At 40.2% G+C, this 72,089-nt stretch overlaps 1 protein-coding gene across 1 annotated transcript; it reads right to left on the reverse strand.

Moving 5' to 3' along the window:
- Window positions 1-20,881: 20,881 nt before the first annotated feature.
- DLC1 (DLC1 Rho GTPase activating protein) lies at window positions 20,882-58,930 on the reverse strand. Its single transcript, XM_030449786.1, has 14 exons — window positions 58,810-58,930; window positions 46,408-46,479; window positions 43,422-43,503; window positions 36,714-36,777; window positions 32,399-33,825; window positions 31,114-31,290; window positions 29,051-29,210; window positions 28,638-28,836; window positions 26,207-26,420; window positions 25,707-25,821; window positions 24,597-24,818; window positions 23,720-23,937; window positions 23,361-23,534; window positions 20,882-22,826 (listed from the first exon to the last, which is right to left on the reverse strand). The coding sequence occupies exons 1-14, from the start codon at window positions 58,820-58,822 to the stop codon at window positions 22,706-22,708; spliced, it is 3,258 nt and encodes a 1,085-aa protein (XP_030305646.1). The 5' UTR covers window positions 58,823-58,930; the 3' UTR covers window positions 20,882-22,705.
- Between the last annotated feature and the right edge of the window lie 13,159 nt (window positions 58,931-72,089).

Consider the following 72,089-nt stretch of genomic DNA (forward strand, 5'->3'; position numbering starts at 1 on the left):
AACGGGTTTTTTTACCTACATCAGTACTATGTGTCCTGTTGATGACAGAAAAGCAGGATGCTCATCAGAATTAATTGCTACAGAGCTGCATTTCTTGTTCCTTCTGATCTATTTACAGTCATTCAGCACTAAATTTTTGGCATAAGATAACACTGAAGAGTTTCAACGAGATTGTTGACTTTTTTTTTTACCAATTTAAATTGGAAAAGAAAAAAAGAATGTAATAGAATTGTACAATTATCATAGAATAATAGAATCTGATGAATTGGACGGGACCCATCAGGATCATCAAGTCCAACTCCTGTCCTTGTTTAGGGCACCCCAGGATCACACCATGTGTCTGAGAGCATCATCCAAATGCTGCTTGAACTCAGGCAGGATTGGTGCTGTGACCACTTCCCCGGGGAGCCTGGTCTCTGCTCAACCACCCTTTGTGTGAAAATCTTTTTCCTTATATCTAACCTGAATTTCCTCCAGCACATCTTCCTGCCCTTCGCTCAGGTTCTATCAGTGGCTGCGAGAGAGAAGAAGTCAGCACCTGCCCCGCCTCCTTCCCTAGTGAGGAAGCAGTGAGCTGCCATCAGCCTCCTCCAGGCTGAGCAGACCCAGTGCCTTTAGCTGCTCCTCATACATCTTTCCCTCTAAACCCTTCACCAACCTCTCAGCTGTCCTCTGGCCACTCTCCAGCAACTCTGTGTCCTTTCTATGCTGTGGCACCCAGAACTGCACCCAGTACTCCAGATAGGGCTGCACAAGTGCAGAGCAAAGTGGGACAGTCCCCTCCCCAGACCTGCTGGCAATGCCCTGCTTGGTGCACCCCAGAACTCTGTTGTCCCTGCTGCCTGCCAGGGCACACTGCTGGCTTGTGTTCAACTTCCTGGCAACCAGAACCCCCAGATCCCGTTCCCCAGGGCTGCTCTCCAACTTCTCACTCCTCAGGGTCTATCCAAGATTACCATATTCCAGGTGCAAGACCCAGCATTTCTCCTTGCTAAACTTCATACGATTGGGCAGTTGCCCAGCACTCATCTGTCCAGATCCCTCTGCAGCCTCTCTGCCCTGGGGACTGTCAACCACTCCCCTTAATTGGGTGTCATCTGCAACCTTAATTAGTAATCCTTCAAGTCCTGCATCTAAGTCAATTATGAATTGCCTGGTGAGGCTACAGCTATACTGTGTTAGAAGTGTTTTTACAGTTGCAGTGATCATTGTGTTTGTACAATTACAGTGATCACTTGTAAACCTATGTTTTTATAATAATGACTATGGATGTAACAGTAATTAAGCGCTATCAGATGAGTATTAATAGATGCTTAGTACTACAGAGTATGTAACCTAATGGTATGTAAATTATGGGAAAGTAGTATGAGCACAGTCTGCATAATAGGGTGTTGACAAATGTAATTTCAGGGGGCTATGTAATGGTCTTTATGAAAAGGGAATTAATAAAATCTGATATGGTGTTGGGAAAGGCTAAGGGTGAAGAGTAATGATAGGAAGTTATCTAGAGAAATGAAGGGGGATGGTAAAGATGGGAGCAATGACAGCAGAGGAAGCACAATCAATACTGTTGGATATGCTCAGGATATGCAGAGGTCCCTGTCTTGACTGATCTTACTTTCTGGAGAGTCTTGTTGAAATCTCCCTGCTGTCTCTTACCTCAAGCTTGTGCAGGGGGAGGAAGGAACCTTCTTCTCACTGTTCAAATGAAAATATCTTTTTTGTACCCTTCCAAGGCTAGGCATATGCAGAAGAAGACTGGCCAGGGATAAGAAATTTTCCTTCATTTATATCTCCACCACTTCATTGCAGCATGTTCTGTTTTGATTTCTTTTATTCTTGCTGAGTGCTTCAGTTCACTCTGCTTGGTCTGACCTTCCTCTGCTATGCCCACAGTCTGGGGTTGCATTTTTTTATCTAGTTACCTCTTTTACCCCTGTAGTTGCATTGGTGCAAGCTTTGCATGTAGAAAGGGTTGTTGGAACAGATTAAACAAGCATTAAGCCATGGAAAGGTTCATATTTGCAGCAGTGAATGAATACCAGAGGTTTGCACAGTACAGTACAGTACAACAACAACAACAATTTGTACAGTAACAAAGGTATGTTATCCAAGAAAGGATTGCTCTGAGACAATGCACTAGATAGGTAGAAGATGTAGAAGACTGTACCAGGCATGTACCTGCATCTTTGATGCTCCGATAGTTTTCAAAATCTGCCATGAGTGAACTACTAGATGCTTGGTTTGCTTCTATGTTGTACATAGTTTTAGAATTCTGTATTCAGGTGAATGGAATTTCACAACCACAATTTGCTTGACTAATAACTAAGAGCTTCACTGTTTCTATTTCATTTCTGTTTTTTTTTAAATTTCTGATTTAATTTGTTTTCCTCTTTGTAAGCATTTTCTTCCAAAGACTCCCCACCTCAGTCTGCATCTTTTCTACTCAAAAGACAAATATAATAGTAACACCTCAAATGAATACAAGCATGTATGTATTTCTAATTTTTGCCTTTAAATCTCCACTTGTGATAATACTTCCAGGCTGTCTTCATGCTTGTACTTTGGACAGCTGAAGACAAAAATTAAAATAACCCTGCCCTTAATACCTCAAAGCATCATAGCAAACTTCATTAGAATGAGCAGTTTAGGGGGTTAGGAGCATTTTAAATTTCTAATAGTGCAAAACATAGTGCTATCATCTACACATATTTCTCATTTTCTTCATTTTATTCTCAGCTGTTTTTTATTCATCAGTGGCTTCATTTAGGTATCTTCTGAATTCTTTAAATTGTGCCTACATGTTCCTAGAGCTTGTGGTGCTTGAGGACAGCAGATACCTCTGTTGTTGTTGTGGTAAGTCAGCACCTGATGCTTTTTCCAGTGCCTTTCTATTTGTTGTCTTAAATGAAATCCAAAGAAATATGATTTTAAAAAAACCAGACAACCAATTCTCCCTCACCCAAAACCCCCAAACCAAACAACAGCCCTAACAACAGATTAAAAAAAAAGTAGCAGGAGGTGTTTCAGCAGTTGCAGTCACATCCAGACTGAACTATGGGAGAAGAAAGATAGTTTGGATATTACATGTGGTGCTCCTAGCTTCTAAAGGATTCTTGGATCTAATTTCTTCCTCTTCTTGAAAAGATGCTACACTCTGCTTTGATGTGGGGTATGTGGATGGGACAGGGGAGGAAGGAATGGTATGATGGTATTAGGTTGCCCTCTTCTGTTGTTACTGATTGTTGCTGACTGTACAGCATCCAAAATTCCTAAAGAGGATTGCTCTATAACTCAGTCATTTTAAAAACTGTCTTGAGTAAAAGACACAAAAAAGAGGAGGCATAAACAAGCAGGTAAAAACATCACCTTTTACCAATATGCTAATGAAGAAGTCTGCGTGCACAGTCATATTGAAAGGTGATGTTTCCTCTTGCACAGGATAAAAATAAAATTTGTTCATAGGAGGCTTTTTGGTGAGGCAACATCAAGTTCTTCTCTGTGTTGCTTTTCTGTGTCTTTATAGAAAAGGCTATACTCCTTGTCAGAATTACTGGAATAAATCGACCTTTCACAGGGCTGCTTCATTACAGCAGAATTGGTCAGATTTAATTCTGGACTTTTGGACTGGGTATAATAAAGTGGTTCCTGTGAAAGGAGGAATTAGGCACTCGGAGAGCAAAAAATGCCATGGTGCAGAGCAAGAACAGCCATTTAATGAGAGGGAAAACAGATTTTTTTTTTTTTTTTTTTTTTTTTTTTTTTTTTTTTCAGCTCACTGGCTAGAGCCCCTTTCTACTTTGTCTGGGAGAACACCAGAGGTGAGGTGGTGATGAAATTAATAGATACCAGGTCACACACAGCATCTTCAGTCTGCTTTAAATTGATGTTTTATTCAATGACACAGCCTGATGAAGGGCATTGCTTGCACTGAGCAGTAGCAGTTCCTATCAACATCAATAACAGTCAAGAGCACTTGCTGCCTCTTGGGATCTGGCCCTCTCCATTTTATGAAGATTGGCTGTTCCAGTACTGACCACTGGACCATTTAAGAAGGTTACTCTAACTGCTGTTTTAAATAATTAATGTATGTAATGTGTGTGCATATATATTTTGTAGCAACAATTTTAATTTGGTTTTGTTTTTTTATTTTCTTATTTTTATTTTTGAATGTTTTAAAAGTTTTATTTACTTTAGAACAGTAACTGATGCTTGGTGCAATTTCTGAAAGGTAAAGAAACCATTGGTAGAAAGGAAGAAAGGATTGAGCTATTGGTATGAGCTGCCAGCCAGGGCATGTTTAGAAGAAATCAGGGAAGAAGGGAAGGGAGAACCACAGTAAGAGTAAGCTGCTCCAGCCTGTGAAGTCGGGCCTGATACTGTGAGTAATTATATTCATAATCTGATTCAAAATTCTTTCATTGACTTCCCTGGTCTTTGGATCAGAAATGCCTGTTTACCATGAGATTTTCCTTTCTTTGATCCAGAGGAAGATTTTGAGTAGATCAGTCAGTTTAATAGCAGAACAAATGTCTGACTGCAGTGTCCCTGGAGTGTTTCCATCATTTCCATCATCAAGAGTGATCCACTGGCATGCCCAACTCTCATTCTCTTTGCAGACTCTACCTGAGATTCACAAGGAAATAAAAGCCCTACGTGTCCTCAGATTCACCTTTGCCCTTCAGTTTCCATAAAGGCTTTACAGGAAATGTGAAGTGATTTAGCAAGAAGCCTTTTAAATATGAACAGAATTTGTAACTGAGAGATCTGTGAAATATTAAACAAACCAATAGTGTTTCTGAGCAGGTTATCCATGGGAGCCCTTTAATCTGCACTGGATTGTATCTCTGCAGTAACATTAGGTTCTGGTTTATCCAGAGCAGAGCAGCTTAAACGAGAACACACTGGAGACAGAGGAGCAAAGCCCATGTTTTAAGTGGATAAATGCTAAAAAGATTTTAGCATCTACATAAAGTTTCAACATTCTTACATTGAAGTTTGAAATAAAATGTCACGTGCAGTGATAGCCACTTGATGATAATAAATATGGAAAATTCAGGGATAATGACAAGGAAATGGATCATCAGCAAATGAAGCAGAAGTAGGGGAAAGTTGTGTCTTCCTGTGCTTGGGTCAGAATGTTTGTTCCCTAACAACAGGCTATTGGATACTTGTGTGAAAACATGGGATGGAAAGAGAGTCAAAAAAGGAGGAGATGATTGCACATTCCCAAACTTCTAATCTTGACTCACTGAACATCACTGGGGAAATGTGATTCTTGGTGAATGGTGCCTCTCTGAGACACCCATGGCTGTCTCCTCACATCCTGAGGAATGAATGGTGATGGTGTTCAGACACTGACGTGGACTGTGTTTGAGCTGCATCCTTTTCAAGGGGTATTTGGTAGGGTGGGCTTCTCTCAGCTGATAGTTCTCTGAAGGCCACATTGGTTACATAGAGCTGACACTGTGAAAATCATTGCTGCAGCCTCTAATATCTACAGCCCCATGTCCTTTCTTAAATACAAGAGGGTTAAAGAGAAAGGTAACATCATGAAGAAAACACCAGCATATGACCTGAGACTGTGTTTCAGCTCGTGTGATCTCTACAGTTCATAGGTACTGAAGCTGGCTGTTCCTGGATTGACTGTCTGTGTGCAGAGATAATGTCAAGTGACATCTTCCTGCCCAGGCCAAGGTCATTGCTGATAATGTCACATCAGTCTCCTGCATTTGTGTGCCAGATTCCCCCCTGAGCAAGGGCAAAGGTTTGAATGAGTAGGTTGGAAGAAATCAGAAATTAAGAGACAGAGAGCGGATGAGAAAGCAATAACCAGGAGTATTCCTAACTGTGCTGGTGAGTGTCACAATTAAGAAAAAAATATAAAATAATGTAGTTTAAAAAATATTAAGGGAAAGGAGCAAAAAATATGGAGATGAAATATAAGCCAAAATTTTTCTCAAACTGGCCAAGAATACAAGGGACCACAGGAAGTTTCTCAACTTTTTTTTTAAAGTGAGAGCTAAAAGCTCAACAAATAGATGTAGTTTCACTGAAGTCTAGACTAAAGACACTACACTGCCCAAGGGGGTTATGTGGATAATCAAAAACATTTTGTGGTTTCTGCTGTTCCCAGAGACCAAAAGGAGGGACAGAGGAATGGTAAATGAGCGAAACTGGAAAAAAAAACCCCAAAGACCTTTAGAAAAAGTTGACTTTCCCATATCCTGCTGGAGGCCAGCTGAAAGTAACCAAGTGTTATGAAAGACAGAATACAAACACAGGATCTACAGCTATGATCTAAAGTCCTTACTTTTCTTTTTAGAAACATAAATAGTCAGAAGAGTTTAATGGTCATTTAAGTGACTATGTTTAGTATTTGATTCAGTGCAGCTCTTTGAGTTTATTAAAATTGTATATGACAAATTGGAATGAGAACATGGAGACTAGCTGATTCTATAGCATAGTAGAATTAATGATTTTAATAAGAAAAATTAGAAGGAAAACCTAAATCTGTGTGGTTGGAATGCAGAAGCTTTTAGGAGGTCATTAGTCTGGGATTTTATGTAGACAAATTAACTTTTCAATCAGAGTGCCTTAAGCAGGCTTGGCTTATAAGTAACATTCAGGACATATTTATAAAGTGACTATTTAGCTCACGTTGTGTACTTTCTTTGCATTGCTTTCCTCAAGATCATCTTTATCAAACCCAGCATTCAGATCACTGGGATTTGGGTGTGAATGGCACTGCTGGAAGTGTCAAGTTTTATTCTCAGCTGCTTACTATGTGATAAAAAATTGCACAAAAGTTATTTCCAAACATCCATATGCCACATCCATATGCCAGAGGAGCAAGGCAGAGGAACATGGATTTTCTTAGTCTGAATCCTACAGTTTAGGTAATTTACTTTGGAAAACCCAGACAGAGGTGCTGGGGGAACAGACGTGCTGTCCCAAGGAAGAGAGGACAAAAGTCTCTTACTACCACAGACTCATATTTAGACATTTTGTCTACAAGAGAATCCTCTCTGTTTAATACTTCTCCAGCTGGGCCTTGTAAAGTGATTTCTCAGCAAGGCTTGTAAAGCACAACATTGCACCAATCACATGGATTAGTCACAAGCACATAGGGGTGATGGTACCTACATCAGTCTGTGGGAACCCTGCAGTCAGCTAAGCTTTGTTTGGCATTTGTCTTATATTGCAAAATCCCTTCACAGATGCTGAACATTAGGTGACTACTGAGACAAGAGTCTAAAGCATCTGCAAATCCTAATGACAAAGCAAAATAATCTTCAAATTCTTACCTTTGGTCAGACTAAATGATGCCATCTGATGAAGTTCCCTAAGGCCATTAGAAATAAAAAATTAGGAGAAAAAAAAATCTACTTTCCAGTTCTTAAATACTTACATATGTCATTAATAAGGATATCAGTAATTCCAGTTCAGTAGAAAGAACTCTGTAAGACCATCAGGTTTGGGAAGAAATTTATTAATTTGTATACATTTTTGCTTTAGGGGCTCCCAGAACTATGTGCTACTGATCTGCTCAGTGTGAAAAGGATGTACTGTGGTCTAATAAGAGACTCCTTCATTACCAAAGAACCTGTATGTATTTAAAATGAATCATTTTTGATTGTTCTGTCTGTGATCATACTCAATATTTGTATACACTGAAAAAGCTGAGATAAATTGCAGGAGATCTGTTAGTATTATTGTTATCTACAATCATGGTAATGTGTACTAATTTTATTTAAATACTGAAAATGTTCCATTCAGGAGAAAAAGAAAAAACAATTTTCCACTAGGTGTCAGTCAATCTATTTCTTTGACTAAAAAGGATCTGTCTGCAGAAGCGACTCGAGAGCAAAATGCAGATGCAAAGCTGCTCTAAAAATAGTAATTTTCTGTAAGTACTGACCAGACATTTCAAAAGGATGATGAATTTTGTATTTTAATTATATCTCCATTTTTTGGGTTTTTTTCCTAGACATTTTCCTTTTTAACAGCAATCAAAGAAACCCCCACTAACTCCAAGCCTGGTATAGCTGATCCCTGAAGCAGCAGCTCTGGGAAGGGGAAAAGCAGGGAGCAAGAGAAGGGGCAGGCTGGCCATGCTTGGTTATTTCCATTGGCTCTTTCTGTGGGAGGGTGCCCCAGATACCCCCTCTTGCAATGGAAAACAGAATCCACACTTCTCAAGAAAGTTCTGAAGCATGGAGTCTTAGAACTGCTACTGCATTAAAAAAAAAAAATAAAAATCAACCCAGCACCTTTCATAGTGTAGGGCACAGAAAGGTCATCAGGAAAGATCTTAGAGTGCAAGGAGAGAGCAGAAACACAAACAGGGAAATTATGTCAAAGGGAGGAGAGGAGAGACACAGAGAGAGGAGTGTGTCAACATGGGCTTGGAAAGGGTAGCCAGATGTGACTGTCCCTCGTTTCAGCCTCATCCCATGTCTCTGTCTGTAATGGTGGCTGAAGAACAGGGACTCCCTGCGGCAGCCTTGGACAGATTGGAGCTGCTGTGAGGAGAGCATCACCAGAAAGATCTGCAGGAGAGGAAAGAAAATTGGTGATGCAGAGCAAAATTTGGGCAAAGTAGCCTAGAAGATCCTACAGAAAGCACAAGAGGAAACACATACAGAGCATTTTCAGCCTGGTATCATAAAACTCGAAGAGTCCATCTTGTGTGCGAGTCTGTTCCAGAGAGAGTTTCTGGTAATGTTTCACATCTGCAGCTGCTCTGAACAGGTTGTATTCAGATGGGCTCCAGGTTCCTGCATTGCCTGCTGTGCCCAGGTGCATGCATTAGGATGTGTAAATGAAGACTGTTAAACACTGAGGCTCTGGGAAGCTCTTACTCTGAGAGCTGCAGGTCCTTCTTCACCCCAGCTGAGTGAAGGCTGGCAGGGTACCCATGGGAACAATGAACTGAGAAAGTCTGATCAAGGGCCATGATGGCTGAGGTGCCTGTCAAAAAAAAAGTGGCAGTTTTCTGAAAAGAATTCCATTTATACCCCACGTTCACCATGGAAAGGGTTAAAGACTAAGAGTGCTCCAGCAAGATGAAGCTCCCCTTGAAGGAAATGGTGAACAATGTTCATAAAGGTGACAGGGAGAGGGACTGGGCTTCCCAGGCTTCCTGAAAGCCTGTGTTTGGATCTTGCTGTGGCTGCTGGGCTGTGTGATCAGACAAAGCAGAGACCCAAAAGGAATCACCAGTGTGGTGCTTTATCATACAGCCTGGTTTTTCTACACTGGCATCAGTGTCAATCTTGTCTTCAGGACCCCTGGCTCAGCTCCTCAACAAGTTTTTTGCTTGCTACTGACAACTTTTTCTATAATCCACAGAGGTGCCTTACCCCTACCAAATCCAGGAGCCATGAGATCAATTCTTTCACATATTTTTCACTTCTGCTTTTCATTTATTGGTGTTTTATTTGCCAGGTTACTTTGTGTTCTGAGCTGCCTCTTTTCACCACCATGTAGCTCTCCCACTTACCTAGGTGTTAGGTTTCTCCCGGTGGCCATTACAGTGATGGAATTGTTATTAAAATAATCTGGAAGAGGAATATCTAAAACATATTTTAACAGAATCCATTCCCCAGTTTAAAATCAGGTTATGGTATTTGTTACTGCTCTACTGGTTTGGAAACCTGGCTATGTATGATGGAGAAAGAGCAGAATATTTCTGTAGGTCTGTTTGTGTACTTTTGCAAAGATGCACAGAATGGACAGACTCACCAGCAGCTACAAAAATCCTGCAGGCTTCCTGGTGTGCTTTTCTTCCCTCTGAAATACCCAGAGATGTATATATGTATGCATATGAAATACCCTTTTTACATAACCTAAGATAGAGTGAATCAGTTGTGCCAGAGGAGGGGAGATACAAGAAGACCAAACACCACTCTGTTCTTTCCTGTTAGTGGTGGGGCTGGCAGAGGGCTCCAGGGGCAGAATGACATGGTGGTCCAGGAGGTGCTGGAAGCAGCAGCAAGACTTTGCAGGAGGACCTGGGAGCCAGGAGATCAATGACTATGTGCTGTCCTTCAGCAACTGAACTGTCTAGTTGAAGATGTCCCTGCCCATGGAGCGTAGTTGGCACAGATGACCTCTAAATATCCCTTCCAACCCTATGATTCTCTTCTACGATTTTATGATTCCACCTCTGTTCAGCTCAAGTACCCTGCCTGTAAAATGAGAATAAAAGCAGTTCCTGTCTTCACAGAGTGCTTTCAACCCCTAGCACCAACAGCCTTCAAATATGACTTTGGAGAGTTGATACAGGATGTTAAATTTGTCTCCTTTTGCCCGTGGTACTACAGTAAATAGTGAATTTCCCCACTGGATCAGACACAGGAAGACTCTTCTCAGAAACATGCTGATTTGGAAGGTGTTTTTTTCTTTGTATGCCAAGGTACTGTTTTTAACAGCACACCTGTGCTAGCAATTTTTAAAGACCTTTATCTAGCAAGGACTGTGCTTTTGAGGTCACCAGGAACTGACTTCCCTCATCCTTTGACTAAGATGTCAGTCTGTGAATAGCTCAGTTGCAAGCTGATAGGAGGTTGTTTTTCCTGGCAAGGTAAATGCAGAAGGTTTGGGACAAGAATGTCACATATGCCTTAGGGGAGACTCTTCTATATGAGCTGGAAGCAGTTCAGTTCAGCATTACCTTTCCCTCTGCCCCTCGGTTATTTAGTTATTTAAATTGGTTATTTATTATTATTTTAGTTATATATATATATATATATACCTCTTCATCAAATCTTATACTCTCCATTTAGTCTGATGTGTTTCAAATCAAGCCCATCCATATTTTTCAGCCCAAGGGTTTTTAGAGCTTATTCCCACAGGGGTATTGGCTTGTGGCAGTGCAGAGCTGGAGGAAAGATTTGACACTCTCAGCCAGGAGTGCCCATGGGGGGCCTTGACCTATAAAAAACCTGGAGGAACCAAAGCCAAACAAAATTAACTGCTTCTATTAAAACTGCAATGCTACTCAAGAGTCTTATGTCTTCAGTTCTGGAATAGGTGCTGCTATTAAGCTGTGCTCTCTTCCTGTCATTTGCAAACATCCATGATCTCCACCTCCAGCTCAACTGTGTTTTCCTTCCAGCTGACAGAAACCTTGGCTGTGAAGTATGGGAATAAAACTTGGGAACTGCTGCAGTGAAGTTTTGTTTTGCTCTTGAAATTTTTACCTCTGCAAAATCATTCCAGAAAAATGTTATTATTGATGATGTTTTAGTTATTTACTATTTCTATGACACGTACTTTAGAAATTTAAGAACCCTCCTTTGTTTTTCTGTGTGTATCCAGCTTGTTCCCAAGAAACAGCGTGGCTGCATACTTATTTGGGATGGAGGCATGAGGGAAGTGCTGGCTCCCAGGGCCTCTCCCTGGCTTAACAGATGGGAGCTTCGGCTTTTCCATGTGCATCTGTGGAGCTATGTAAGTAAAACTGTTTCCTATAGAGGTCTGCAGGGCAACCACTTTCTCCTGCCGTGCTGCTGAAATGGAAATGCTTGTTGGCTGTATTCCTTCGAGGCTGCTGCTGTCCTTGCACAGTGCAGCTTTCTGATAGCTGACTTTCTATGAGCTTCTGAAATGCTGAGCAGCTGAAAACCCATCATATGCCTCTCACTGTAGGGAATATTGGCTGCTGGGCATAATTACTGATCCTTAATTACTGTGACTGTACAGTAATGATCTGCCTAGAGCCATAATCAGATATAAAAAGGCTCTGAAATAAATCTATAGACCAAGTTCTATATATATGTAAAGCCCCAACAATTGTGGAGGCATGCCAGCACAAGTTATTAATGCCACCATATTTTTATCATGTGAATATGACTGTGTAGTTAGTGATGGTTGGGGTTTCTGGACATGGCACTGCAGCTACACAAACAAAAAGTTATTTCAGCCAGCTGGTTGCATTCGAGGGTGAATTTCATACTTGCAATTCTGTGGTGAAAGGAACTCACTATACTTGAGGAGAAGGAGAAAGAAGCGGCTTTTCTCAGACTTTTTTTGGAACAACTGCACTGATTTGGAGACTGTAATTCCCTGAGGAAACTGTGTCTTGGCTATAAATACCCTCTGAGCTAGCTCAGTGGGTTTATCTGGATTGGGATCAAATTATAGGTGTTGCATTTGACTCTAACAGAGGACATATTTCTTATTCTCTATGGAGCAGTGATAAGGAAAAATGATCAAGGGAGGATCTGAGATACCTTTTAATGAACAACTTCCTCCATTGCTATTCTGTAGGCCTGGATGAGCATCTAATTTGAGAAAAGCTGCTTCACAGCTATGTCTTATGAAATGTGACAGCCAAGGAGATGACTGAAAGCCAAATTATTTTTATTAGGCCCCTAAATGCCCTGTTGAGCAGGGGCTGACTCCTCAGAGGATGAGTGTTCATGTGTGATTCACAGACACCTGGGCTTGTGGTATCAGCCGAAAGCAGCTCCAAAGAGAGCTGTGCTGTTGTAGTTTGGTGTCTCTCCTGACTAAAAGTGACTGGGTGCAACATTTCTACCATCAGCAATATGCTACGAGGCAGATGTCTTCTCTGAAAACACCAGACCTAGACACAAGCTACAATGGCTGCTTTGCCAAGCTGAAAAAACAGTGTCCTTGGTCATCTGATTGCCAAAGGGAGCCTCAGCTCATCAGAGGATGATCTGTGATACAGGGGCACACCAAGAGCTCAAGGTTCCTTCCTCTTAGACAAAAATAGTCAAATATGTTGGAAAAGAAAAATACCTTTTTATAATCCTGAGCTTGTGGTTCCTCATTTAGTAACTTCATCTCTGTGCTTAAAAATAACTAGCAAGGCTATCTTTTCTGAGCAGGTTCTCCTCTTGTCCCAGCCAGGGAAACTTCTGGACAATTGCTCCTCTTGGATAAACTTGTGCATTTTAGGATTAAGGCTGGTTGTTCAGGACTTGAGCTCTCCAAGAGGGTGATGACAGACCCCTTACCTCCAAGCACTGCTAAACATGATGCAATCTATAAGCAAAATAGGCCACCTAGCTTGAGCTGTATGTGTCTGCCTGGGAAAAGTTTTGTATCAGATCAGGGTGGGCAAAGGGAGAAGGAAATGAGGTAAGGACTGTGCCTGATCTGGCTGCAGTGCTGGCTCTGGTGGGATGGAGCAACCATCACAAGCAGACAAAACACACACATGGAGAACTGGTGAAAAAAGAGAAGCTTTCAGGCTCTGACAGCAGGTCTGCAGAACAGAAAAGGAAATACAGAAAGCAGGAGGGCTGTGAGAGCAGCAAGTGGTTTCAGAAGCTATTGCTGCTGCTCAGCCTGGGCTGCCTGCTTCTAAGAAGTTCTACAGAGAGCAACCAGAATGCCTTACCTGCCATTGGGAAGCACTTGGTGGATATTTAGTGCTTTTGCAAAATGATTTGTGCATCTTTAAGTCACATACATTATGCTTGATTTGCATAATTTAGGGGTAAAGAAAGAAAAGAGTATTTTACTTTAGTGTAGTAAAACCTAGGGTGCAGCACCCTAGGAAACATTTCCTTACAAAGGATGTCCTGTAGACTGTTCTCTACTTCATGGTTGAAATGAGTGCAAATACTATATATATTTTTTTTATCCTAGTTAATGACTCCTTGGAGCATGACAATGGGTATAAAACATTAACCTTGTTTGTTTAAAAATATTAATACAATTTTTTGTCTAATAGTACAAATCTGGGCACACTGATAACAAAATTTTCCAGGGTCTTATCTCTTCAAGGAGATAGCTAAATGTGATGCCATTCATCACAGTGATGGGCAGTTCCTCAGGCACAAATATGCACATATCACAGCCTGTGCATGATGACAGCCAGATCCAGCTCTGTTTTCTGTCTGCTTTTCTGCGTGGCATTATTGACAAAGAGCTATGAGCAAGGGCAAAGCAATGCTAGTGACAAATCCTTTGCAAATGTTTAGGTTGTTCCCTTATGCAGCCTTCTGGCAAATTTTAATCAAAGTCTAGAAATCTGTGTTAGCCCCAGAGCATGAGTGCAGAGTGCAAATAGGACTGTCCAGCATTTTATTCGAAATTGAGTTTCCCTTCTTTTGGTCAGGTTATAGCTGATGGCTGGGCAAAAGGGGCCCTGAGGTCTGGTGCACTGAGGAGAGCCCTGGTGAAGAGAGGGCACTTGGAGCCCAAGGGGTTGGTGCTTGTATTGGGTCACTTTCCTGCAGCAGATCTTTGTCAGCCAGTGCTCACTTCAGACTCAGTAACTTCTCAAAGGTAAATGTCCATCTGTGTTTCAGCAAGATCTCTGATCGTAGAAATGTGGAAATACTTTTAAAAATCATTCTCAAAATCTTACTGTAATTTTTTTCCCCCCTCAGTTTATCTAAGCATTCTTTAAACTATATTTATCAGCTCTGATACTTCAAATCCTGTTACTGTGGTTTAGCACACAACATTGAGGTTGTTTTTCTGATATTCTAATTGCATCTTTGTAGCTCCCAAGTCCTTTATGCTTTATCTCCCCATCACAAAATGGGGTTAATATCACATCTGTTTCATCTCTCGTCTATCAAAAATAATTGAATTTTAAAATCCTTCAGAGTAGTGTAGTGCATAAGCAAACAGCAGCTCAAAGGAAAACTCTGGTATTTTTGTTTCAGTTTCTTTCAAAACTTGTACTTTCAATCTATGATTGAAGCACAAAAATCCCATTTTTTCCCCCCTTTAGTTCTGGAGATGTCTAGGAAGGGAAACTGAGGCACAGAGGGCACAAGGTCCATGTGTGAAACCTGACTGAGGGACAGGCTTAAGTCATGCAAAGAGCCTGGGCTGGGTTCCCATTTATGCCAAAGATTTTGGATTATTTATTTGTGTCTGAGGCAGGGGAGAGGGAAAAGTGAGGGTAGAGATCCCAGTCCTGCACAACCTGGAAAATACTGTTGCCCCAGCTTCTACTTCTGGGAAAAATTCCTGTAAGAATTAGGCAGAAGACAAGGGCAGAACAGAGGGAGCTTGTTTGTTTAGACACACAATGTTTGCCTTTATTTCCCTCTATCTTTTCTAAGGGCCATGACAGCACTTCCTTCCTAGTTCATTCGTGTGGCTGCCTGAAAGGGATATGTCTAAAGAGGGGTCAGAGGGACTGCAGGGCAGTTTGCTTGTTTGTTAAACAATATGGGAAGAAAACAGAGGCCATGAAGAATACTTCCCTCCCCTCTGTGCCCCGGGGAACATTCTTTATAAAATTTGGCAGCAGCTCTTTCATCAGAAACCAGCAAACCATTGCATGGAGCGGCCGGCCCTCGAAACTGTTTTAGCAATTTACCAAGAGAGGAAGAGGAGGCACAGGAAACAAGCTTAAAAAAAAAATAGAAAATCCCTAAATCAGTAATACAGAGTGTTTAAACAGTGCAAAATACACAGTAGTTTTCAAGGAATTGGAAAAGAAAAGCATGTTGAGCTTGCTTTTCTGCAGGGTGCATTACAAACAGGAGCACAAAAGTATCCTGTCACATCCCAGATCATGCTGCTGATCCATTTACATAAACACTCTCTCTCTCTCTGACAGTGACCAGTACAAGACTGTTCAGAAAACAACTTCCTGGAGGCTCATGTGAAAATTATATCCAGAGGTAAGCCCAAGTGGCCAGTACAGAAATTGAAGCATGAGAAAAATAACAGTAACTTCTGTAAGTATATTTGTCCCCAACTCTGCAAAATTCCAGTGCATTCCAAATGTGAGTGATATACTAAAAAATAATTACTCCTGTAAAGAGCTGATGGTACCAGAAGGTTGCTTAGGTTTTTATCAAATACAGGCCTAATAGTTTGTTAGCCATGCCTGGCCTGCTAAAACCTCTGTGCCTCTCAAGTTCATCACTGCTCTTGATGGGTCATTCATTTCCTCATCGATCTTGACTTATCCAGTAGGATGCTTGGGGCATAGCCTTCCCTCCTTCCCCAGTCCAATAACTGTGGTGAACTGAACCCAGTTCAATAACTATTCTGTCTGATCTTGTTTGCATCTAGTGCCACAAGGTCCTTATTATACACTATTTTTATGCATGAGCAGCTAGAAAACGTCTATTTTTCTACTTGCTCAGGTTCATTCTTAAAAGGACTCCAAATACAATTTAATGTGTTTTCAGAATCCTCCAAAATCGAATCAGGGAGACTGCAGACCAAGAGTTAGTGCTGCTGAGTGCACCATTACAGTCCTGGAGCTAATGAGTGGTTACGACCCCTTCTAAATGTGGTTTATTTCCACTTTAGCTGAAGACTTGTGGTGTGTTATAAGGAATATATATTTCTATGCTTCATGTACCATGTAAGAAGCATGAGACAGAGACTGGATTTCCTTGGGGAAAGAGAATCACTCCTAGCTCTCACCACTTAAGAATGAGCATCTGATTTTGTCTGCTTCTCCCCTCAAATGGGAGTTGGATGCTCCACCATTGCTGAGGGTTTACAGGAGACACCTCCAGAATTTGCAATTTCAGTAACTTGTACGTGCTTCTCCCAGTCCTAGATAATGGAGCAGTCTGTATATAGAGGGAGGGCAGGTGCTGTTTTCCAGACATGTTACCTTAATGGACTCTCTTTCTTTGTAACAAAGTCTCGCAAGGCTTTCAAAACTTATTCTCTATGCATTTAAAAAAAAATAATTATCTGCTGGTGAATGAAATTGTTCATGGCTAGTAAAGTTTTACCATTTTCTTGCTTTTACTTGCAGGCAGGTCACTGAAGTGGGTTATCTGGATTTGGAGTATTGTTTGTATTATTATTACTGGATACTTTATTACTTGTTCTATGCTTTAAAATCCCTAATTGATGTATGATGTAGGTGACAAAGGTGACAAAGGCTTCAATAGAAATTTTTATCCCGTGGGCAGCAGTACTAAGGACTGAACGTTTTAGAAATGTTAAGGATAAAGACTGCAAAAAGCAAACAAACAAAAAAAGCGTGCTCATAGTTCAGTGAAAAATCCCATGTGTGCACTTCAGACATTCTATTGTGCTGCTGTGGTGCTGGCAGTTATTTAGAGAAAGGAAAAGAATACAGACTCCTGACTATGATTAAGTTGAAACAGTATTTTTTGTATTTTTACATTCATCTTCAAATGTCCAAATTGACTGCTTAAAATATGCTCTATCATACAACTTTCCTCAGTGGTAAAAAAGTGCCCTATAGGAACTTTGCTAACCATATCATCAGAATTTCTATGAAGTTGAATTAGAGCCCAGCAGATCGTATGTTAGACCAGCTCACAGCAATGCCTTCACTGAAATTTACTTTCTTTTAACTGTTTTTTGAAAAAAAAGGAGAATTCTTACCAGATGACCTGTTTGTCTTTGACACATATTTTTAACTACTGTGCCACTAAACATGTTGTAAGTGTTTGGCCAACTGGGTCCTCTTCTTCTTTTTATAAGAAACCTTCTTCCATTACCCACACCTTGCACACCATCTTTGAACATGGATCTACTCCTGCTACGAGCTGGCTTGTTTAAAAAAACAATTCTCTAAAATGACAATTCAGTGCTTTCATTGAAACAACCTTTTCTTGAAATTCCCATTTCATTTGCTAACAGCAATGACTTCTTTAATGAATGAGGCACAAGCCCCCATATGCTTTTAGCAGTCTTATCATATAATAGCAAAATATTATTTTCACTCTCTGGAACACTTACATGACTGCACTGGCACTTCTAGCACTCTGCCTTTTGAATATTTGATTTTTTTTAATGGTAATACCAAGAACAGAGAACTCTGTTCCAAAGGGTTTTTTCCATTTTTAGTGGTAGAAAGCCTTAAGATGTTTGTGTGGGTCAGGAGCAACTGCAATGTTCAGACCCAGCACATCACCCCCTTATGACTTGACCTCGTGAAGTGACAAGTGCAAGACCTGTACCTGGAGAAGCACACACAGCACACTTGTTCTAGGGATTTTAGTTTTCTCTGTCTAGTAACAAATAAAGAAAAATTGAGCCAATGGAATAATGGATTTGATTCCTGCTGTGATAGGGAAATTTGTTTATCAGTTATAGGTCTGTTTTTTGAGTAAATTTTAGAAATTCAAAAGATTCTCCCAGTTGTCTGGTAACCTCCCCATGCTGATCTTCATGTTCTTGGCTAACAGAAGGGAGGCACTGTTTTCCTTTAAATGAATGTCCACTTTTATAAAACCTAAGCAAGCTGCATGCCACAACCTCCAATGTGATTCTTAGAGAAAGACATGCTTGTTCTCTATTCCCACAAGTGATTTACTTAATTGTAGCTTTATTCTTGACACCGTATTGTCTCTCACTTTGCAAGGCAGTGCGGACACAGATGAAAAATGATGGTCTTTGAATCCTGTAATCACGTCAATTAAGAGAGGGCTTTTTTTTTTTTTAAGGTCTTCATGATGCTTTACAGAAACTAGTGCAGGGATAATTCCAGGGTTTGAGTCTGTGCAGTTTTAAATGTCTTGCACTCTTGCTGCTTCCCAGGGAGATATTATCCCACAGCCTCAAAGACCTCTTGCTTTGTGGAAAATGCCTTTACATTTCCTTCTGCCTCAAATTTTCCATTAACAAATTTTTATCCCAACTTGTACACCCACTCAGTCTGAACTATTCTGTGTTTTTATGACCTTCCCATGCTAGACATTTACTACATCCCTTTTGTCTAGTGGCCAGATTATGTGTTGAATCTCTCTGTATAAATGTCCCCCTTCAGTGCTCCAGTATCTTTTGATGGAATTTTTTCTTCTTTGAATTCTTTCCCATCCTTCACTGCTCTTTCCTGTCCCTGGACTCAGCTTGGAAGTCTTCTTGTAAAGATTTCTTGTGAGCAGTCTGGACACCTCAGGGAATATAGGAAAATATAGTAGCATGGTGCAGAGGGAAAGTGAAAGTGAAGACGCCTCAGGTGCCTGTGCACAAGAAGCATGAATGCAAAAATTGCACATTAGCATCAGTAATAAGAACACCATTTTCACCTCTGGTGCTATGCTTGTCATCATTTTAGACACTGATTCCTTTCCTTGCTGGAGAAATAGAACAGCTCTAGGTTGACAGATGAGGAATACCAGAAAGTAATTCTTCAGAAATGTTTAGTATTTCCTCCTATAACAGATGCAGTCAGTGGCTGTATTGACAAGTTATGGTACAACGTAGGCAAAGGAATTAGCATTTTGTCTTTGTAAAGTTAACGCTTTGCTCCATTAAAACAGTATCTTGATTTCATTCCTTATTATTTTAGGACACTGCTTCCAGCACTTAGAAGAGCTGTGTATACTTACTTTTCAGATGTCTCAAGTGGAAATTAGCTACCTTTTATTAGGTAGCTCAAGTCATGGATACTGTCTTCATACCAACTTTCTCTTGACACAGAAAACTGGATTTATATCAGGTCCTGCACTTTTCAAGAACTGTAGAAGTGCTTGTTCACATTGGGTCAGCCTGGCTTTCCCAGTCTGCCTGTGTGTGCTAGTGACACTGCCTTCTGGCCTTTAGGATGAAGGCCACTGATTACTTACAGCTTCAGAAATATCTAATTGTGGATTGCACTTCTTGAGGAATGACAGTAAAAACATGACTTTTTCCACCTGAATTTGTTAGAAGGCAGCACTGATATTCAGCATAATTGGAGCACACAGCAGGCTGGACCAGTGCTGCACTGGGAATGCTATCTACAGCAAGCCACACCAGCACCTGGCCAGAATTGAGAGGGTGCAGCCTGTGCTCCTCTGTGATAACCACTGCCTAAAACAAAAGTGTCCAAGCAAGAGCCACTGTTGCTGTAAGTGACACCAGACAAGAAACACAGACATGGAAACTTGAATTCTGTTGTCCAACTACAACATGGACACCTGCAACTGAGGGTGCCAAAACAAACATTCAGGAGCTTGAGGCAATTCAGAATTGTCAAAATTAACTCATGTTTTAGGAATGTTTAGGAAAATGCTGAATTGAAAATAACCTAAATGCACTTGAAATAAGATGCAGAGTAAGTTTTTGAAGTCTCTGAGCAAAATAACAGTGCCTTATCAGAAAGTTTCCCTAAGAGACTTCAGTGTATAAGAACCAGTACTGTGACAGGAAGAGGTTGGCTTTTGCCAGACTGGGAAGCAGCATCCCCCATTGCTCCCTGGGGAACATACTGGGAAGTGATAGTGATCAGGACTTTGGGATGCTCAGGCAGAGAAAGAACACAATGACACTGGTAACTGAACAGCAGCAGCACTCCTTGCACATACTCTGGCCTCTCAAATCAAAATCCTCTTTCAGATGCCCAAATTATATTTCTGTTGGCTAAGACTCTAAAAACTTTTAAAAGTTGAAGTAACAGCTGTCTTTGGCTTAATTTTTCACCTTAGTCAGTTGTTTGTATATCCTCCTGGCCTCCTCTTTGGCTTCATTTCACTGCTGCATGAGCTTTAGCTTTTTCCAATTACTTTCACACTTTCATTTTTAAAAGTGACTCTGACTCCACAGCTCATCACGTTCTCGTTCTCCCCACAGAAAACAAGGTGAATAGTGGTGAATTGTTTTTCAGCATTGCATACAGCTGACTATCAAGCAGGAGTCTGCTTTGCTCCCTGTTAAATTCAACAATAACTTTCTGCAAAAATAAAGGTTTATTTTTGAATGCCTTAAGTTGTTGACTGGGAAGTATTTCTGTCCAGCTGTCTGCCCTCACGAATACTGGTCTTAAAACAATCTAAAAATTGCTTTGGTATTTCTGTTTGACAATACTAAAACTATTGGCCTGGGAGAGGGCAGGGGTGGCCACGCAGTTGGTAATAGTCTGTAAAAGGACAGGTGGTAAGAAAAATGCCTCCTCCTCTGGACACCAAAGCAGAAGAATATAGAATAAAATAAAAACATTATGCTTCTCCAATTTTAAACATTTAATAGTGCACTTATTGAGTATATTCTGTACAGACATCTATAGCACGTTAAACATTTTCCTTTCTCTCATGTAGATCATAGTCATGTAAAGCACATTTACAATAGAAAACATACTTGAGGTACAAAAACCCAAAAAAGATTATCTGAGGTATAAATACAGGTATATTTTAAATAATCTTTATCATGCTTTATCTATGTTGGACAGTACACTGTGGGCAAGTATACATGTTTACAATAGAATGGTATGTACAACATACAATTTTACAAATTCAAAAGTGTTTGATGTAGAAGAATATACAAGGTTTTCCTACTCATGAGGAACATTGTTACTGGAAGTACTACATTATTTGCCATAATAAAAAAAAAAATCTTCATTAAAAAGCTTAAAATAATACTGACAATGGTAACAAAGTCTCAGTCAAAATTCCATCTTGCAACTCATTCATACCCTAGCCACAAAATACATTTATCACTTAATACTGCACCTCAAAAGCAGATCTTTACCTTTACAGTAAAACCTACGGGAAGACACCTATCCAGAGGACCTCAAGACTTCCTAGAGTTCATGCAAGTTGATTCTTAAAGAGAAGGGAATATCCCAAAGGGTTTAAAACCCAACAAAACCCAAGAGAAAACCCCACCCTCCACTCTGCCCCCAAGTACAACCCTCCAGATTGCTCACATCCAGGTTCTGTTCATATTAACGTGCAGCTTTTAGCAAAACAGGCAAAGAAGGGAGAGGAAGGGAGAGAGCTCGTGCAACTCTTCCTCACCCCACCTGCTGTTGCAGGAGTCTTGCCACCTCCCAGCACAACTCCAGTGTTGACTTTTTCCTCTTGAGCCAATAGAATACAGTAAAATATATAAAAGCACTTGTAGTTAACACGGATAGGAATAAAAACAACAATATTTTTTTGGCAAATTAACAACTGACATTACCAGCTCTCTTCACTGTTGCATAGGAATTTCATTTCTAAGCTGCTGCGTGGCTCAAAAGTTTATTTACTTACAATGGCTATAAAATTACTAATCACTTCTAAAAGATCATCTGGATAAGGAGTGGACAGTAATCAGAGCCAGCCTCTTGTAACATCTGCTTAGGGTTTTCAATGCAGAGGAAAATGCAGAACTGGTTCATAGGAAGGATGGCTACTCCTGGTCCACAGGGAAATCCCATTCTAGGCTGAACCGTACCCAGCGTACTGAAATCCATTCTGGCTGCCTATCAGTGTACCAGACACATTTCAAGTTCATCTTCTACTAGTCTTTCAACCATTAACACACTCATTCACACTTCAGTCTCTGTGCAAACCTTTCTCTGCTTATCTCAGTGAGAACACATTGAAGAGTACCAACTATTCCAGTGGATACACCAGTCCCTCAACGCACTACAAATAAAATGATATGGGTATGTACATAAAGCTAAGTATTTCACATGGGAATGATGAGCCTTCACCATATTTCATAATATATTTTGCATTTAAAGAATTTTGCTTCTCAGAAGCAATTCAAACCATCAAATAGTACAATTATTTTTCTTTTTTTTCCTTACTTTTTTTTTTGCACAGTCATCCTATATATTCCAGTCGAGGCCTACACTATAGACCTTAAACAGACAGGAAGCAGCTTTAAAGTGTATGGTATGGCCACAGTCCTATAATAATGCTCACAGTCAAGTTCTCATGCTGTCATTCCTTCATGACATGACTTGCAGATGGCACACTAGTCCCATCTGCAATGGATGAGCCTTAGTTTTGGGTAATGTCTACATTGCTGAGGTGTGGAGCGCATGGCTGTTCCTCTTCAGTAGTCACCTGGATTTTACTTCCTTGTTCTCAAGACTCTGATGGCAGAAAGAGTCTCGTATCTTTACGACTTCAGACGCACACAAGTGTCCAAAAGACTTGGTGTACCAGTCTGGCATGTGGCCCCTAATGCATGGAGAAAAAGTAATGATGAAGTTGGTACCAGTAACTCTGCATGCATTTCCTTAGTCAGAATCAGGTCTGTAGCTGGTTGAATGCCTGGCTATGAAATTCCCATATCACTGCTTACTGACCTCAGCTCTACATTACAGATATACAGACTTGTCAAAAATAAGTTTGCTGCAGTGAGGAAAATTTGTTAGAAGTTTTGTGACAATTTGGTCCTTGTTACTCACTTAATATTAAAATAAACACGTCCTTGCATCCAAATACATCTATCAGAGGAAGGAGTGGGACTATATACCAATAGCTATGGTGCAGCACATGCTGGAGGCTGCTAATGCAGCAAACTGCACCTCTTCTTAGATGTGCACTGAAGTCAATTTTCTCTGTCATCTCAGAGACCTGTGTGCATGCCTTTGAGAAGAACATACTACTGGCCAAGCTAAAGCCTGTTGAACCAACTCCATTTTGTGCTGACTACATGGAAAGCATACACAAAACATTATTGCCATGAAAGGACAAAGTGAAAATTCATACCTTAAATCAATTCTGCACATGTAGGTAAGCTTAGATTTTCCTGACCCGCAGGGCTCAATCAGATACCTAGAGAGGAGCACATTGACTCTAACGCCTGCCACTGGAGCACGGTCGTGGTCCACTGAGGTTGCCAGAAGCACACAAGCTCCTTTGGGGAAGTTTGTCCTCCACGTTCTAAGGAAAAAGGAGGAGAAAAAGTCTTACCTTTGACAAAAAATAATTCAAACATCTAGTAAGATTTCAAATCATAGACAAGCAGGTACTGACCTATAGAACTTACATTCTATAGAAATTGTAGGCAAAGTTGCCAGAGGTGTAAGATTTATATGTTTATACACTATTGTGTAGAAAAGTCTTACCTTAAGACAACAAAATCCCTGGCTGGGTGAGGTGCCATGCTGTTCTGCACATACTGGTATATATCTGTCTGGCTATCCAAAGGTTCAATTACTTTTGAATCTATAAGATCTTCATCCCAAAGATGCTGCTCTTTAAGCAAACGATTGAGAACATCCTCTGGTGCAGCTGGGATTTCAATGGTGGCTTTCCATAACCGTAGTGGGGGACCTTCACATGCCTGTGGGTAAATCAGCATAGAGTCCTCAGTTTTACTCTTCCTTATGCTTTCTTTTCCTTTGCATTTTAGTGTCTTCTAAATACAGCAAATTAAATACACCCACCATATGTTAGGATATACTGTACTAAGCTTGTTGTAAACTCAGACTGTTTTTTAACAGTAAAATGCATCTGCACCCTGACTTCCAGATTATTTTTAAATTACAGTTTTCTTTTCCAGTATTAAGGCTACAGAAAAATATCCCAATTTTCCAGTTTTATTTTTAAGTATCTTAACACTCACTGAAACACTTCTACCTGTGCTAGTTCTGAGCTGTGGAAGAATAAAGCTAAAAAGCTTCTTTCCTGCTACCTGCACAGTGACAGTGTTTGGAAGCTTCACTGAGTCTGTCAAGGTTTTGCACATGTAAATGCAATCCAGCCAACATTCTTGGGCTGGATAAACACAAATCAGTGCATGTTAACTGACTACTGCTGAAAGACATGCTGCCTTTTGATGTGTGCAACTATGTCAAAAGATTTTATTTTTTCTTAAATCTATCTGCAAACTAAAGAACCTTCTGCACAGAACCTTCTGCAATACCCTATGTGAAAAGCCTGTTTATATTGGAGAATATGAGCTAAAAACCAGAGCTGTGGTGTGAGTGACAGGGTACACACCTTCTTGTAGGCCAGGTCTGCTTGCTCTGAAGTGGAGCAGCTGACCCAGCCTTTAAACTTCTCCTTCATCTCTTTGAGCAAGTCGTCCACACAGTCCTGGAGGTAGCAGTGGTAGTCAGAGGGTTCTGTGGTGCCGTTGCCGCCCCGGAGCTCCTCCAGGCTGAGGGGACGCAGGTCCTGCTCTGTGTAGGAGTTCCGGCCCCTGCTCATTTCTTCTGGTATCTGAGGGGTGAAAAAGGTGAAATTACTCTCTTGCAGCTCTCTCCCCACATCACAGAGTTAGTCTAGCAGCTTGACAGCCATAGACAGATGGGCTCACTAGTTTTTTAAGTGGTGGGATGTGTATGTGTCAAGTCAAACATGCAATGCGAAGAAATGACAAAATTGACTTTGTGACTTTGATTTAACTTTAATTAGTCTTTCATTTATGGGGCATCTTATTTTTTTCTGTGGAGTATCCCTCTTTGCTACACAGCTCAGATTCATTCCAAGAGCAGTTTATCCTGCAGACTGAACAAAGGAGGGCTCAGTTGTGAGCAGCAAGAAAAGAGGCGATTCTTCAATTTTAGGGTCTGAAATGATTAAATGAGAGAAGAAAACCAGAACTCAAAACTTGCCTGCTTCTCCGTCCTAGATCCTAGCAGGAGCCCACTTTTGTTACTACAGAGCCTTCAAGCTAGAATCTGACAGTGTCATATTCCAGGTAACTTTTGGCCTACTCTTGGTAACTCTTGGGAATTTAAGTATAAAACAAGCACTGACATTCCTGGAAGTAGCTTCCCACTTTGTAATTAAAGTTGAAGTTCACAGATCTTCATGGGCACACACTAAAAACTTGAAAACATATTTAAATGCAGCTTGGATATAACAAAAATGTCCCAAACCCTACAACTGCTTAATGGCATTTGAGTACCAGCACCAGCAAAACAAATCTCTTTTCTTCTACTACTTCTAATTCCCACATGGACCCAAATCAAGGTGCAAAGTTTTTCAGAAAGCTGTTTATCATGTATTAAACGATATGAAAATAAAGAGACATTCCTAGCATTCCATTATCCATCATATCTAAGCCAACATTCCATCCATCAATTTTGCAGATAGGTATTTTACCTGAAAGAGCTTCTTGCACTCAGCAATCATATGAGCTAGCCCTTGGGTTGCAGCCAGATTTTCATTTAGGTCTTTCTGATCAGGTTTTCCCAGGCTTGGTTTTCTTTGCATCACCCTTCAGAGGGACAAAGAGCACACACAAATCCAGTTATTTAATGCAGAGCAACAGAGATGCTTGGTAAGAGAACAGTAGGGTTCCCAAACTTGCTGGTGATCTAAACCAGTGTTTCCTGGAACCAAATGTGCCATGGTGCTAGCAACTTCTCTTGGTACTCTTGCTGAACTTCTATTTGGGATCCCCCCTGTTTCTTCCTTCCTATGAGCTTGCTTATTTTTTAACAAATCTCTAACAAAAGGTAGAATCCCATAACAGCTCTACACCCAGTGTCCTCTGAGTTGATCACAACTGGTAGGGTCTATGCTAGCCCATGCCCATTGCACACTGCTGCCAGCTGTGGTGTGGAACCAGCAGCTTTGAGCCCTGCTCCCCAGAGACGTACCTTGGGGAAGAATTCTCTCTTTTGAGAGTGTTTAGGTGGAAGAGTGAAGGTGCTAAGCAGACAGCCAGGTTTGTTGGTGTCATCTGGTTTTCCTTCACTGCAGCTGTGACATCACTCAGGAAATAGAGAAGGATCTGGAGGACCTCCCTGTTCTCATCGGGTAAAAGCATAATTGCAGCCTTGATAGCCTGGAGACGTTGATCCTTTGGCACATCTGCATAATATTAGTAATTCTCTCATCAGCCCACTGATTTTCCACACACGCAGCATGAATACATCCCAAAGCAAACTCCAGCTTCAAATATTTGACTTGAGTTTGAAGTGATTTCCTTCAGGATGCATACCATTCATAGGAAACATGAAGGAATTTTTATTTTAACCCACTAGTTTAACTGTGCTCAGCTATTTCCTGCCTCACAAGAAATGCAACCAAGAAGAAATTATGCCCAGGCCAGAGTTAATTTTAGATTTAATTTCAACAGCTACATGCTCCCACAGATGCACTAAAATGACAGAAGCCTGGAGTCAGGCAGTGAACAAGCAAACAGTCCAGCCAATTCAGAAATTCTCTGGCTTTCAAAGAAATTCAAAACATGAATGCATTTCAGAATAGGTAAATTAATTATATAAATTGGTTAGCAAAATGTTTCAACAATGATGTCATAAAATATCCAGAAAGTGTTTTACCAAACACAGAGGGTTGCTTTATTGAGCAGATCACACGAAGTCATGCAGTGGAAAAAGAAAGTCAACGCTGTGAAGCCCCATACCATTAAACAGCTCCTTGGTTACTAACAACAAACAGCCACTGGAAAAATTTGATGTGTGTCTTTATATAAGGCCCTCTCCTCCAAACTTGAAGAGAACAAAAAATGAAATAATCCAGACCAGATCTGCTTCTTATAAAGGGATTTCCAATAAGCCATCCCTGAAGACAACATCAGAGCCTGAGTCCTGGAGCATTTATATCATCATTAGCACCACACCACCCTCACTGCACGTCTCACAATACACATGGTGCTAACCAGATATTTAAATGGTATTTGCTTTGGGCTTCAGCAGCTTTGTTAAGACTAGAAACTGAGTTTGGGAAGCAATTCTAAGCAAAAATACACTGTTTTTCACAGCCTCCCCCAATCAGTTCAAAGCACAGTTAAGCCACGCACAGATAATTCCTGAGTGCAGCCTGGTGCATAACTCTAAAGCAAAGGGAAATTTTGTTCTTTGCAGAAGGGAAGCAAAATTTACAGCTGCTTTTAAGCTCTTTGCTTTACACAGAGATACTTCCTGACCACCTCTGGGGATTCCTCAGACCTACCGCCTGCAAAAGGAAAGGAACACATACTTCTGCAATGCTCTGTCAAACTTTTTCTGGCACGAAACCCACGAAGAGTTGTTTAATGTGCACAGAAGTGGAGAATCTTATTAATTTTGTCCATAAACCTTTCTGGGAATCCAAACAAACACACACAGAAAAAATCTGTGCAATGAAATAATGGTAAGTATGTTTTATTTTAACCAGTAACCTCCACCTAAGGAGCTCTGAAATTCCCAGAACTTTTTTGTAACCATCATCTTAAGGAAGGAAAAAAATACAGCAATGACCCAAAGGAGAGAGCTGGGGTGCTGGTAGGGAGAGAAACCACAGAAACAGCAAGGTGCCCATAGCATACTAGTTGGTTTGGAGCCCACAAATATTTCACATAGCTTTGGAGTTCTCGTCACCAAACATTAATTAATCTTTGGCCATTTTATAAGGTGAGAATACTCCCAATGAAACAATAGTGAAGAAAGCTTTTGAAAGACATTGTGCTGTTTGGAAAAATCCAGCACAAAATTACCATCTATACAGAACTCAGCTTCTCTAGCTCACAAAGGAGAATGCCTCCCTTCCTGGACTTCAGCCTGCCATCTCAGAAAGATTAATTCTTTCTCTTCATTTACACTGATAATATGGTACCTATCAGAAAAGTAGCTACAAGTCAGTAACAGAAAAGGTTTAAACTTAAATGTTATTTTCAGAAGTTATTCTGAAGGTTAGAAGAATGTGAATTATAAGCAAATAGACATATTTTGTCAGCCTTGGTCTTACAAAAAAATGTCAAGTTATTTAGTAGACTTCAATTCCCTTGAAACTATTTGCATTGCTCTCCTCTACCTAGCCACATTATTTTCAAATCACAGTATCTAGCATGCTCATAGAAAAAAAGGAAAATTTTAGCTAGTGATGGAGGATTTATATTTATCCCAAACTACAGAGAAAGGTGAAATGAAAAGAACTTGCAGCATAAATCACTATACAACCAGAAAGTTGGAGAAAAGCACAAACATAGGCAACATGCACAGTGCCCAGAGAGGCAGTATTAGAAACTTCCTCTCTTGCTGCAGAGATGACCAGTTACCACCTAGCCATAGAAATCTCAGTACTTACATTGGTATATCTGTAAGAAGGTCTCGGAGAGTTTGTTGGTCATGAGAGGCTCCGGGAGATCACGGAAAAATTGCTTTAACATGTCTGCTACATCATAAGCAGACTGACCTTCATAGCTGACACTGTCTGCTGAATTCTCATTCATCTGACGCAAAGCCTGAATTCTTGATTTGACTCCAGACTTCCTAAACAGTCCAACCTAAATATATATGGAAAGGTAAAGACATTTACAATGAGTCCAGCAAATCTGAACCATACGAATGCTCCTTAGCTTCTTATCTATGGGTTGCAATTTCATGGAAAGAAAGCTTTCCTTACATTAATTATTTACTTTGTTGAATTTTGAGTCTATTTGAGCAGAAGCAATAAAAAAGGGGCTGCATGTGTGCAGGATGAGTGTACCCCAACCCCACCTGATCCAGGCAGTGATTGCGGAGGTAGCGCATGGCTTGCTGGATGCTCTGTGGAAGAGGCTGCCCCGTGCGCTGGACGTTGACTTGCAGCGGCACTCCGAACACATTTCGGTCTTTATAATCTGGCACCTTTATCCTCTTCATAAATTTTGGTACTGCCCTATTCAAGCAAAGTGAAGGACAAAATAAAATTAAGCCTCTGATGATGATTCATCTTACATATTTGCAGTAATTCAGATAGTGTGTGAAAATAAGCGAAACGTTTTAGTAATATCAAAAGCACTGACAACCTAAATTGGTTCATCCATTCAGGGCTGAGATGGGGGAGTGGAGAGAAAACAGAGTATCTCTAAGAGAGAGGCTTGACATTTGGGGCAGTATGCTGCCTGTAAGTATTAATGTGGTGCTACTCCATCAATATGAGTCGGACAAGAGCTACAGAGTAGAACTGCAGGGGCCAGATTGAATTGCAGAAGAGTCAAAATAAATCCCGTGGTCAGTGACCCCTTGTAACACTGCTTCTTTAGGTTTCAGAAAAGATGGGCATTTGAACAACGAGCTTTTGTATGTCAACTACTTGTTCTGTGAAGTCCTCAAACTGGGTCCACCACCCACCAGTGTGCATAACAGCAGGAAACTGATGTAATACATTTGAGTTTGTCAGCTAAAAACTTCAGCTCTATAAACAAGGCCTTTGAGGGACCCCCCTCCTTGTCAGCCAGTGAATGTTGTTACCCCCACCTCCAACTCCAGTTTCAATGAGAGGCCTTTCCCTCTGCTTATTACTCCATGAAAAAGTTATTAAATACAAAAGTATGATTTATCCCCAGGTCCCCAAGAGTAATGGTTTCACAGAGGGGGAAAAAACTCATTAAAATGTGAAAATATTAAGAACATTTTCCTAAACAGGGAAAAAAGCTAATGTCCAGTGCAGCAACTAATAGGTCACAAAAGCACTGGAAAATAGGGACATCAATTAACATTTCAATATACAGTGCAGCTATACAAACAGTCCATTAGATTTACAGCTGACTAATCTGTTACACAGTAAAACAGAACCAATTTGTACTGCCGTATAGTTAAGTTTAGGGCATTATTGATAAATGTATGAATAATACTTGCTTTGTCAAAAAACACGCCAATGGAATGTGCAAAAACACATTGCGATCTCCACTGAGAATCTGAAGCATGCAGGGATAACTGGTCAATACTTATTTCTGTCTTTCAGAACAAACAACTTCTGTATTTAGAAAGGCTGACATAATAACAGCCTTTGAACAGGAGGTACTTTGATGCTGAAGCTAAATGCTCTCTATGACTCCTGGGGAAGGGAGGAGGCTGGCCTGTGGTAGGGACAAGAAACATTTTATTGCGACTTTTGCATCTTGAAAGTTACGTGGGCTCTGCTGCAGATACAATAATAGTAGGACTTTCTATTTCATTCTTCTGACAAAAAAGCCCATTCTGCTCAGTTACAAACACCTGGCCACAGCAGAAATTGATGCCTACAAAAAACTCCATGGTTTTCCCAACATTTCTTCCACACCTCCATCTTTTTCTCAAGTTAACTAGATTTACAGTGGTGGATTTAGTAGGCTGTAGGGAGGGGAGAGAGTTTTTGGCTAATGATAAATGGTATTTAATGACAATAAAGAAACTGAGGAAATTATTTACGAATAACCGAAGAAGAAATCTTAAGATTTATTGAGGTTGTGGCATTGCTCACTAACTGTCTCAATAAACTAGTAGCCCTTTTTCTGCTATGGACAGCAGACACCTTCCTGTGCAGAAAGCTGGCGAGTACTTCATTGCTTTAATTTCTTCACATGCCCCCTATAACATACTTCTCAGGCCTAGTAAGATCACACTTACATAAAGGGTTACTGACTTTAGCCCCGTCTTAGGAACCACACATCACTGTCAGCACAGGCTGGAGGAAGAAGTGCAAATATGGAAAAAGAGGGACAGAGGGATTCATTGCATCTTTCCAAAAGTTGCTTAGGATGAGTGCAACTGTTGTGCATGCATCGCTGGCCTGTATACACATAGCACTGTGCCCTTACCAGCTGAAACCATGCTTGTTGGAAGGTGTGTACTTCTCAAGGAGAGCAGTCAGCTTCAAGAGAGAGTACTTCTGCAGCAGGTTCATCTGTGCCACTGACTGGCAGTTGATCTGCAGGGACGCGGAGCTGAGGCTGGGCCGGTGGGAGCTCTGGAAGCTGTGCCACCTCAGCTTGTGCCTGTGGACAGTACAGGGGACACAGCAAGGATCCATCACTGAAACGTATCTGCAAGATGCATTCAGGAAGACACCGCTGAGCTCCCTGCCTTGGCACCCACTATCTTCTGAGATTCCACCAGCACCAACAGGCAGCATCTCTGCCTTTCCTGGTGTGATGAAGCACCTCTGGGTGCTTCATTTGGGAGTGTGTACTTTGAGCTGACCCACAGCTCAATGTTAACTTCACCATCTTGCCCTATCAGTTATTTTTTGAGGACTCCAGATTTTTTTTTCAGATGCCCTTTCAGTACTAAGGCAGTGGTAATCAAAAAACTCCATTAAGAAGAAACAGCACAAATTTTTAAGACGTATCAAATGGGAACTAAAAGCCCCATTAAGTTTATACATGCAGCTGTAGGTAACTAAGTAACAGCAGAAACCAGGCCCTAAATGATTTGCACCAGTTTTAAAGAAAAACTGAAAACAAAGCCAGATGGACTACAACTCCTTGCTCTGTTCACAGCACAAAACACCATGATCCATCCCAAAACTGAAACAGTGAGACCACTAGAGCTTCCCCAGTCTCCCACTGTGTTACAGCAATCAAAGAAAAGTAAACAAACCTTATTTTCCTCTCAGATTTAGTGTTCTAGCAAGCTATTAAGAAACAGCCTGCTACTGAAAAATACAAAATTTTGAAACAATCTGAAAATTGAGGCTTTTCCTGCACACTGAAACAAACCAGATCATGCTTGCACTGGTTCTCCTAGCCAACTTAAAAAGTGAACAGTCTTACTTGAGGTCTCCCTCCCTCCCACACAGTGTTTCAGTTTGAAGAATCACCATTCCTTAAACTGCCTTAACATTGCTCCTAGTGCTGAGTTGCTGAGTGGGCCCTTTGCCAATGAAAACTCAGGCTGAAGATACTAACATACAGCTACGAAGTGTGGGAATCACTCATCTAAAAGTCTTGCACACATACTTCCCTCGCCTCTAATTGGTTTGGGAGGTAATGGGAATGTGCTTGATAGACACCTTAAACAAGTGTGGTGCAGCTACTACAGAGCCACTCAACCCACAGGGGACCTTAGTGGGGCCACCTCTAGCCCCAGCGCTCAGGATCTTACCTGCTGGACCGTGTCAGTGATGCACCCACGCCAGAGTCCCTCCTGTCCTGCATCCCTGGGGGTTCTTCTGTTTCGTTCAGTGAATTCCCTGTACTGTCAAGGTCACTTGGTGTTGTTCGATCATTATCTACATCAAGGTGGATCTGCTTTGGAGAGGAAGGACATGGGGAGATGGAGTCAAGAGCCGAGTCAGAGTCTCCTTCGTCTGAGAACTTCTCTGACCACTGGTTTACTATTCTCTGCATCCCTTTGACATGGTACAGGATGTCATCTAGTTCTGGGAATATGTCTTCATTTTCAAGGTCAGCCAGGTCACTTGTACTGGAATACAGGATCGAGCCTGGCACATTGTCATAAATACTGAGGCGGCTGCTCACTGAGCTGGAGGAGTTGCGCCTTTTCCCCATGCCCAGCTCTTTGGAGCTGTCACCACTGTTTTCCCTCTGGAGGGCGAGATGGCCATGTCCATGGAAACTCCCTGTCCTCCAGTTCACAGAGGTGTTGCTTTCTGTAGGGGAGAAGTTGCCATTGGAGAGTGCTTTGGGAAAAGTGCCAGGCTTATGATCTTCAGGGATAAAAAACACCGTGTCTTCTGCAAAGCTTCCCCGGTTCTTGAAGTTCTGCTCCATCACATCACTGAACGTTGACTGGTTGAATGGGTCAAAGCCTTCCAGGTACATGCCCACCCTTTTATTGTATGCACTGAGGCTGCGTGTTCGTGTGACGGGACTGGGTGTGCTGACAGCACTGCTTGTCTCAGACTGACTACTGCTGCTGCTGGTCTGGGTGGAATTGGAGACGCTCCTCTTTCGTACCATGGGGAGGCTGATGTGATTGCCATTGAGGGCAGAAATCTCCACACAGTTAAGTTGTTTCAGCTTCTCTTCATCCATGCCCTCCTGCAGGATGGGCCCGCTAATAATGAGGCCAAGCTTTGAAGGAGCTTTGCTCTTGCTATGGTGAGAGCTCTTGATTTTCAGGCTCTCCATTCTCTTGAGCAGGCTCTTTGTTTTGGACTTGGCGTTCTTCTCGTTGGTTTTTGTGTTGAAGCTGAAGCTATTCAGCTCCCTGGGTGAGGGAAGGCTGCTGAATGAGTCATCGTTTGCTATGAAATTGCTGGAAGAACAAACACTCACGACGGAGTTTGTCCTGGTGGTAGAGGCCTCACTCTGCAGGGTTGGTTGGTGGCTGCTGGTGCTGCTGATACTCAGGATGGAAGCCACCTCCTGGCGTTCACTGAGGTCTGTCAGAACGCTCTCGTGGCTTGCTGCATTACTGAGGTGAGGAGCTTCTGGGGAGGGGTTATTCAAGTCCGATTTTGGAGGGAACACATCAAACTCTTCAAGTCTCGACCACCTCTTGCTGTCCCTCTGAAAAGTCCATTTGCCACTTATTGCACATGGTTCATCTTCATCTGAATCTTCACTCTGCAAAGAAGAACTCTGAAAGTACTGCTTGGAAACTGCCAGAAAAGTGAAGGTGGTTGCATTTAAATACAATACCCACTAAACTGCAATAAGCGTGGCCTTTTTCTCACTGAATGTAGAGTGAAAACAGTCTTTTACTTCAGGGAGAGGAAGATTAGGCCCTAAAGCCCATCACAGGAAAAGATAACATGGGAGGCAATATTTTTTAACAGTTTTTAAACACAAAAGATATATGCTTTGCAAAAAGAAACAAACACTACAATCTGCTTTAAATTGCTCTTTTCTAAAACAACCCAGTATCCATAGACTTTTAATTAATTGGTCACAGTGGATAGTCCTCTGATCAATGGAAATTCCTGGCATGCATAAAATTTTCAACTGGAGTCAGTCAGGGGCTGGGGTCCCTCTGGACTCTCTCCAAAGTTACACTCTGTTGATAGCAGCTGTGTGTTTATACTCCTCTTTGCAATTATGAGATGTTTCTCATAAGTTCTGAATTGTAGCAGCTTAATTCTTTACCAGTTTGGGAAGTCTGAATGGTCTTCTGTGACTAATGAGACAGCAAAAGACACTTTTGCACTGCAAGAGTGTGATGCCTTCAGGCTTTTACCTGGTCCACTCTTCCTCCCACAGGCTAGCAGTTAACATTTTAAGAATGTCCTGTGAAGTTTCTACTTCAGTTTTGCTCCAGGCAAACTTTAGCACTCATAGATACCAGCAGCAAGAGCTCACTGACAGTATAGCACGTAAGTAAATTGTAAATAACATCTCCACTGATGATGTTTGATGTATGAGTAATTCCTGAGGGCACAATTATACCGACATCACTTTTTTGTACAATCTTTTCATCTAAATACTGAAAGAGAATGATTCGAGACTGACATGTTTGGTCTTCCAAATACCTGTAAAATTTCATGTTGGAAGGATAAAACCAATGATGATATTTTAACAGGACACCTTGAAACCACAAAATAATCCTTGGTGTCCAGAGCAGGAAAACACTAATTGCCACCCAGCTCCATAAGCCTCCCCTCGTTTGTTTAGACTGCTTTAATTTAAAAACAAACATACATGCATGCCCCAAACTGTAACTATTTGTGTGCCAGTATCATGAACATTTATACTCTAAAAACCAAGCAAAATATTCTTATTTCATGTCTTCAGTTTATGAGTATTTTAGTTTCTGATCCTTTCCTAGATTTTTTTTTTTTTTAATAAAATTGGTGGGGTTTTGTGCTTTTTTCAGAGCACATTTCATCAGCTCAGCAAAATAAGCAAAACACCCAATTTATTTTTTTTATAACGAAATATATGTGAAACAGAATAAACATCATATTTTTTGTTTCCCAGCTACGAAAAAATACTTTTGTCCAGGACTCAGATGAAAACCTAAGAGGACTGCCTTGCTTATTGAAAGTTTGCAGAAGTCACCTGAAATTGCCAGTGTCTAACAATGATCGTTTGGTGTTGAATGCAGTTTGACTGGAAAAAAAAAGGAGTCAACTGATCTTAATTGGCAAAGCAGTCAATGAAAACATACGGAAACATATGTTCCTGTCATCACAAATTTTACCTAGTGTTCAAAAGCCTTAAAGGTTAACTACTGATTTTAATGAAGTCAACAACAAAAGGGTCTAGGATCTCAGTCCATCTTCCAGAACATGGGGTGGTGAATGAAAATTAGGAAGGATTGAACCAAAAGGTAATGTCCAGAGTCTGGAAGATCTGAGGGTTGGACATGAAGTCCGGTCTGGTCTGACCTCTAAAAGCAATACTGATCATTCCAGTGTTAACAAGGTTCAGGAACAAGAAGAAATCTAGTGGTCATAAACAGCAACCCAGCTCTCTATTCCTACTTTTAGCCGGTTCCTATATATCTTCCCCAGAGTGTTATCTTCTAGAGTTTGGATGCTGTTTCCAACATACCACAAACAGATAGGGAAAGAGGGGATTAATTCCTGGTAAACAACCTCAGAGCATTTGTATGCATTCTTGCTAAGGGTAGGGCAGCATTATATTGCCTTAGCTCAGTCATCTTTATCTGCAGTTGTCATATCCCAAGGGATGGTATCAACTGCTGATCCCTCCTAGGACACACACATAGTTTTAAGACAGCTTTTGACTGGTACCTTACCAGCAAACCCCAGCTTTCTGTCAGTGCTGCCTTACTGAAATTACAGTAGGTGCTCCCTTATTTCTCACCACGCTCCCCAGGATTCATGAAGATTCAGGAAACACTTAATTCCTGCTGAGCTCTCTGAAACGTTCAAATTCAGCATTCAAAGAGGTAGCTGATGCATTCAGTAAATACATCGCTTTAATTTTGAGCAATGTAGTTAAAAATCAAGGAAACAATGTGACCAGTCCTACACAGGATTTCTTTTCCCTCAGCAGGCCAAGCACAGCCTAACTGTTCCTGTCTATATCATAATAAAACAATACAATTCTAACTTGATGGCAAAGAACCAAAACCTCAAAGATGATGCCAAAGAGGATGTTTTAATATTTATGTCAGCTCATCATAGCTGGTCAGGATCCCCTCCATCCAGCCAACTCTTTACAAACCTGCCTTAGTGCAGGTAACATGCTCCAACAGGGACAACGTCACTGGCAGGCAGAGAAGCCCAGTGCCTCTCAAGACTGGCAGCAGCATCTTGATTAAGTTTGCTAGATAAATAACTTGTACTCATGGCCAAGCTCTTCAATTTTTCCTCAGTGAGAACACAAAATGAAACATAAGCAGACTTTTGACTCTGTGTCCTTGCCAGGCTCTACTCAAGTGTTATCCTAGACTGCACCTAAGCAATCTCCTAGATGTTTTTTTTTTTTTTAATTATTTTTCAGCTTTATCAACATCCAATGCTGTAACAGAAGTTAAAGGAACTTACCCTTTTCCTGTGGGGACTAATTTCTAGCTTCATCACAGCACATTTGTTTAAAGTATTTAAGCGCCTGCAAAGCAAAGGAAACCATATTAAGAGAACACTCCAGTGTTTTGACACAGGCTACTCCAGTTCAAAAGCTTTAGAAAGGCTGTCCCCAAAGTGCTTTGCATACAAATAGCCACAAGCAGAGTTTCAATTAGAGTCCTAATTATACTTAACCATTAACCCGTTACATTTGGTTGTATTCTAACTTCAGAGGGAGGGATAGATGACTATTTGTCACAATTACCTGAATCAAAGTAATGAGAAGTGAAGGAAAACCTTTGATTGTCCAGAAGTGCATTGAATCCAACGAACTGTGGTAATTAGTTTGTTTTGTTTTTTTTTTAAATAGCAGACATCAAAACACAAGTAACCTCAACAAACTGAAAGTAAGGGAAAAAGCTTATTTGATTCTCTGTATATGTGCTCTTGTGAAACAGCATGCTGATTTAAAATGGTACTTTACAAGCTAAAGTCTCACAGAAGAAAAATTATTTTCTATTTATTATTAGGTGACTGGTTTGTTTGTGGACAATGCTAATTTTCAATACAGTCCTGGGACAAGACAACTCACTATTTAAAAAAAAAAAAGAACAACATAGAAACACAAACTTATTTTTGCTCCTTAAACCAAAAGTTTCTTTTAGACATAAGAATGTTGTTCTGAAGGACTAAAATTTAAACAAAAATAAAACATTGCAGCAACAAGAATTAACCAGCCCCCCCTGAGAAACGTGACGGCAGTCTGGATGCATATCTTGAAGAACTGCATGAATGTACAGAAGCATGTCTCTGTTCCCTGATCCAGCACATATCACCAAACCAAAAAAATTCTCTTTTCTCTCTCCCCAGAGGCTCAGTGTGCAGTCCTGAGTGCAAACAGCTTAAAGCAGAGCAAAACTCCATTACTGAACACACAGCTCCACGGCAGTTTCTGCACACAGTGCAGGCTGCTGTGGTCTACTCCAGCCCTTTTCCCAGCCCTCTCCTCCCCAAAAACTGTTCCAGGGACATGGCTCAGCTTAAATCTGCACTGGCAAAGTGTGGTTAGAGCAATGCTGGTGCCATGGAAAGGCAATGGGCAGGCCCACGCAGATGCAGAAGGCAGAAAACCTGAAGCAGCGGCTCCATGGAAGGGATGGTTTGTTCCCTTGTGTTAATACTTCCACTTGTGAGGCTGTACTGTGAGCTGAAAACTAATCTTTCAATACTTTGTTGGGTTGAATTTCTCCCAGGTCAGTTCCCGAGCTGTTTGAGGGGTTGTGTGTGCTGGGGAGGCAGAGGTGCAGAGCCGCCCCTTTCCTTCCGTTTGATTGCAGCCCATATTCAACAGGAGCAAAGCTGAGCTTTAAAAAGCCTACTTAATTCTAAAGGAAGCTGTATAATTTTCACTTAATTTGTTTGAGCAAAGTGTAAAGGAAGGCCTGTATCAGAAGCTTTGAAAAACTAAAAAAAAAAAAAAAAAGAAAGAAAAAGAAAAAAGAAATGCTGAGTTGTCTTGTTGCTTCTGATGAGTCTTCTTATATTCATGAAACTTGTAACTTGAATCTAGAAAATGTGTGCACAGAAGAATTACTAGTTTCCTCTCTTTCCTATCTCCTTTTATGCACAGGATTGGTTGCAGATGGTATTTACACAGGGCTTGATCCTGAGGCCATCAAAGAAAATGGAAAAGCTCCTGCTGGTGCTTTGCTGCAGTCATGAAGTAAAAAAAAATAAAATAGGCAGTTTGATCTATAATTAGACACAGCCACAACACAGCAGAAGAGAAGAGAAACAGGAAGACTTGCCATGGGTCAAACAGTAGGGCAGTGGCAGGTTTGGAAAGTTATCCAGATCTCTCTATTTGTATCATTTGTATCTTTGCTCTGACTTGAAAGGCAGAAGACTCAGTCTTGATGGCTGCAGCTGGTACGTGCCTACATAGTCCAGTGAATTTCAGAGGAAATGGGTTTTTATGGCATGGATGAAGGATGAATGTCCCATCTACATGCTACACAACAAAAATGATGTTTTGGATTTTAAGAGGCCACACAGCAGCAGAGAGCCACCGCCCTCTCTCTGCTATAAAAACCATTCTCCCCTCCAACTCCTGGCCCTCAAGACCAGGGAATATTAAAGTGGTTTCAGTTCTATATTGTGTAATAATTTACAAATTTCACAGTGTTGCAACCTTTGACTTATGCAGAGAGAAGTTATCACTGAATCCCTGTGTCAGGCTTTATCTAGCTCCAGCCTTCCTGACCGCTAATAAAGACAATCTCAGATTTCACAAAGATTACATCCCCTGACTTTTATCCTACTCAAATTAAAACTTTGAAATAGGTGGAAAAGGGTAGAGCAAGATCTCTGTTTCCACAGAGGGTGTTTAAGAAAAAAAAAATCCCTCAGTGCACAACTCACAAAATGAGTTTGAAGGCAAGATAAGGTAACCCCCAATGAGCAAGATTAAATAGAATAGCAGGGAGGCAAATAAAGGCACATCACAAAACCAGTTTCCCTTTTAAAACTTAAATGCTCTGCAGCAATTGCCTCAGGTCTGCAACTTTCATTATATACATCACACATCCTGCTTTAAACTCTTCTTGAGTTCAGCACTGCTCAGTTCCTTGAGCTACAGGATGCTGAAAAAACAGGACAACTGACAAAATTGTCTTAGAAAACACATTACTGAATCTGCAATGCCAAGCTTACAAAGTTTAGGCTTTGCCAGGATGAGAGTTACCTGTACAAATGTCACAAGCCTTCACATATGCTTTGCTGCATTTTTAAGTGCATAAGCACCCATTTGTTTTCTAAAGCTCTTCTCATCAAATTGATACTTGCTAATGAACCAGTTTTGTCTTCTAGCTCTGGACCTTCTTCTTTGGTAATTCCACTCCCAGGTATAAATTCAACTTATCATTTGCCTACTGACAGACAGCAGATCTGCCTCATTCTTTACCTCTGCCTCATTCTGCCCAAAACTGTCTCAGCGACACCTTTGCAAGGACAAGATGGGAGATGGCAGGATGGGGCAGGATTGCTGCAGATAGAAGCTACAGTGACTTTCACTGTCTGGCTATCTCATTCTCAATTTCTACAATGCCTCCCACCCTGGCCACTTTCTGGATAACTGTGTGGATGACAAGATAATATTCTTTCCCGTCATTTAGATGAATGCCTTTGCCCTCGCTCCATACATTTTCACATCCAGATGGTATCTCATTCCTGTGGAGTGTTGTACCTCCAAAACATCACTTTTCCTTGCCCTCCACATATTCCTACCCAGGCTCTCATCCTCCTTCTCTCTGGCTCTGCAAATCTCTTCTTCCTGAGGCTGACCAGTGCAAGAGGACCTGCCTCTCAGTCCCTGTCAGCTGAGACTGGTCCGTATCAGCCCTGAATGGCAATTTCACTGCAAACCTGAACCAGGTGTACCCAAAACACCAGGCACCACAGTTTCTCTCAGAAATGAGCATATGATGCATTTTTCTTACTCATCTCAGAAATGAGCAAACTATGTTAGCCTGAACTTCTTTTAAGAACGGCAAACTCAACAAGACATTCATTAACAAAACTTGCTAGGCGAACAGCTACCTTCAGCTAATTTATAAATTAAAATACAGGTTTATAGTATGAGGTCTTGGTTAATCTAGATACCAGTCACTTCTGCATTGGCTAGAACCTCCATCCTACCCTCATTAACAGGAGAAAGTTCTCACTCTAGGCACCCAAGAAAAGTCATGGCAAGGCAGAATATTAGGCTTAAGCATTTTAAACCACAAGTTTCCATGAGTACCTAACTCAGCTTTAAACTTTAAAATATTTTCTTCACATTTAAATTCTTCACTCCTTATAGGGCAAATTCCAGCTCCATTATACCTGTAACTAATTGATGATACAAGGGCTCTTTTGCCTCACAGCAGTGGACAGCCCCTGCACTGGCTCCTGGGGTTCATCTGCATGTTCTAACCTGCAAAGGAGGCCAACTCTGCAAACCAAATGATACAAACACTGAATGCTGCTCCTGCCCATCCATTACAATTGATTTCTTAGATGTGAAGTCCTAATGTAGATAGTGTGGCAGTTTTCTACCTATGTGTAAGGAAATTAAATAGGATTAACATCATGGTTTGCTATGTATTTTGTACTTAGCAACAACCTTTGTAGGGTAATGTTTCAGTATTTAGGTTCACCAGTGCATTAAGCAGCCGGTTATCATGTGGAAAGAAATTCACAGCCATCAGTCTACATAAGTCTTATGAAGCCAAGGCAAGCAGTACTTTGTGCAGTCACTACATGAAGTATGCTCACAAATTACTAATTGCTTTAATATTTTTAGCTGTGCATTTTATGATAATATCACTAAATGACATTTCTTAACCATCCGTCTTCTACTGTTACCAAGTGCCATATGCTATCTCTGTAATTCAACTCTCGATCCACTTTTCACTTTAAGCTTTTCAAGAAAATCCCTAATGGGGTAGCTATTGATACCTTTTCTGTTCAGACAGGAATTTGGCAAAACATTTACTAATAAGCTGTTTTTAAAGATACATTAGTTTTCCTGCTTCCATTAGTAAGATTATTAAACAATAATTTACATTACTGTTTGGATGGAAACTATAATTTAAAATGCTTCAAACTTAAAAAAAGCTCACTGTGATATCTACAGTCTTTTAAAATTTATTTCTTCCCATGAATTTCTTAAAGCCAAGTAAGTAGACTGGCTGGCAGAACCCTCGTTGTTATCCATTAAAGCAGATTCCCATCCACTGCAGTGTCCATTTAGCTCTGTGCTGAAAATGCAAATAATTCCAATACCATTTCAATACAGTCAAGAAACAGTAATGGACTTAAGGCTGTGAAGCAGCTTTAAGCCTTTTACTGAGTCAAAGCCTGTACCATTTACACACTGATCATGGCATGAGTCAAAATAAACTCAGGCTTCAGGCAGAAATGCAGCATTCCAAACTATGTGCCCTCTCCATGTTTTTTAATGAGCTTTAAAAAATTTAAAGAGACATGGGAAAAAAATCTAAAGGCAGAAATTAGTGATTTTGTCTAAAATAAATGGGAAAGGGCTAAATTAATACACCTGAGATGAATAACTGAATTACTTTGGTTTAAGCCTGAGGTGGGATTTGAAAGCTTCTGGAGAAACATTGGCTTCAGTTTCCAAGTTATCTTCTAAGAGACAACTGATATACACACTACAGCCTCAGAATGATATAGTTCAGCCTTTGTCTCCAACTACAGCAAGACTTGTGGATTCTTACGCATATCACACAGAAAATTATTTGAAGATGAAACAAAGAGGTTATTTCACAATTAGCAAACTTGAGAAAGACTTCATAGTTTCACAAAATATCTACATAGCCAAATAATTTTTGGTTTTGTATCTTTATTAGATGGCTCACATTACAAGCTTCCATTCTTAGGATATGGATGTTTTTACTGTCCTCTGTTCAGTAAAAAAAGTGCTAACTACAGATCCCACTAGCTGCCAATCTCAAAGAGATACAGAGGGCATACTATTACTTGCACCAGTGAGAAACAATCTGCTACCTTTTTTTCCCATATAAATATATAACACCAGTATTCTTGCAGGTGAGTACTAGGTCCAAAATATGCTGGCTTGACTGTATCTTGTGTTCCTGGCAAGGAAAGGCCATGCTTCTGGGAACCAGCATGTATTCACATTGCTGTTCAATGACTTCACAAGTTCCAGAGCACATAAATAAGCACAAAGATGCACTGCATTTTAATATCAATGGAATAAGTGCCCTACACTTGAGCAGGGCACATCTTGAGTGTGATTTTAACATTAATGAGAATTTCTCCCTACCAGAAACTGAACAACAAATCTGTTTTCTTAATTTGAAAATCCTGTAAATAATTCTGAAGAACTTTACATTCCAATCTCCCTCTTTCCCTTCCAAGTATGGCAGTGATGCCATGAGAGCACTATAAACTTAAAGCCTTTCATATAGGGGTTTAGTAATTCATTAGAATTACTGCCATTTAAAGACATCATGCATGCAATATCCAAAAGCATTCATTTTGCAGACAATTTGGAAGGCTGCCATAATGGAGGGCAGAAGCAGAAAACTTCTCATTTTTAGGTAAAAGCAGACATGAAAGTTAAGGCATTTTTCACCATGCCCACACGCACTATGGTGATCATGGTGCACACAGGGTGAAGCACTGAGCTCAGCATGAGGGTCTGCATACATAGCTTTTGTTTCGTTTGTATACATAGCTACTCACCTATGTGAGGAAGGAGAGCATCGGAGTGCAGCAGCACAGCTTTGCAAATATTGCTCTCATAAAATAATTCCTATGTCTAAACTGATGTCACAGCTGTATGTGCAGATGGCTGGAGCCAGCAGACCTCTGCTTTCACATGCCTAAATAATTCCGGGTTTAGTGATAATAAAAAAATATGCCTATGAAATACCTCTTCTGCCACCTTCCAGCTTCGTTTTAAATAAGATCCCCAAACATTGCTTAGCCCAACATACTCTAACCAAAGATGGATACTGCCAGTGAATAATAAAAGGATCTCAAGCAAATGGGTATTTAACAGTCCATAATGAATTTGAGGTTACTCTTTTCCCAGGTTATACTTTGTATGACAGACAAAGAGTATTGTTTCAAAATGTAGTGATTTTTTTTTTCACCTACCTGCATAAGGCCTCAATAGCATCTCTGTCCAGAAAGTCATGCTCTCGCTTGACCAGAGCGATGTCAATTGGAAAAAGAAGATCTGCAGAAAGAGATACAGATAAGGAACCAAAACTACTCTTAGTCCAAGCAGTGAGTTATTTCAAAACAACCATCTGCTTCCAGTTGAGCTTACCAAGATGCCAGTGACTGGCACTTTACAGGCAAACACACGTTACCATCTCAAATGCTAGAGCTGCTTCCTTCTCATGTGCAGCTATTGATGTGCTGCTCTGATAACTTAAAGTTCAATGTGCAAAATGGGGAGAAAATGAGCAAAGCAGAGATGAAAAAAGGGGAGACAGAAAAAGGCAAATGTGAGCTCCCTTACCTGACATCAGAAGTTAAACTGATTTAGGCTAGCTTTCTTTAAAATAAACACACATCCTCCATCAAAGTACTAATATCTCACATTAAATAAGAAAGCTGGGTAAAACCCAAATCTTTGGAAAAGAATGAAAACCAGAAACTCCTTGGCTGTTAATCAGGCTATTTAAAGGTTGACACTGTTAGAACATGAATGACATATGGTCTGAAATGAAAGCAAGCCAAGCTGCTTGGAGGCCATACTGCCTCCTTTCCTTAGAGAATTATTTAGATAAACAACTGGGAGAGTGAGGGGGAGGAAACAATGTTGGCAGAGAGCTGAAAATTTACTACAGCTCTGAAGCAACAATCACATATATATTATTTACTGTCCTCCACAGGTTCCTGACTGTCATACAGGTCCTGATCCAGCATTCCTACCACAGCCAACACTCCCATCAAAGCCACTGGGTGTTCATAGAACACAGCAACAAAGGAACATGCTCTGAATATGCTGTTGCACTTGCATGCAACATTTCTGGTCCAAGTGATTGCCTAGAAAATATTTTAATCTACAAAGACTAGAAAACAGTGAGCTGAAATGATGAAAAGAATAGGATTAGTGTTAATTTGTGGAGAGGTAATCAATATTCTGGCTTTTTTTATACCGATAGATAATCTCTCAAACCAACTATTTGTATTGATTTTGCCTTGGGAATAAAAAAATTATGACAATCATGATATGCAAGAAACTCTAGCTTTTCTACAGAAAACTGCAGTTTTAGTAAAGCAGCTAACTAATCAAAAGGAAGCTGATTAATTATATTAATTAATGAAAGCAGATGATTAATTAAGAGGCTCACTGATTAATCTCCATTGTAAATGTGTACTACACAGAACCACTCCATATAGTTGCCTTCTTAGAACACTTGTCTTATCCCTAAGTGATTCATAGGTCTCCCCTTCACTATTTTAAGTCTAAGGTGCAAGTAAAGTGGTTGAATACATTCAGATGACATTTTTCACCCGTGTTGATGTAAGTTTCTGCTCTAAGAAAGTTAGACCCTAAGTGTGCCCACAAGACAACAAATGGGAGAACTTAAATCAGAGTTGTCAGCTGATTCAGAAAATGTTGATAGTATGCATGAGTCTTTTTTTTTTTTTTAATACCAAATTTATCCCACTGCTGCTTTTGCTGTTGTTGCTGCCACCCAGGGATCTTGCAAAGGACAATGATATATTGTTTTTGTGTAAGGACAGCTGTCTATTCAATGGGTATGGCTGGCTTTGGTCTTGACTCTTGCTCCCACCTCTGTGGTCCTTTTGATGTTAGGTAGGACATGGTCCTACATTAGAAACATGATATAAGTTTCGAGTCTTTAGGTAAGGCAATGGGAATCATAGGTAGCATTTGTTTTCTGAACTCAAGTAATTTGTTGCATTTACAGCTCAGCATAACCTGAAACCCACAAGCCTATATATTCAGCTAGGAGTCTTGTCCTCAGTTTTAACAAAGACTGGAAGTACAGTCCCAGCTCTGCATCACAAGAAAATCTTGGCATCTCCATTTGCACAGAGAAGAAAAGAAAAAAGAAAAAAAAAAAAGAGGAAGAGCAATAATAAAAGGAAATTCAATTTCTGAACAGGCGAAGAAAAGTGCTGCTTTTGGAAGTGCTATTATCATCTTGTATTGCCAATGCAGCTGCATATCAAAGCTCAACAAGATCATTTTTCAAGAAGGTCAGCTCAGCATTTGCTGTAGTTTCCAACAGTTATTCACTGTAAATAATGGACTTTCTATGCTCATTCTTACATGCAGCAGCTGCAGTTTGTTTCAAAAAAGGAAGAGGCAGATAAGAGTGCACAGTAACGCAAGTAGTTTTAGGTAGTGTGTGTGGAAATTATGAACAATAATATACCTCTGTAAAATGAATCTCTAGGATGTCTCACTTTAAAGCAAACTTCTATTTTGCTCCAGCTAGTAGGCTAGAGAGGCAATGAAGAACAGTTTTCCTTGAGCAAAACCTTTGTAGAAGTGGACATGAGAAGTGAATCCATCCCACAGACAAACATGACGTGCACAGGAGTCAGCTGTCTCTGAGGAGCTGCTGTACACCTGCACAAGCTTGTATGTTCTTTTTTTCCTGTCATAGTGGAACTATGCCAAGCATCTACTCCAACTGTTCTGAAAAACCTCACAAGACCTGTGAATCATGAGGTGTACAGACACATCCAGGTATGTGCAGAATTGCCTACTTCAGCTCCACCAGGGGTGCTGGCAGGCAGAGCTGGACATACCTTCTGGGTTTCTCTAGGACTGGGCTCATAGCACGGGCCAATCACATTTACAGAAATACGGTTCACTTGTGTTTTAACAGCATGGAATGTACCAGGGATTTGTGCTATGAGGATACTTGGAAAAGAAAGGCTAAAAGAGAAACTTGGAATAAATTTAAACTCTGAGAGCATTTCAGAGTCTCATTGGGTTTGGTACGTCTATGCATGTGGTAAGTAGCAGAAGGCAGCCCAGACCCTAAAATTCACTTCAGTTGTACCCCTGAACCTTATTTATTGGTGCCTATTACATCTAACTGTCCAAAAATTGCCAGGGGATGATGAGTGTGCCAGCTCAGGTGCCTACCTTCATAAAGCTGTGCGTACTGCGGGAACCCGGCAGCCCGCAGCCAGTCACAAGCTTCCTTGGCCTCGATTTCTGGAAGAGGACAGAAAAAAAAAGACACCCTCTGATTAGTGATTTGCAAAGCAAAAACTTCCTCTCCACCACTTCTACTATTCCTCTTACAAAATAGATATTAGATATTCAGCAACTTTGAACTGACACACAAGTTTGCTTGTCTCAGTTTGCTTTTCTTCTCATGATCAAACATATCTTAGATTCTGGGAAGTCAGTAGCAGTCATCCACGTTTTACCAACAGCTCATCATTATAATAGTTACGAGAAACAGGCCCAGATAAAAGATGCAAGAATTATGGATTATTCTGCACAGGTTCTGTTAACACTAGAGGAACCAGCACTGCAGTGAACTTGAGCAGCATTTGTTCTAGAAATCTTATGAACTTGGCACAACTACTTCGTCTTGACAGAAATTCCTAGTAGAGCTTGTAATACTGTGGACTTTAGCATCTTGTAGATAGTACTGACAGACCCAAGCCGTGGAACAACTGATATACTGTACTGCAGTTCACTCAAGCACATATTTACTACCCAACAAGAACCTGGTTTCACTGGAGGTCTCCAAGGCATTTATGAGTTACTTGGCATGTAACTGGAAATTCAGCTCATTTTCCCTGACACTGCCCAAAACAGCATGCCACGAAGTGAAATTATTCACATAAATATACATGACCCCAAAAGAAAGGAAACATTCTGAAAATGGCTTATATTAGTCTGTGAATAAATTACACATAAATTAATGTTACTTAATACAAGCAGAAATAAAGAATATGTTATCTTAGTAGCTAAAACTAGGAAAATGTAATAGGTATTTAGGGTACTCTCCATGTGTTCAGGAAACAGATAGTTTTGTTCTTCTGAAAATTCCAGTAAGCTCTACTGGGAATTTAGCTCCATGCTTAGAACTGATCAACAGACATTGAGCAATCAAACTCTTACAGTTCAACTGTCTTTGATTATATTCACTGCTCTTGACAGACCAGAAAAAAGCTTCATTATGCACAACTCAGCAGACAATTTTGCCACCTACCTGGAGAGGATAATACAGCTACCTGCTGCAGAAACTATGTGCTAAGGATTTTGTTCAAAATTGCTCAGAATAAAGTTACTGTATATAGGGTAGCAAAGAGCCAAATATAACAGGAGTAAAGTATTTCAAGACTTTGGCATGTTATGAAATATTCCCAGTGAGATACAGGCACACAATTAAAATCTGATGAAATGGCAGGCACCTTTTAGTATCTCCAAAATGACTGCAACCCCCCTCTAATTTTTCAAATTGCTACAAGAGGGTTGAAATATTTTTGCTTTGCCAGACTACTTTGCTAAGATACATACCCAAACCAAGGCTTAAGGTGAGCCAAAGCACAACATTCCAGATAAATAAACAGCTAAAAATCCACTCTCGCTGAAGTCAGGACAAGCAGGCATTTGTGCAACTTGTGTTTGCTTCACCTTTGGGTTATGGGACCACATGAGAACAAGCACGTACAGACTTATTGACTTAGCTACTCATTAAGAAAAAGCATTCTTTAATTCCAGTTGCAAGTGATTGTAAAGTTTTGCTTAAAGGAGTATTTAAATTTCAGTACCCTATGGAATATATAGGAAATTTAATAAAGAAGGGAATAATAGGAAAGTTAATAAATAAAATGCACTGTCTTATAGGGTCACATCCTGCAGAAGTGTTTGGGATGCATGAGAATTTTATTTAAAACTGAAAATAAAGCTATCCCTGATATCCAGTATTTACCTAAAAAAAGCAGGTAGATGCTTGCAGTGCAATTGAAAAATGTGTCAGATTCCTTACTACTACAGTGGCTCTTAAATGTGTCTAAATATTTGTTCACAGGCTCTTTACTGAGCACCCCAGGTGTATGACCTGTAAAATATTTCCAGAGCTAGAAAATTATGCATATGCATTTATCAGACTTTTTTTTTTTTTTTTAAGGTTCTCTATAGAACTTTGTGTGTTTTTACTGCAAATATATACAAAAGTTATGTGGCAGTTGTATTTTACAACCATCCAGGTGTCAGATACCTTTGGGATTTTCAGAGCGTATTTGCTTTAAAAATACCTTTGAGAATCTCCCAAGAAGCCTGCCTGGGCAATGAAACACCTGAGTTATTCTTGCTTGGCCACATTACATGCAGAGAATAACAAAACACCAGTACACCTGATCACTGATTAAGTTAGAGGACAGCATCAAAGCAATATTTGCCCCATTTCGCTCTCAAACATTCTGGGAAAGCCAGGGCTCTAGACTGCTTCCTATTGAAGTCCCTGGAAGGGTGAGAGCTCTGGGGATGTGTCTTGAAGAAGAGGGCAGAGAGCCTCTGTGGTCAGAGCTCTCTCTGTGTCACCTCCATCCACACCAAGCATGTGTTAGAGAAGGACATGGCAGGGGTATGGGTGACAGAGCAGAGGCAGAACCTAAAACTTTTTATCAGCTGTAGTTGGCCAAACCCAGGACTGCTTCTAGACTGCTCCAATACCCTGTGGTCAGATGAACAGAAAGGTCACACCAACCCAAATTCCCCAACTCAACCCTGCTGGTTACACTAAGGAGCCAAAGTAGGAATAAAACTGTGTACATATGTGAAATTCAGGCAGATCAAAATATAGCCAGAGGGAGAATCCAGCCCAAGGTGTGCTGAATAGGCTGCACAGAAAGCTGAGTACATAGAACAATCTTTCTCACATAAGAAACACAAACTTAAACAGCTGAAAGCTTGTATAGGCAAAAAGTTATTTAACACAACTTCACTGGAATCTGCCTTTGAGAATACAATACATTAGTTAAATCTGAGGTTCTGGTCAAATCATTTAAACTATGCTAGTGAGAGCTCATTCCTACACTTCCCACATACCACCTTTTTTTCCAGCTCAGCACCATCAGCTCTGGGACTCTTGGTTTACCAGCTGCGATGGTTTTATATTCAGGTGGCCATGAGAATATGTGCAAGTCCTAGTCATCTGGATCAATAGCAACAGGAAGAAGGGACAGGAGAGAGAACAGAGCTTCCAAAATCAGATTTTCCAACTATTTCTGAAAAGTTTTAGAAGAGACAGGGCAGCCAGAAGCCTTTGTTCCATCTCCCACTGTACCTAGGTTACAGCTCATTACCTGGGCTACAAACTCACTGCTGAGCACAGCATCTGCTTCCTTGGGGCCAGGTAGGAACAGTGGGAGCTTGCAGAGGAACTCTGCACTGCTTTCTAATGCATTTCAGGGAAGCCCTACTTCAGCCCCAATTGATCTGCCACAATATGTGCAATATGCAAAAATATGCAAAGCAGTTTCCCACCATGTGCATCCTTCTGAAGAAGACTTGGCAGCTGAGCTGATATAAGTTGCTGCAGGCAAGGGACTGGTTTCACTCCCTCCTCCCTACTCTGCCACTTCCTTTCTGAATCAAACATCCTTGCCAGTTAAGACCTTTACAATAAACTACAATTCAGTATACATTCCAGGCAAGAAATGTATGTAGAGCTTTTCAGATGTGCATCCTGAGCCCTCCCCCAGCAGCAGGAGGTTCTTGTACGAAAGAACCACTGGCAAGAAAGAAATCACACTATTATTTCTAAATGTTCTGATACACAAGAAAATCTCTGAGAAAGTAAAACAAAACAAAAAAACCCACCCAAAACAAAAAATTACCCAAAAAGGAGGACAATGAAGTCTTTATTCTTCGTGTCATGTAAGCAAACAGCAGGCAAATGTGTTATAGAGGAAACAGGAAATTTTTATTGGAAACAGCTTTATTTGTTAGTCTGTTTCACAAAGCAGGCCTCCATGCTCAAATCAAGGCTAGGAGTTCCTTTTGTGTATGGTTGGGAACCATTAGTCCTTATTTACCCACTTCCTGGGGGGTAGGGGTACCCAGTTCTTCCCCAAACTGGTGAGTGAAAATGGAAACTTCTAAATTCCTTTTTGTTTAACTTTGGTTAATCTTGGTTCCTGGCTCCACGAATTTGCAAGTTTAAAACTTTGAAGCAAAACCATCTCAATTCACACCTTGTTTGATACTGCAGCTGCAGAAGGGAGACCTCTTAAGTTGTCTGCAGCTTTTTTGTTGGATGAAACCTTCCTTACTATAGAAAATAAAAAACACATAAAAAAAAAGCATAGCAGTCTAGCTAGGATGTAGATCATTTGCTTTCATTCTTCCTTTCTTTTTGCTTCTATGAAACAACACACAACTTAAAACACCATTTCTTTCAGGGTCTTCAGGACAAGGTGCAAAGCAGATGTATCTTTGTACAGTCATGCACTGACTCCATTTTCACCTAAGTGCTAAACATCATAAGAAGAGTTCTTCCAAGCAGATGGTTTCCTCTTGCCTCACTCAACTCAGACACCTTTATAGCCATATTAGCACCTCCACACATCAGTTCTACCCATCTCACCTTTTGGCTCTGTTGCTAAAGCAGACTGTAAAAATCTGTGGTGAGACTTGAGCTGAAGGTTCATTTCACTCCAATGCCAGAGCTAACTACTGGTTTGTTTGGGGTTGAAGGTCACTATTTAACTTTTTCAGAATAGAAATATGAAAGTAAAAATTTAATAAAAAATCATCTTCCTAAATTACCTGGCTGGAGAGTGTCTCCTCTGCAATACAGAGAACATGATTTCTCATTATGAATGCTAGAGAGGAACCCTCTTGAGCCTTACTATAATGCATGTAACTCCATAAACTATCTGCACATTTTCTAAGGCACAGATGGAACACAAAGGAGATTCTTTACCACCCAGGACTGATGCTCCAGTTTAATGGCTGAAAAAGGATTTGCATGCTCAGAAACTTGTCCTCTTTTTAATGTCTGTATCAGAAAATACTTGTCTCTACTTACTGTGTTCCTCTGAAATTTCTGGTGCTTTGCAGAATTTGTGTTCCAATTCCAAAATGCTATCCTGAGCTATTAAGAAGCTTGAAATCATTCAGGATCATATTTTTTAAGACCAGCTGTGGTATATATGAGACATATTCTCCTCTGGATAGAATTCCATTGCCTAGCTACAACTAATCATTCTTCCAAGTGCTTGAATTACATCCTTGACACGTGAATTGTGGTCCCAACACTAGACTTGATCACACTATCCAACCTCTAGGTTATAGATACATAAACACGGATGTGAAATCTGAGACAAACCAGGAAAAAAACTGCACTGTGGAAACTGTCTACAAATGAGCAGGCCAGGCATTGAAAATGATAAATCAGTTCTGTGTAATGTCATATGCCTGCAGCCCTTTAAAGTTGGGACAGTATGACTTCCTAAGAGCTAGCCTGCTATGTGTCCATGGCCTCAGATTATTTCACTTTGAAGATACGCAACTAGAGCTTGAAAATAATTAAATTCCTTCCCCTAAGTCTGTTTTTTCTCAAACCTACATAGTTAAATATTCCTTAGGCACTATAATTAACTTAGTGCTCCACACCTTTTATGAAAGCTGTATGTAACAAGGACTAAAGAAAGCAAAAATGTAATTTACAAGAATAATGCCCTCAAACACTGAAACTTGCTAAGTTTGTCAATAAATGTTCAACCACTAAAAGCTACAGAATGATGAAAATCCCGTTAAAAGCTCTTGCCAAATTTCTAACATGGTTGGACACCTTCTTTTAATTCTAAGAGAACAATCTTATCTTATACACGTCCTAAAATACCAGTCTGACACATCCAGCCTATAAAAGATTCATTTCTTGAAGAACCAGAGAGTCTAAAAGTATATTAAGTATGGCTTTTGAGCTGATACAAGCTTGCAGGTTTTGAAGTGAAAGCTGACAACTTTCCCAAGAGGATCCCTTTGCTCCTTTCACCTTTGAAGTGCAACTTGGATTTTGCAATAGCAGCTGCCTTTTTTGATGTGCTCCTGTGTTTTCCTGTGCTTCAATTTACCTTCCACAGTCAAATGATACATGCTGTGATCTCCCCTTCATGCTGCCTGCCTCAACAGCCACTGACACGGATGCACACACCATTTCAAGAAAACATTTCTTACCAAAAACTTTCTGGGGGAAAAAACCCTCAAGTTCTTAAAAGAAACCATATGTGACACCAAATATATATACTGCTTTCTAGTCGTAAAAACACTAGGAAGAATGGGGAGGGGGCTGAGAGGAGGGGGATATTACTCAAATATTTAAATATTTCTCAACTCTATGATGATGACTGAAGAAACACTGTCCTTGTGCTCCTGGCTGGTTTTGGGTTAAACATGGGATTGGCTTTTTCAAGTTACAGAGCCTTGCAGCTAGACAGTAACTATTCTGCTGATGTTATGTATAAACCACAGGACACTGGGAGAAGAAGCAGAGTATGTTTGGAATTTGTGTGGGAACAGATGAAGAACAAGTAAGGAAACAGATGTTTTAAGATCATATATTGATATTTTCTCTGAAAAAAAATCAGGAAGCTTGAACACTTTTTTTTGTCAGCAGAGCTTTTGGAGACAGCAAATGGCTTACTTCCACTGATGGGTTTTTCAGTTTGTTTATTCTTGTAATGATGAAAGCTAAATTAAAAAAAAAAAAAAGAAATAAAATGTGACTGGTTTCTAAAATATCTGCATAGGTGTATGCTGGCTGCATGTAATTTCTCTCCCTGTCAACTGTACCAGGTTACACAATATAGTAGCTTTAATTGCTCACCAATCCTCTTGGCTAGCACAGGAAACACAATACTGCTTTTGTGAAACAAAAAACTAATTAACTTGAATCTCCTTTTCATAGTCTTCAGCATATTGAAATAAAAGGTTTTTCAGCTCAAAACTTAAGAAGAGAAACAGCATCTGATGAAAATGTTCAAAATCTTTAGTGATTGAGCCAACACCGTCTGAAATCAATGGGAACCATGATTTTCAGAGGAATTAAATGCTTCCCAACACGGATCCACAGGTCTCCAAAAGCCAACAATACTTTTTCTCAGGAATCAGTCTCACAGTTCTCATTATTTTTACCCCCCAAAAATATTTAAAATGAGAGTGTTTTCTTTAAGTCCAATTACTTGTAAGCCCCATCTCAAGCATGGAAAGTAGCTCTGATTTCCATCAGAGCAGAAGGAAGGGTAGAACCCAATGGCAGGAGGGCAGCGAGGGCACAACCACCACCCCCAGTGCATGCCCTGGCTGGCAACAGGTCCTCTCCTCCATCACAAGGAGCAATCATCAAAGCAACACCATTTTAGGATTTAATAGGATGTTACTGGGAAAAAGGATACTCTCCATGTATCTGTCATGCCTTTCCCCTATACAATCTGTAATGGATTGCAACTACTGCTTATTTTCACACTACTAAGAGTGCTTCTAATTGCCCAAAGTCAGCTGCATTGCTTCCTAATTTTTTGAAGACTTCAGGAAAACATGTTCTAGGACACAAAAAACCCATTACAACTCCCGCTTTACACTCATTACAAAGTTTAATTTATTCCTAAATGGTTTTTTTGCATTTTGAACATATACTGGTGGATCATGAAAATAAATTCAGAAAACAATGCAATATAAAACTAACTTTGAACAGAAAAGCAAATTTTATATAGCAGTTTTCCTTTAAAAGGATGATTATTTTTATATATTAAAGATGGTCTTCATGAAGAGGAACAAGATGTCAAGTGACTTAAAAAAACCTTAAGAAATAATTGAGCACGTGGGTTATTTATCTGGCCTGATTAACACAGGGTGGTCTTGAAGGAGGATTACTTGGGGCAAAGAAAGCAGTTAGTCAAATCCTCTGAAGGAGGTCATGTTGACAGATTCCAGAGTGAGAAACGAATCCTCCTCCAAAGACTGGGAAACAGAAGATGACTTTAACCTTCTCTCAGAAATGACTTGGTTAGAATGGCCTTTGAGAACATACTGAAGGGCAATCATTAACCATTGCTACTCCCAAGCCTAGCACTGATCTCCCATCACACCCTGTCTTCAAGCTTGTCAACTTGTACGCTGTATGCAAAGCTCAGAGCAAAGGCTCATCCTGCTCCAGAGGGAGGCAAGAGTAGGTCCAGAGTGATAGACTTCCTCCAAAAATATCCCAAGTCTGGGTTATCCATTCAGATCCATAAAATAAGCAAGAGCTGATCTGAGCTGCCTCAATAGTTCATATAGAAGAAAGTAGATTTTATACAGATAGTTACTTCTAGTTTTTTAAGCCACACACATAGGAAGAGCTGTATGAAACAAAGACTACCTTTGCATCATAATCGTATAGTGCTTACCTCATTGATGAGCAGTCCACAAACTGCACCCTGTGTGGATCCAATGCTAGATACAAAACAACAGTGGCAGTAAAACAGCCCAGTGCAAAGCTGGCAGTGGCCCACTGAATGCTTCTTTCCCTAATTCAGAATTAAGGATGCAAATCTGGATTATGCCAAATCAAATATTACTAGGAATTTTCTTTTTCCAGGTAATACAGACAGTTATAGCATTCTGTCTGCTTTAGTGCACACTTGAAAATGCTTTTCTCAGTACTTGATCTAATGGTCACACCTTGACAGAACGTTGTAGATACAGCAGAGCCATCATAGCACTGCAAAGGCAGCACAGTACTGCAAAAGAAAGCAGAGAGACTATGCATGGAAAGAAAAAATGAAGTTATAACAGATCATGAGGCTTTACACTGGAAAATTTCTTCTATCTTCCAACACTGGGGAAATCTGTTTCAAGATACACATATGGAGAGCAGAGCATCTCATTCTGTGGCTCCACAGAGTCACAGAAGGAACATCCCCAAAATGCAAGAATGCAGAACCCCGAATCTTCAGTAAATGACAAGAATAGTTGGGGAAGGACAAACTGTGTCAACTGCTGGCCTAAGCAAATGTCCCTCACGCATCTCTTCAAGAAGCATACTTTGCAGAGATGGACATGAGCATTTGAATACAGATTTAGACAAATATAAAATAAATCTAAATATAAAATAAAATAAAGTCTATGGAACTCTGCATCATTTTTGACTTTCAAAAAAATGGTATAAATTTTTTATAAGCAGTGAGTTATCATATTGTGTCCTCATTGGAAGAGAGACTGGATAGTATTTTCTCTTGATCTAGTCTCATCTAGAACAGCTCCTCCCAAGGTAAAATAATAGTATACCATATTTGAAAGAACACTCATCCTAACAAATAACAAGGCTTATCATGCTCCTCTAAAGACACCAAAGTACCTCAGAAAGGTGTGTAGTAGTATCTGTAACTTTCAGTTAATGAAACAGTGAATTAAAGCTAGCCAGTTAAGTCATTCTCCACTTTATTTTAATTCTACCAGTTATGCAGTGGTACACAGTACCAGAAGACCAGCAGATTTTGAAGGTATGTTGTGCAGGATAGGGACTAACTCAGTGTCAGCAAATATGGCAGAATAAGCACCCAGTGAAAAGAACCAGAAAGCTCAAACCACAGCCCAGTCCTCTGCCCTTTTCATGAGAGTTGCTCATTACCTTTGGAATACAGACTTTTTTTCCCCTTGAAACAAGAGAAGGGGGAAAAATAGAAGAAAAAGAAGAAAAAGAAAAAACTTGGAAAAGACCTTCGGAAATCAAAAAATATGCAATACAATTTTGAAACCCTACATCAGTCAGAATTACTGACAGTATAGGTGCAAGCAAAAAGTACACCTGGAACTGATGAAATTACAAAAATAATTCATTTCCCCTGAAACAGAGAGGCTCAGACTGTAAGCAGAACATCATACCCAATTCATACATTAATTACATAGGGGCATCATCTCTCTGCTGAGTGGAAATACACCCAGCAAGTTTTCTGTGAACTGTAGATCATTTGATCACTGTATTTCTATAATATGCAAAGGAAGGAAGGGGAAACGTCTGAAGTTATTTTTATTTCCCCAAGTCTTCTGGCTATACTGTGTGAATACTAGGGTGGGTCTGGCATTGTCTGAAATGTGTCAGGGTCCTTTTGCATAGCCTCATTTCCTTCTTCCTGTTGCTAGGAAGGATAGTTAAGCATGAAAAGCGCTTGTTTACAGTACAGGACCATCCTGTTAAACATAGGAGCTCCCTTCCTCCATCTCCTTTTAACCAGCCAAGGGTGCAGTTGAGTTTATGCTAAAGCCAATAACACAACTTCAATCGGAGGGGAAGAGAAGTTTGAATCTCTGAAGAAGCCCAAACATAACATACTGTGGTGTGCTGACCAGAAAAAACTAACTTTATCATGCAACCTGCATCTCTAAATATTTGCAGAACTCATAAATTCACATGCCTCAAACAAATCATTGCCTAGAATGTAATGACTTAGAAGAACCAGAAAAGTAAAGTCACCTCTCATCTCCCTCTTCTAGGAATCCAAATATAAACATTCAAGATTAGTGCATAAAGACGACTGCAGTACCTTTTTCCTGCACCCGCCAGAAGCAAAACACACAGGGTACTTGTGAGTTTCCATGACTAGCAGCAGTCTTTTTCTCTAGCCCAGCAAAGGCAGCTGCAGAACTGGCTAGGAAGATCCTGACTCAGTAATTAAAAATCCTAGACTGAATCTATACAATTGAGATTTAAAACCCAAACAAAAACATGACACCATATACTCTTGCTTTCAACTACCGCTTAGAAATTAAATTTAACAATAGTTCCATGGTGTTCAAAACAACGTACCTGCACTTCCTTTTGATAAAGAAAATCAATTAACAAATGAAGTTATTTTAAAAGAAGATAAAGAGATCAGGAAGTCCTGGAGGTTACAAAAGGGAGCTTCAAATGCTTTGATTCTAGGAATTTGAAGATGAAAGAAAACAAATATATACATCTTCTTTTGCATATACTGTATTTCATAATCAAATAATCTCAGTCCTAATCAGGATCCCACAGGCAAACTGAAGTAGTAACCCCAAAACTATATGCTAAAGAGACATCAATCCCACTTCCTGGCCACCTCTGCCTTCCTCTTTTTTGTTGCTTCTACAGGACATGCAGATCAGAATGCCTACAGGACATCAGTAAGGATACCTGGGAGTCAAGATAGCAGGCTACAGCTGTGGAATCAACAGAGGTGCCTAACACCAACTCCATGTGCTGTCAGCAATAGTATGGTTGCCAGACAGAGGCTGAATCAGTCTGACACCGAACTGTTGACAGATTCATACTCAGAGCGTCGTATAAAATCTGCTTGTCTATTATCTTCCTTAAGTTCACTACAAAACCCCTAAAAAATAACGTGACTCAGAGCAGTGATACTCATTTGCTGCTGGTAATATCTTGATCAGGGCAATTCAAACAGATCACACTTATTCCTGTAAAAAAAAATAAAATAAAAGCATCCATAAATAGATGCCTAAGAGAAAACTGCACTCCCTAGTCTTTCAATTCACACATGTTAAGTACTATGACACATCAGGCAGAACCTTCTGACCTAGTTGAAGAAATTGTTTAAATGTACTTATTTGTCTAATTATCCAAAAGAAAACAGAGGAATTAAAAAAAAAAAAAAAAAAAGACTGTTGGACCCCTAAGTGGCCTTGACTGGCAATAGAGCTCATTAGGCTAATGGCAATACATCGCTCAACAACTTCACAGTTATGATGGAAGTAACTCGTTGGTGGTTGTTTGCAAAAAAAGGGAGGAGGATACGGAAGGTAAAACTGGAAAACAGCATCGGTTTTCTGTTTGCCCCGAGAAGGGGGCGGAGGGTGGGGGGGCTGATCCCGACTGGCAGGAGGTGCAGCTCCTCCGCCGGGATCAAAGCCGCCAGGGGTGACATTAGGGCTGGCCACCGCCGCACGGGGGGAGCCACCGGGCTCCTGGAGGCCATCGGGCTAATTACCAAGAACTTCAAAAGAAACTCGACGGTTCTCGTCTCGCACAGGAGGAAAGAAAAAAAAAAAAAAAAAAAAAAAAAAAAAAAAAAAAAGGTTAAAAAACACAAGAAAAGAGAACGGAGACGGGCCACGGTGCTAGAGAGAGAAAGAGAGAAAGGTCGCATCCTGCGCGTCCCTCCGCGGCCACTCCGCAGCTCCATGCCCCAGGCTCTGCGGATGTTAACCTTTCGGCCCCGCGCTTCCCGAGCCGCAATGTACGGCCGCTTCCCAGCTATAAAATGACTCCGACCTCCAGCCTCACCTGGGGCTGCCCCCATCCCGACGGCCGCTTTTTACTCCCGCAAACACGGAGGGGCCGGCGGGGCGAAGCCCGGCGCCTGGGCATGCACCGCACGGCAGGACGGAACCGGGCGACCCCGGGGTAACAAAAGGGGGATCTCCGTCCCCCCAAACCTCACCCCGCTGCCCCCCAAGCACCTCTCGGCAACGCCGGCCCCGACGCGCAGAGCCTGCGCCCGCGGAGTCCCCAACCCCTTCACCCCAGCGGGCAGGGCGGACGAGCCCCAAGCTTACGTGTGAGGATCATGGTGTCCCGCCTGCCGCGGTGCCTCCGCGGGGCTGCCTGCCTGCCTGCCTCCTTGCCTTCCTGCCTCCTCTCCTGCCTCCCTGCCTGCCTGCGCGGCGGCGCCTCCCCGCAACTGACACCCGGCATGGGGAAGCTGCGCGGCCGCCCGCCCCCTCAGGCGCCCCCGCCCCGCCGCCAGGATCCGCCCCGCCCCGGGCTCTCCGCGCCCTCTCCGCGCTACCGCTCTGCGCAAGAGGAGGGCTCGGCACCGGCAAGCACAACCCCGTCAAACCCTTACCTGGTTACGACCCATAAATCCTAGCAGAAAGAGACACACGCAGCACACGCACACCCCCTCACCCCCTATGTGCCCTCCTGGAGGGGGCTCCAAAAGGGACCTCCACAAACCAAAGATAATGTGGCCAAAGACGGTCTAAATGGCAACTGTCCCCTTTGCTCCTTGGTGATTTTTTTAATGCCTGTCAGCTCATGCGGTGGCCTTTTAGGCGATAGTGATGTTTATAAAAAGCAGTCAGCAAAACTCTAAATATTATTTCCAGGAAGCATATAGAAGAGCGCCGATGTAGAAAGGCAGCGTGGTCCCTGGTTGTAACAAACTGGGTTGGGAAGGCCTGAGCTGCCCTAGGCATGAAGGATGCTGAGCCTGAAGCCTGAACCAAGCCATATAGGGTGGCTGTGGGAATGGTGGTGCCTGCCTCCCCAAGACAGTGTCGAAGAGTGCTGTGAAACACTGAAAATGACTGCACATCATCAGAGTCTCAGTCTGGACCTGGTTAGAAACCTCCAAGTGTTTTCGCTGTGGGGACCACAGCACAACCATGGGCATGACATGGAGATGGCACAGCAAAGCCTGTTTTAGTAGCTCTGTGCCTGGAAATCACTCTCTTCACCATTTACTCCCCTATGTGTTTTGTGAAGATTGTTCAAATGCTTGTTTCTAGGTTGATGCTCACATTCAGAGCTTTAAAATGGCACAAAATAGCTACTTTTGAGCAACTGCCAAACTATCAGCATGGAAAAGAGTACTGTGAAATTTTGAAAGTATCTGGGTCCCATCAAAGATTATGATTGGTTCATTTTCTTCCAAGCTAGCATCATATTTTATACTTACTGGTGTTATTCTAAGATTTGGTTGTCGTTTCTGCACTATAATCTGTCAGATATAGAGTATATATAGTGTGGTGTCTGAGCAGGCAATTTGCTGAAGAATAAACATCTCCTCCTATAGGCTGCAACTGTGGCCAGCTGGCTGATATAGTGTTGTTTCTGGAAACCCCTACACAGCTCCAGATCATTAATTTACTTTAATAGCCCAGAAGAGGGTGGAACTTCACTATATCTTCAAGCTTGACTTTACATACATTACCTGATTAATCAATTACCTCTTCATATCTAAACTCGCTCCAGCTCTTTTTGGCATATCCCCATTTACCCGCATTTTTGAATGCTTCTTATAAGGCAGCAGGGATATATGTTTACAAGGTAGGTCAGGCCCATAAAATGTGAATTCTTAACTCTTACCCAGGGGAGATGGACATGCGTGGGTTTTTTATACAGTTTTACACACTTGCAGAGTAGGAAGTGACAGAAACAGTCATGACAAGACTTGTAAAAGTCCAGTTCCACATTACGTGTGACATTTTTATGTCTGAAAAATACATTTCTCCAATAAGCATCCTCAAAAGAGATGAAAAATAGAAAAAAAAAATTAAAATATATGTATGAATACAGCAGAATATGTAGGAAAGCATCGGGGTTTGTTCTTGTAAACACAGATTGCTTAGGCTGCCTCCTGGACCAACCCTACATCTCTGTATAGGAAGCTTTTGTATAGAAGCCACAGGAAGCTTCTGAAGAAGGAGAGAATGGGCTTCTACTCTACTGAAAAAAAAAAAATGGAAAGTTTTGGAGGACTCAGCAGTGTGAAAGGGAAGTGAAAAAAACTACTGAGAGGATGAGAAGTGTGTGGCAGTGAAGCAAAATCCAAAATGAGAGGGTTGTGTGATGGATGCAAAACAAGAATTTGAAGTCAGAGAGATTTGGACTGAAGATTCTGGAAGAGGGGAGTGAGATACTTGATAAATGTGGCCCAGACATAGAAGATGGGAAGCTCTCAGTAGTTAAAGAAAAGATTATCATTCTCACATCTACCACTTTGTAAAATAGCAAATGAATGATGCCGATGCTGATAAAACACTATGTTTGAGCTTTAGTTCTACTCTCCTGTTCTGCTTTCAAGGCTAATCAGCTTCCACAGTAAAGGAGGAATCTCCATTCTCATGGAGCCTTTGTGGATTCCCTCATCAATGTCAGAACCAGGGACTTAGTGTTGGAGAAGTCTGTCTGCTGGGATCATCACTAAATAGATGCCAGAGGATTATCACTGACCTGGATTAGATTCTTGCTGGTAATCTGAAAGAGAAAGGCTTTGATTCTAGTTTGTTATCAACTCTTGAAGACATGCAGTCTCTCTGGCTTGCATTTTAACTTGGAATTCTATAGGGCTGCTTAGGCAGGCATGTTTTTGGAGCTGGAAAGGAAGGCACCAGTCTCCAATTCACCGTAAAACGTGCTCAGAGGAGCATTCCACCTGAGGCATGGGTGTTTAACAGGCTACAACCACCCTAATCACTCATCTGGCTCTAAAGAGTGTTGTGAAATCAGTAGAGCTTTGGCCTTTAATATTTTTATTTCTTTATCTCTCTGGCTATTCAAAGAGCAGGCAGCTGTCTGACAGAGACACAGGATTTTGGAAGTAGTCTGCCTAAGAGGATTGTCTCTGTGGAGTGCTGTTATCCTTAATGCAATCAATGAGCTCTTGCTGGATGGTAAAGTAATTGTAAAGGATTGCCCGACAGGCACAATTATTCACTTTAGAAGGTGAATTCTGCTTCTGTTGTAACTGCATAGAGGGGTGATTCGCAGGACAGCATCTAATAATAAGGACTTGATTGTCCTCAGTTTTCCCTCCCAGGCCCAAAGCCTTAATGGTTAACTGTACCCTGGTCATCCTTTTTGTTCTCAATAGTGCAGTACACAGAAAAGTCCCAATTTGTAATTAGTCAACTGACCTGCTGGTACAAACACAGGATTGTCAGGCACATGATTGCAATTCTAAACGCTAGTATTAATAACCTCTTAGCAGCAGCATGATAGATTATAGTGCAGCTCCAGCCTGAGTTTCCAGGCCTCTGGCTCTGGGCTTGGATTCCTTGTGGTATTTGTGTGTAGTATTTCCACAGTCCAGAGTACCTTCTTGTTCCAACCATTGTCAGCAAAACAATTAACTTTGCATTTTCTTGCACTTGACTTTACTGAAAAGTAATTATTTCAAGGAGTCTGTAATTGTTGAGGCCTCTTGACAAAGCATGTTTGCACTATCACTTCTCAGAGATAAGCACTATTTAGAATGCCTTCCTTTCAGAGAAGGAAAGCTGTTGTTTCACCTACTAGAGAATCACGAAATGAAAGAAAGCATCTTTCCAAAGTATTTTTTAAAATAATACATAGGAAAGTCATTGTATTGCATAAACATAGGTGCTGCTCTACTGCTTGTAACTGGTAGGCTTGCTGCTCTAGAAGTCTTCCTCTAGAAATAAACAGTAGTTGATCCCAGGAAACATTTAGGTTTAGGTGTTCCATTCCCCCCTGCCCCCCCCTTTTTTTAAAAAATACAGAAGATTAACCTTGCCTTATTCTTTGTGGTGCATATAAATGATTATTTTAAAAGAAGGAGCTCTGTGTTTTTGTCTGCTTTTGAATGCTTTCAAACTGTGAGTTCAACAGTTCAAGCTGAAAATGAAATTACTGGGTTCAAACTGTACTTCAGAAAGGCTCTATTGTATGGATGAGAATAAAAATTGATTATGTAATTTAGCAAAGATATAATTTGGTAAAATATAAATACAGACAAACTGAAATAGGAGGAGGAGAGAAAATCAGTACTTTCATCCCATTTAAATGCAGAGGGTAAGCTCCACAGCTTACATGGAATACCACTGTTTTATAGAAATTGGAGATGTAGGGTATCTTTTCCATCTATGCTTAAGATGCTGTCACTGGTTACGATTTATGTGTTGAAGGCTGAAGATTTTTCTGCTGTTAATGGGTCTGCCTTCCCTTCAATTAAAAGCCATATTTTGACATTAAAAAAAAAGTGATTCAGCTTTGGATATAATAAACCTTCTTTAAAGAAGTGCTAGAGTAGTTAAAATTTCTAACTTGTGATGAAGGCTTAGAGATGAATCAGAGTAAATATATTGCCTGTGGCACATAGAAGTCCTTTTTCCTTGTACTTGAAAGATTCAGATCTCAGAATTCTTTTACTCATAAAGAATCAATCACTGCTTCACAACAAGGAATCTGCCTGTGGGATTGACAGGCCTCAAACCTCTGCATTTACATGGTGGAAATGGCCATGTCAGCAAGGCCTAATGGATATGCAGGTCACACAGGAAATTGCTCTGACATACTCCAGTGGAGAAAGCTGCAACAAAGGTTTGGCTCTGCCAAGGCACCATCCCTAGTTTTAGCTGTGGTGCCTAATTTGAATGGGAGCATCTGTGCTGGGATTCACACCCCTTCTTCTCTTCCCCTGTGCAAGTCACCATGTGCAATTAACTCCAACACAGCACAAAGGATTCTTTTACTCAAAATATATGTTAGAGAATGATCAAAAGATGAGCAGTTTGATGATAGTGTGCAATGGAGGTGGTATATTTATTTATTTATTTATATATTGGGTTTGTGTAGCTTGGGAAAGAAGAGGGATTCTTTTCAGACCAATGCTCTTGTTTTTACTTTGTGTTCTTGTGACAGCAGCTTTATCATTACTAAGTCAACCAGCTCTTCCCTCTTCATTTTTAAGCAAACAGATTTTACCTTCCACCTTTAAAACCACCGGTTTCCAAGGCACTCCAGTGGTAAGATGTGGGGGCTTGTAAAGCTCATTCTGTGTTTCACACATGACCTCCAGTCTGATGAAGAAAAAAGGTCAACTTTTACAGACAGACAACAGTAACCTTCATTAAAGCAAGATGCAGGTTGCTCATTAAAGTAGATGAAAACTGAAAGACTGGTGCCTTAAACATGTCAAAACAGTGGTTAAAAATCGTTTTATGAAGCAGCTGTGTTGTTATAATACACATGAGATGCTAGACTTTTCAACATGTTACCTGGGAGAGATGATGTGAGCCATGCAGTACCCAACTGGTGTTAAAAGTAGGGGATGGGAAGGAATGGGATTTTTTTTTTTTAAATTTTTTATTATTATAATAAGTAAAAAAATATGAACGATGAAAAATTTCCTTTCAAAGACAAAGTTGTTCTTCCATCTTGTGTGATCCAAGGCTTTTTGGTTAAATGAAGCCTATATTCATTAAACTTATTTCCTCTGGAGGAAATAGGCACATGAATCCACCTGGACCAGTTGACCCATTATGTGAAAAACTGCTGCTGTTTTAGCCTTGGGGAATCTCTAGGACTCAGGAAATAATTTTAAACACATGATTCAATAAAACACCATAACTATGGCAACTGGAACACATACAATGTGATAGCTAATTTCACCTCAGCATTCATCAGGGAAGTTACTAGCTTGATACCATAGCATGGAGAGTAGATATTTTTAATGTATTGTGAAATTACAGAGATAGGGGAGAAGGTAAACACATGTTAATAAGCCCAGTGAACAAAGTCAGACCTGGAGTAAGTCAGGGTAGATTCATAACCCTCCTTGGTCCTGTTCTTGAGAGTGTACTAGACTGAGTCTACAAATACCTATCTGCAGTCTTGGTCTATCCATTCCCTTCCTCATACTTCATTTTTTCCCCAGATAAAACAGGGAGAAAAATGTCTGCCTCTTTTGCAAAGCCCCTGCGATGTACTGCTGGAAGTGCTATATGACATTATTATACCAATTCTGTGCCTAATAAAAATCCTTGTGCAGATTGCCAGTTTGACTGCTGCTTTCATTGTCCATGCCCATGTTCCTACTTTTTGTAACTGAAAAACAGCTTACAGAAGCAATTACCTTGTACTTTACTGGGAGATATACATGCAGACAGTTACTTAAGGGCACCTTAAGTAACTTGCTGGAGTGTCAACACCCATAATGGTGTCTGAGGAAAGACGAGAGAAGTGGAGGGGGAAGCTAGCTGTCTTGCCAGCAAGAACAAACTGAGTTGGAGAAGATTTATTAGGTGTATATTACCCAGATAAATGTGATCCTGACTTGAATGAGAGCCAGCAATAGCAAGGGGAGAGGGTCAGGCAGAAAGAAGTGGCTGTTTGGCCTTCATCAACAGCTTCAAGACCTGACGGGGATTAGGAGGAGTAACAGAATTGTTGGGGTGTTCATTTGTCACTCTAAAAATTTAGGATTATAGATTCTAAACGGATGGCCAGCTTAGCTGAAAAATGCTTCCTCTGTGCTACATTTCTCTTTTTATGCCAGCATGTTACAGAGAGTGAGAGTACTGTATGATATTATTTGTGAACATGATACAATACATAGAAGTTACTGACAGGTTAATAAGACCTTGCATGTTTTAAAAACAAAGACACATATTCTGTTATATGACCACAAGAAACATGGAAAGCAGTTAGTTTGCTTTCATATTTCAACACTGCCAAATGCTGAAGGTCTACCTTTTTTACTCTGCTTATTTCTGAGGTTTTACTTTTGCCTTCATATCATTTTACAAAGAGACATGGTAAATGAATTTGTTCTTGAGAGAGCAGATCTCTTACATCTAACCTTAGCCTACAGCAGTTTTTAAATATCTAAATTTTGAATTAAGAAAAAAAAAGAAAAAAAAAAAAAAAAAAAAAAAAAAAGAGGGATTCTTTTACTATTCCTTATTACTAGGAATATATGTAAGAGTATTATTTTTACTAAAGAAGAAAACATAAATCTCATATTCTGAAATGCCTGATGTTTTTTTTCAGCAGACTTCAAAATGTAAAGACATTTGCATTTGATTTGAAAATGCTTTCACCTAAATCTCTTTGTCCAGTACACCTGATAAACTGAGTTAACCTGGCTGTTATGTTAAACTTTACAACAGTTCTGTCACTTAGAGCAAGACAGCAAACTCTGCACTCACTTTCTACTACTTTAAATCAAAAATACAGTGAAGCAGATTCTCTAAAAGTTGGACTGGACTATCTTACAGGTATTTTCCAACCTGAAAATTCTATGATTATATGATTCTGTACTGTTACAGATGGCTATTTTTGAAGCCTGTGATTGCACATTACTATGTAAGAACTAAGGAGATACCTATGTAACTCCATTAAAAACAATTTATTAGAAAAAATTCAGACTTACCTTCCAGGTAACAGGCTTCCTCATTCTATAGCAAAAAAATAATTTTTTTATATGACACCTTTAGGATAGCAAAAAATGCATCCTGAAGAACCCTTTTCTTCCTCCATCATCATCACCTACCTCCCCTGTTAGTGCCATGTGCCCTGTGGGATCTGACAAATGACATACATGGAACAGATACAGCTCTGATGTTTTTAAAACCTTTTTGCCACCGGATTCTTTCTGGCAGTCTTTTGTTTCTGGAAGTTTTACTGAGGATTCATTATGATACATGATGTACAAAACAATAAGCTTGAAATATTATTTCTTCATGGACCCCTGTTAAATGTTTGAACACCACTATTTACAGGATGCGGTGTCAAGAAGGGTACAGATCATTTCTGGTCTTGTACTTCTAAAATGAGAAAGATCTGTTTTGAGAAAAGTAACACAGGAGAAAAAAGTCTGATTCAGCTAACCTGCTTTTTGTTTGATCACAACTTCAGAGAGTTCAAGGCAGCCAGGGACATCCCTGTGCTAGGATCAGTGGGGCAAGTGATTAACAGGGATAGGCTGCCCTGCACTTTTCCTGCTCAAACTAGAACTTTCTCTGCTTTGAAACAAGAGCTTTTATAGCACTCAGTAGAATTATATTTCTCATGAGCAGCGTATGAGTACTGAAATTAATCTCAATTTTCTCTGCTGAGGAATCTTTATTTTTTCCAGATACTGAAGGTCTATATTAAACATCAAGATTAACAGTGTGCCTGGCATCTGATTTTTGGTCAGGAAGTATAAACAATGACTTGAAAGGTGTATATACAGAACTTTCCATCCCATTTACTAGTAGCTCTTTAGGCTCTGTCATGCATGCCACATTGACCTTAAAAACTTAATTACCTAAGCTCTAAGAAACCACATGCTTGCCTCAGCTCCTTAATGTAAATCCATGACAGCACTAAGAAAAAGGCCTACCAAAAAATCCTGAAAATTTAGATTCTAACAGGTCATAATGCGGAATTTCTCAGTCAATAAAGTGAGTTGAATTATTTAAAAAATATTTGGAACTAAAAGCCACACCTCACTTGACCTGGAATGCAAGAATCCCACATGTCAAAAAATTATAAGGCAGATACCCCAAAATCATAAGCTATCTTGAAAACAGTAAGTTTTAAACATGCATTTAGGAAGCTTTCTTTTTCATATAAAAGACAAAAAATGTATGTGATTGCCAATATGTAAAAGCTAAGTCAAAACCAAAAAAGTGAAGTTCACCTCTATGTTAGACAGGTATTGGAAGAGTTCAGTAGCTTATCTCCTGTGCTATGTCTGTTGTATTTCAGAAGTTAGCTGGCTTCATCAAGATGATTTGGACCACATGAGAAACTTTCTGGCTAGCATACAGAGTGAGAACAAGAAGAACTCAACCTTAGTTCTGCTTATGAAATAGCAAATTATGACTAGCTTTTAGCTAACCTAGGATTCTTGGGTGTTCCATCTTTACCTAAAGGGCAGAATACCTTCTGGCATTACCCTCTAACACTTTGTTTTCCCCCTAAGCCATGTAAAGACTGCTGCACTTGGAGTAAGAATTTCTCATCTTCGTATTTTTAGCACATATGCTGGGTATTTTTTTCACCTGCTGCCAGTTTCTTCACCTCATTTCCTCCATTTCCTTTCTTTCTATTTCTCTCTTCCTCTTCTTTTCCCTCCTTATTCTAGGGGCTACCAGTGATGATTGCAAGGAGCAGAAGTGCCCTCCTTGGTTCTCATCTCCTCTTCCTTTGTCCAATGCAAGTGGAAAGCAGACGGAACATGGGATCCCGAGCTGTTGAACACTGTTCATCAACAAGGGGAAAGGGAAAAACATACAAACAAGAAGAAAAATATACCTAGTTTCTAGGAGAAACTGAGAAGCTCAAGCTCAAAAGGAAAATATCAGAAAACTGAGACAGGAAATCACTGGTAGACTGAATGAGCTGGGACAGAGCAAACTGTATCTGCAATTGTACAGCAAAGGAAAATCTAGAATTCAATTTAATGGTTCCATGGAACCAGATGATACCCAGTGCTCAGAACATTTGGATATGAACAAATGTAGTAAATGAAACAAGAAGTAAGTGGTCTCCAAGCATCCATCTGAGTTTCTGCTAGAATTTCTGCTACTGGTTTATAGCTACTTCATAACGTAGTGCAGAGCACAACAGAAAGGTCAGACAGTTGTGGTGGGTTAGTCTGCTTGCACAATCTCGTATCTTGATTAGAAAAGGGCTTTATTTCAGGGTAGAAAAAAATTTAAACCTCATTGCCACAAATTCAGTATGCCACTCAATTTATGTTGATGGGTATATTGAAATTTGAGTGCATAAATGCTTGCAGGATCATGGCCTTACTTTTTGGATGATGGATTTTCAGACCATTTCACAGGCCATTTTTATGATCTCAACCACACTTCATTTGAAACTCTTATGCTCATTCCATTAAGAAGAGCTTCTCAGGAGTGAAAAGCTGATGCTTTATCCTCGGGCCACTTGTACCTACTATTTCTGATCTGGCTGATAATGCCAGAAATCAAACCAGAGATTCTCAGAACAGCAAGGCTTTTCATAACAGCCTCTCTGCATGAAAAGTCCCCGTGTCAGCTAAGAAAATGAATTTCTAATAATACTTGGCACTGAATGAGTGGCTTGTCTCAAAGAAGTACACCAAGCACTGTTTATATGATCTTTGTAACACTGATATAAGTTTCACCTATTTAAATCATCTTTGTCTTAGCCATCTTTGTATCAAGAAGCTCATAATGGATATGATAACCTCAAAATCAATATAGGATATAAATATATTTAATAAGGAAATAAAACCATGCGAGGGATATTTTCATTGGTGTGCTTAATAGTGTTTCTTTATTGCACAGTGAATAACATTTTCTGTGCCTGCTTAAAATTCTGGAGAACTTTGTGCTAGTGACAGCAATTAAGAATTACCTTTTTTAAGACAGCCAAGTGTTATAAACATTTTATATATGCATTTTAAATGCCTTTTTAAAGTCATTACCTATAAGAGTGACGTTTTTTTAATTCTGAACTTAATTCCTTGATACAATTTTCAGAACATGCTACTCTGCAAACTCTGTAATGCCACAGACTTGTAAATGTAGTTCTATAATTTGCAGAGTTAGCAAATAAAGGCTTAATCATATTTCTGTGTAGTAGAATGACATAGACTGTATGCATATGCTGTAAAGTAACAAATATACTCTCTAAAACTGCTTTAGAAATTAATGTCTCTGCTTCCTTTTAGATTTAAAAGAGTAATCTGAAAAAAATAAATGTACACATTAAAAGGCTAGTTTGTTATTCTTGGTTCAAATAGCAGCAGTTTTAAAAGACAAGCATTCCTTTACAGGCTACAGATGAATCAAAGTTCTCTGATTCCTGTAAAAATGTGTGTCTCTACGGTCATAGTTTGTTCTGGATCAATTCCAGTGCATTGTGACAATGGAAACTAGAAAGGAAAACTCAAGAGGGTATTTTTAATCACTTTTACCTCTATTAACAATGTGATGCTATTTCCATTGTTCCTGTTATAAAAATAAGTAGCTGACATGTTCCTCAGAATTGATTATTGTGTTTTAGTCAACAGATCAGCCATCAAGATGTTGCAGCCTATCAGGAAAGGGAGTGGAAAGGAGCAGACAGAGAAACCTCAAAGGAAAGGACAAGACACTGTGTCTTTTGTCCTTTGTTCCAAGATGGAAATAAACTGTCTCCACTTTTGATAAGCTCGTCTTTTGATCTTTGTTTGCAATAATTAGAGTTAGACACTAGAGTTATTTTATGAACCCTTTTAGGTTTAGCCCCCCAAAGTTAATATGAATATGAGTTATTTGTCATTCACAAACAACTACATCAATTAAATTTTATGATTTAATTTTAGGTATGGAGATTTTGCCTAACATGCATGTGACTAGTTATTGACAGATCTGGAAAAGCTGCAAAGTTTTTCTTTCCTGCAGACTTAGTTTCACTTCATATTTTACAAACATGTCATATAAATATATAAATCTTATATATATATATATATGTCTTTTTGAGGGTGGGATAGCTTAGAGATACCTGTCACTGTGCTCCCATATGCTTTAGAAGGTCTGGAAAATCTGCCCTATAATCCTCACTTATGAGTACAAGTAAGTACTCTGTCAGATATCCTTGGCTGCACAGAGAAGCAGACTTCTTACTCTAATTCACAATGAATGAAAAATGGGATCCAGTTGCAACAGGAAATCCTGGGAAATAAGTATTTGTGATTCAGCTGAGCTAAGAAGCATAGTTGGGGTGTTACCTACTTGTGATGCAAGTCTAAGAAGAAATTAAGGTCTTAGCTTAAGAACAAATGTGATTTTCTTTGTTTGCAAAGCCAGATATTGTTCTAGGCAAAAAAAAAAAACCCAACAAAAACCCACAAAAAACCAAAAAAACCAAAACAAAAAAACACCCAAAAACCAAACAACAAACCACCAAAACATGACAGTGCCAGAAACAGCTCCACAGGAAGGCAAACCAAATTAGTTGCAATTATCTATGAAGTTAAAAACACAGTGTGTCTGGGCAATTTTCATGTATACGACCAGAAGCCTGGATGGTACTGAGTAAATCAAATGTAATATTGAAAGAATCCTGGAAGTAAATTTACTAATGTATAAACATATTTGGGGTACACAGTAAGTTGTGATTTCAGCAAACAACCAAGGATTAAAGAGCTTATGTATAGCTTTACATCACTGTTAAATCACAGATTTTAAGAATTACTACAACTTAAACTCCAGATCTTGTTCAGGATTCTTGCTTAGAGGTGTGTCTCCTTTTAAAATGCCTGCTTTAGGAATGTACCTTGATTTTAAGATTTCAAGTGAGAAATAACTTCAAAGTTTAAAATGTGAGAAATGATGTCTGAGTTTAAAAAGCTTGCCTTAATCCAAATTTTGATTCTCTTAGAAGCACTATCTAGTCTTTTGATCTCTTTATGCCTTTTTCTGCCAGCCCAGGTTCTTTTCCAGTGTCCTGAAGACCACGATCAAGTTGTGGGATTGCAATAGGAACCACATGTTGCAAAGCTATAACATGCCTCCTACTGTCAAGGACAAAAAAATAATCTTTGCTTTGCTGAAACACATCATTGTGAAAGTATACAGTTTCATGGCTGCAGATTTTAACAACTGCATCGTTTTTAGTAACTTCCTGAAGAATGTAGAGGTATAGTAATTTACTGGAAAATACAGAATGCTCCTGAAGTGGTCTAAATTGCTGAATCTTTGTATCTCTAGTGGACTACAGTCTATGCTTATCAGCTGCATAAGTGCTACAGTCTAAACAAAGGGTAATAATGTTCAGCTGGAATTCCAGGAAAGGAAGCTTAATGCGAACTTCCTGATTTAATCTTACAAAAATAGAAAGGTTGATAGGATAAATGAATCACTCAAAAGAGCAGAATTTGCTTCAGTTAATTAAAGCAGACCATAAAAATGTCAAAGTAACCCTTTGTAACATTTAACTGCAAAATTCACATACAAAAGTACTTAAAGTATCGTTTTCATGAATGAGACTGAGAATAATCTCTTCAGAGAAACAACTTAATTTTCTTCATGATTTCCAGCCTGAAAACCATGGTGACAGCTACATGGATATTTCTCATACAATTTCCTGTACCTTCTGCTTTTGATGGCCAGGAAAAATCCTCTCAGAAGTAAATTTGGAACTTCTGCTTCTGGAAGATATCAGCAAGTCAGAGATGCATGGAAATTAAAGACAAACAAACAAAAAAGTACTGTTTGGAGCCCTAAGAAAAGGTTTCGACTTCCTGACAGTGGTAATTGCTCAAGTAATCATGCAATCCACAAAGAAAATGGAAGGAACACTTCTTGGACAAGATACCTGGTAAGTCACTAGGGAACAGGGAAGA

This window comes from Calypte anna, chromosome 4A (assembly GCF_003957555.1).
Source record: "Calypte anna isolate BGI_N300 chromosome 4A, bCalAnn1_v1.p, whole genome shotgun sequence".
In the NCBI taxonomy this organism is placed as follows: Eukaryota; Metazoa; Chordata; class Aves; order Apodiformes; family Trochilidae; genus Calypte; species Calypte anna.

What these genes read in the sequence shown, in the direction of transcription:
- DLC1 (XM_030449786.1), bottom strand. An exon ending in TCACTGACACGGTCCAGCAG is followed by an intron (nt 31,291 to 32,398) that starts GTAAGATCCTGA and finishes TACTGTCCACAG; the next exon opens with GCACAAGCTGAGGTGGCACA. An exon ending in CTTCTTACAGATATACCAAT is followed by an intron (nt 26,421 to 28,637) that starts GTAAGTACTGAG and finishes AATATTATGCAG; the next exon opens with ATGTGCCAAAGGATCAACGT.